The 72,089-nt window shown below is 49.5% G+C and overlaps 1 protein-coding gene across 2 annotated transcripts; it reads left to right on the forward strand.

The window, feature by feature from the left end:
- The first annotated feature begins 18,101 nt into the window (after positions 1-18,101).
- Positions 18,102-44,670, forward strand: LOC146813626 (uncharacterized). 2 transcript variants are annotated; one of them, XM_085610104.1, is made up of 2 exons: positions 18,102-18,433; positions 37,842-44,670. In XM_085610104.1, exon 2 carries the CDS (start codon positions 38,501-38,503, stop codon positions 39,584-39,586), a length of 1,086 nt encoding a protein of 361 aa, XP_085466230.1. In that variant the 5' UTR covers positions 18,102-18,433; positions 37,842-38,500; the 3' UTR covers positions 39,587-44,670. The 2 variants fall into 2 exon arrangements, with proteins under 2 accessions (XP_085466230.1, XP_085466229.1); XM_085610103.1 differs by having other exon boundaries at positions 18,105-18,425.
- The last annotated feature ends 27,419 nt before the right edge of the window (positions 44,671-72,089 follow it).

Here is a 72,089-nt window from a genome sequence, read left to right on the forward strand (position 1 = left end):
CAGCGGGGTGCCAGGAGTGCACGAGCAGTGGTTTTCAGCAGGGTGCCAGGGGTGTACGAGCAGTGGTTTTCAGCGGGGTGCCAGGGGTGTACGAGCAGTGGTTTTCAGCGGGGTGCCAGGAGTGCACGAGCAGTGGTTTTCAGCGGGGTGCCAGGGGTGCACGAGCAGTGGTTTTCAGCGGGGTGCCAGGAGTGCACGAGCAGTGGTTTTCAGCGGGGTGCCAGGAGTGCACGAGCAGTGGTTTTCAGCGGGGGGCCAGGAGTGTACCAGCAGTGGTTTTCAGCGGGGTGCCAGGAGTGTACCAGCAGTGGTGCCAGGAGTGCACGATCAGTGGCTTTCAGCGGGGTGCCAGGAGTGCACGAGCAGTGGTTTTCAGCAGGGTGCCAGGAGTGCACGAGCAATGGTTTTCAGCGGGTTGCCAGGAGTGTACGAGCAGTGGTTTTCAGTGGGGTGCCAGGAGTATCCCAGCAGTGGTGCCAGGAGTGCACGAGCAGTGGTTTTCAGCGGGGTGCCAGGAGTGTACGAGCAGTGGTTTTCAGGGGGTGCCAGGAGTGCACGATCAGTGGTTTTCAGCGGGGTGCCAGGAGTGTACGAGCAGTGGTTTTCAGCGGGGTGCCAGGAGTGCACGAGCAGTGGTTTTCAGCGGGGTGCCAGGAGTGCACGAGCAGTGGTTTTCAGCGGGGTGCCAGGAGTGCACGAGCAGTGATTTTCAGCGGGGTGCCAGGAGTGTACCAGCAGTGGTGCCAGGAGTGCACGAGCAGTGGTTTTCAGCGGGGTGCCAGGGGTGCACGAGCAGTGGTTTTCAGCGGGGTGCCAGGAGTGTACGAGCAGAGGTTTTCAGCGGGGTGCCAGGAGTGCACGAGCAGTGGTTTTCAGCGGGGTGCCAGGGGTGTACGAGCAGTGGTTTTCAGCGGGGTGCCAGGGGTGTACGAGCAGTGGTTTTCAGCGGGGTGCCAGGAGTGCACGAGCAGTGGTTTTCAGCGGGGTGCCAGGGGTGCACGAGCAGTGGTTTTCAGCGGGGTGCCAGGAGTGCACGAGCAGTGGTTTTCAGCGGGGGGCCAGGAGTGTACCAGCAGTGGTTTTCAGCGGGGTGCCAGGAGTGTACCAGCAGTGGTGCCAGGAGTGCACGATCAGTGGCTTTCAGCGGGGTGCCAGGAGTGCACGAGCAGTGGTTTTCAGCAGGGTGCCAGGAGTGCACGAGCAATGGTTTTCAGCGGGTTGCCAGGAGTGTACGAGCAGTGGTTTTCAGTGGGGTGCCAGGAGTGTACCAGCAGTGGTGCCAGGAGTGCACGAGCAGTGGTTTTCAGCGGGGTGCCAGGAGTGTACGAGCAGTGGTTTTCAGGGGGTGCCAGGAGTGCACGATCAGTGGTTTTCAGCGGGGTGCCAGGAGTGTACGAGCAGTGGTTTTCAGCGGGGTGCCAGGAGTGCACGAGCAGTGGTTTTCAGCGGGGTGCCAGGAGTGCACGAGCAGTGGTTTTCAGTGGGGTGCCAGGAGTGCACGAGCAGTGATTTTCAGCGGGGTGCCAGGAGTGTACCAGCAGTGGTGCCAGGAGTGCACGAGCAGTGGTTTTCAGCGGGGTGCCAGGGGTGCACGAGCAGTGGTTTTCAGCGGGGTACCAGGAGTGCACGAGCAGTGGTTTTCAGCGGGGTGCCAGGGGTGTACGAGCAGTGGTTTTCAGCGGGGTGCCAGGGGTGTACGAGCAGTGGTTTTCAGCGGGGTGCCAGGGGTGTACGAGCAGTGGTTTTCAGCGGGGTGCCAGGAGTGCACGAGCAGTGGTTTTCAGCGGGGTGCCAAGAGTGCACGAGCAGTGGTGCCAGGAGTGCACGAGCAGTGGTTTTCAGCGGGGTGCCAGGGGTGTACGAGCAGTGGTTTTCAGCGGGGTGCCAGGAGTGCACGAGCAGTGATTTTCAGCAGGGTGCCAGGAGTGCACGAGCAGTGGTTTTCAGCGGGGTGCCAGGAGTGTACCAGCAGTGGTGCCAGGAGTGCACGAGCAGTGGTTTTCAGCGGGGTGCCAGGAGTGTACCAGCAGTGGTGCCAGGAGTGCACGAGCAGTGGTTTTCAGCGGGGTGCCAGGAGTGTACCAGCAGTGGTGCCAGGAGTGCACGAGCAGTGGTTTTCAGCGGGGTGCCAGGAGTGCACGAGCAGTGGTTTTCAGCGGGGTACCAGGAGTGCACGAGCAGTGGTTTTCAGCGGGGTGCCATTAAACCATCAAAATTGTGCCACACGTGTTGAAGGTGCGCGCCAATGGCACGCGCGTTACCTCAATTTGGAATGTCAGGAGTGTGCCAGCAGTGAGCCCAGAGGGTTCCTGGGGTGGGCCAAATGTTCTGGACTGGGTTGGTGCTGTACCAACAGGTTCTCCGGTTCGTTTTGGGGTTATATGGGTAGTGCCACACTCTGCCCCTACAAGTGCTTGCTGTGTGCCAGGAATGTGCCAGCTGTATGACTGGCTGTGGCCAGGACTTTGCCAGAAGCGTTTTACAGGCGCGCCAAGAGCGTGCCATAAGTGTGCAAGAAGGGTTATGCCATGCGTTTAAAAGCGGTGTGCCGTTACTGTGCCCGGCGTGTGCTGGTCATGCGTCATGACTCTGGTGGTATTGTGCCAGTGAACAGGCGGAAGTGAGAAATGTGCAGAAGTCTCGATCAAGCATTTGCCATCCGTGGCATGGGTTGTATCAGCACTCTGCTTGAAGTGGTTATAAATGTGCGAGGATAGTGTCAGCAGTGTGGATAGGGTGTGGCAGAGTGTGCCAGCAGTGTACTAGGAGTGTGCCATGAGTGTCCAGAAATGTGCGAGGGCAGTGTGCCAGGATTCCGTAGTCAGCGTGCGCAGTGTGCCATTTGTGTAAATAGATTGTGGCACAGGTGCACCAGCAGACCACTTACAAGTGAGCCAGGAGCGTGTTGAAAATGTGCCATGATTAGCAGTGTGCCAGGAGTCTCCCGGCCTTGTGACGAAATGTGTCAGCTACAGCATGGGTGGTGTCAGCACCGTGTGTGGGGGCGGGGCATTGATGTGCGAGGACAGGGTCAACAATGTGCCAGGACGGAGTCCGTGGTCAGTGTGCCAGCTTTGTGGATGGACTGTGGTAGAGTGTGCGAGGGCAGTGTCAACAGTGCGGCGTCAGGTGTCCGCAGAGTATCAGGTGTGTGAATAGATTGTATCACTGCACGTTTCAGTCACTGGAGTTCAACTCACTGAGCCATGTTTAACAATCCTCTTTCCTCTGTTCATTGTCCAGGTTTTGGTCATCACGTCTGTTATCTTGCCTAAATAACCCACCAAGTCTATTGAAGTCTGTTTAGGAGGCTGTACCCCTTTTATAGTTCAGAGGTCAGTCGCATTTGCCACGTACCAGTTTCTTAAGCGCATAGAAGCAGCGGGCACGCTGCCTTTAAGTGTTATCGCATTTCACTTTTCACTTTAGTGGTTTGATTATCTTTCAAATCGTTCCAGCAAGGCGGGGCTAAAACGGAGTGTTGCTCACTTTGTTACTATAGAGCATTCTGCCTTACCTGTGGCGTGATTCACTATCTAAATTCAACTATAATAAAAACAAGCATTAAAAATGCAATAGGTCTCGCCTTTCATTAGGTTAAAGCCATTTGCTTTGCTATAGAATACCATTAGCAAAGCAAATGGCTTTAACTTAATCAAAAGCAAGACCTATTGCATTGTCAATGCTTGTTTTTCAGTGTTTGTGTATATATACTTACATCTAAGGGGATATCATGGCCAAAGTAAGGAAAAACTATCTAACTCTGGGGCACTACCACACTCCTAGCTGCACCAGGATTGGGGTCTCTGGCTTCAGTGTATAGGAGCCCATCCTCGCGCCTGTGGGTGCCACTGCATCTCCCTTTTCCTGTTCAGCAACTTGTTGCCTCAGGCTTTCAAGAGTGGCACAGGTCTCTTGTCCCTGGCACAGATCCATCCTCGAGGGTCCCCCTGGGCCCAAGAGAACTGCCTGGTAAGGCCCAATCTCTTCAGACTCAGTTCCCTCTCAGAATACCAAGTCCTCTTCCTGGGAAGAGGGATTCTGATTTGGGATCTGTTCAGAGGCTGGTCCCCCAGTCTTCTTGCCCCATTTCTTGGAGGGCTGGTCCACTCAGGATACAGCTCCTCTCTTTCACTCAGAGCTCTGCTCTGTGCTCTGGTTGTAACACAACCCCATTCCGAGTGACCTACCATGCTGGCATGGGTCCTCAGTTCGACTTCAGCCCAAGGGCAGGTCTCCTCATTTCCAAGCAGACAATCTACAGGAACAGCTGGGGACACACCTACTTCTTTTTGTCCAACGACTCCACCCCGCCCCAGTCCAAAGTGACCATAGCCATGGGATGAACTGTGGTGACATTGTTAGCATTGGTGACTCGATAGGTCCTTCCAATCAGGTACTGATCTGAGTGAATTAGCTGCTGGGTCACCATGGTAACACTAGCCCCAGTAACCTGCAACCATTCATCTTGGAAAACTGCCTGTATTTTTTCATGTTATCTGTCCAGGCAGCACAGACTAAGTACACTTCTCCCTCAAAGACTAATGTTGCCTCAGTGGGATTACTGACATGTTCAGGCCACACCTGGGATCCCATCTGGATGTTTGCAGCTGCAGGTACTGCAGCTGGACTAGAGGCATTTGTCTTTGTTTTACAGCTAAGGTCTCCAGTTTGGTGTCTGTAGCTTAAAGTCACGACACCAACCTTGTTGGGATCCCAGTTCTTCCCCTGGTACCCACCCTCAGACTGTGTAGAGACTCTGGGCCCTCCCTCCTGCGAAGGTTTTCAGGGGCCTGTGGAAGACTCTTGATTATTAAGGTGTGAGGCCTGTCCATAGTCTGTCACTGAGGTGTGAGGACTGTCCATAGCCTTTCACTGGGGTGTGAGGCCTGTCCATAGCCTGTCACTGAGGTGTGAGGGCTGTCCATAGCCTGTCACTGAGGTGAGAGGGCTGTCCATAGCCTGTCACTGAGGTGTGAGGGCTGTTCATAGCCTGTCACTGAGGTGAGAGAGCTGTCCATAGCCTGTCACCTTGGTGTGAGGGCTGTCCATAGCCTGTCACGTTGGTGTGGGGTCTGGTCATAGCCTGTCACAGAGGTGTGAGGCCTGTCCATAGCCTGTCTCTGAGGTATGAGAGAGGTCCATAACCTGTCACTGAGGTGTGAACGCTGTCCATTGCCTGTCACTGAGGGGTGAGGTCTGCCCATAGCCTGTCACTGAGGTGGGAGGCCTGTCTAGGCTATCTCTTGTATGGAACGCCTTGCCACCGTCTGTCACTGAGGTGTGAGGTCTGTCCATGTCCCGGCACTGAGGTGTGAGGTCTGTCCATAGCCTGTCACTGAGGTGTGAGGTCTGTCCATAGTCTGTCACTGAGGTGTGAGGTCTGTCCATAGCCTGTCACTGATGTGTGAGGGCTGTCCATATGACATAGCCTGTTGCTTTGGTTCAAGGCATGTCAGTGACCAGTCACAGGACAGTAAGACGTATCCCTAGCCAGCCACTTAATCAACACTGTCCATACTAGGTTAGTAGGTGGGGTAGTCCCCGCCTAGCAGTGAGGATGAGGCCTGTAAATTCTAGGTGATCATCAGTGGGGGGTGGGAAGAGTTGAAGGATGTCCACATGTTCCCACTTAACAGACTAGGGGTACAGAAGCTTGCCGGTCCCAGGTGACGAAGCCCATCTATACTAGACAGTCACTCGGTAACCAGGGAACAGCGTTTTGTTCACAGTCACTGAAGATGAAGCCCAGAGCACACCTCTCAAATCACCCTCTTTTGAAGGGTGTCTCTCTCCTGGGACTCCTCTCTGCCCAACCCTCCCAGAAACATATTTTCATTTCTATTGATTACAGTGGAAGCGTCTTCAGCTCTCACTGTCCATTGAGAAGGGGAATGCTGACTCTGTCACGGGAGTGAGTCCTGTCTACAGCTGTGGCTCAGGAAGTGACGTAGTAAGGGCCCTATGGCCTCTAATGTTATCAAGGAAACTGCCCACTGCCCCCAGTTCAGTTTTAAAAGAAATCCTTGGGTGAAGTTGGCCCTTCCACCCCTGGGCTCTGGAGACCCTGCAGCTGCTGCACTAAGGCATGCGCTGGAATAGGGCTCCCCTTTCTTATGAAAAATACTGGTCGTTTGTTTATGTTTTGCTATTCAGGGAAAGACGAGAGTTGGTAGTGGGAAAAGAATCTGTGAAAAATTGTCAAGATGCTTTATTCCCTCAAAGATCCTATGTGGCGTCTTTATTCTTGTTCCAAATATGTTATTGTTATTTTAATAGAACATACAGTCAAGCAAGAACTGAGGCGCCTTTGCGATACTTACAAAGGGTGGGTGAACAGACCGGAAATACATCGCATATGATATGAAAATGGCATTCATGAGATGTTTGTAGACCGCGAGCAGTCATGCACTCACCCCTGCCACGGGGATGATGGATAGATCAAATATGATTTGATGAAAAGACCGAGGTACGGGGCATCTTTCGTAGCTCCAGCAAATGATTCAGTCATCTAATCATCCCCAGGCTATCCAGTTGGGTCTGAAGCCCCTGATGCGGTGTGTGATCTGTGACGATTTGTGTCATAGTGTCCGATGCGTGAATCGCTACTAAGGTTGATCGAGAGAAGAGAGCTAAGGGGGAGGGGGAGGCTTGGTGAGTGGGATATGAGACCTGCGCGTGAGTCAATATTTAGGAGCAAGGGCCCATCTGTGGCAAAACTGTGGGCGTTACTCCTTAGTACTATGAACCTATCTAAAGAACGCCCAACTCGAGATTTGGGGTAAATCTGGCGTTATCTAACAAGATATATGTCTCTCCTTTTGCTCCGACAGTCGGTGTGAAATGTATTAGACATTTCTTTGTCTTTGGTGGTTTAGGCTTAGGTTTCAAACGGCGCAAATACGGGCTTTCACGATTACTACCAGTCTTGCCAGAGTGTAAACAAGCATTTACAATGCAATGGTCTCGGCAATATTATAGGTAGAGCTATTGGTATTGCTCATTATTTTTTTAATCATTTTTGTATCCCTAAATAAATGGCATTGTCATTTCTATTGGCATTAGTTTTTTTTTTGCATATGTGATACCTCTGCACTATCCGCAAAGCCTATTGGAGAAGGGCTGGAAATAGCTATACAGATTAACAGCACAATATACCCCAGGCGAAACCTTAATTCAACGAATTCCAACCCGATGGAACATCGGTCATTCAAGCCATGAAATACAGAAGCAGATCACTGTGAGTACAAGGCGTGGGGCTGCAGAAGATGATCAGCCCCTCCCTGAGCTCTGAGCCCCATCCCTCGGCCTTTCAGAAACGCCTTAAAAAACTGACCATTTCGGCCGCTTTCTATACTGGCCTGTCAGATTAAGAGCGGCTGAGACTGCAGAACATCTGCTACAGCAACCTACCTTACCCATTAGACGTTCTTCCACACTCGCAGGCTTTTTCAAACTGAACATGGCTTCTTTTTCCGAATTAACCGAAAGGTTACACATATAACACATTTCTAAGCTCTAAAATAAATACATTAGATAAATATATTAATGCAGGAGCGCAACCCCCATTGGACTCACAGGGCTTCAGCCCCCCCCCCCGTCGTGTGCGGCAGCCCGGAATGAGACACCTTCCCGGGCAAAAAAGCAGCCGCACCCGAGCACTTCACAGGTCTTTAAAAGACCATTTGCATGTTAATGAGGCCTCGCTGTTGTTTCACCCCTTCTAAGAGCCCCTGCAGCTCCACTCTGCCTATTGCTTAAAGTTCAGCCCCCCCCCCCCGAAATTTTTGCTCAGCCCCCCCCCCCCCCGAAATTTGGCTCTAGTTGCGCCTCTGTATTAATGGATACATAAATAAATCAGAGATGCTCTTTCATTGGGGTTCATACCCCCTTCATTTCACACCAGAATTTCTCAAATGCGCAAATCTAGGATTTGAACTTTAGTGCAGGATGATCTCCCAATGTTAGGAAATGAGATAACATGGTCATTTTCCAAGTTCCAATTGTACTAAGTCATGCTGGGTCTTGTCTCAGTTTTTAGTAAAAAGCGCAACAACGTCATCTGCTCCGGGACAAGTCACCCAGAATGTGGCGCAAAAAGCTTCAGATTTCGCGCTGCACTGTTAAGTGGACTGGATAGACCAGAGCGCGCCAAGGCCTGACATGCTGAACACATGTACATGAATTTCATTTTAATGCCCTTCTTATGTGAGATAGCCAGGCTTTATCTCGCGCTCGCCTCGGTGCGCAGAGACCGCCATACATCCAGGGAGGCTCCGGCTGCCGGGTCAGAGGGCTTCCACTCGCAGCTCTCCCTCGTGATGAACGAGGCTGTTCATCTAAACAAAGAAGCACTTCAGAGGGCTCCCCCCTTACAGAGCTGTTAATCCCGGGAGCCTGTGTTATCGCCGCAGTGCTCGAGGGCTGAGCCTGAGCAGCTTCCCTGCACCGCCTGGTGCTTACCCGCCGCTCTGGCGCGAGCTGAATGTTGTGTCCTGCTGGACACAGTCTAGTGTTTTCTGCCAGCCACTCCCCCGAGGGCTGGCCCACACACACCCCCTCACCCATCCAACACGGACGTCACCAGTCAGGTGACCCGGCTAATAAAGGGGCCCGAGTGCACGTGCTCGTGGCCAGTTAACTAACGGTAGCCACGGTGTCTGTGTCAGTCATTGAACATCATGTGGGCCTAGGGCCCACGACATAACATTTGGCGACGAGGGGGTCTATCCCGCGTGTGCAGCCGCCCTGTTCCCGGGGGAGAAGGGGGAATGTGCATCGCCCTTGGAGAGGGCAGACCCTGAAGCAGGTGATTAAATCATCGAAGCGTCCGAGGGGCGTGTGAAGGGCCCCACGGTGAAGTTGAGGTGGTGGGAGCCCACCCCGTGCATGACGAGCCTGCTGACCCCCCTGCACATGACGAGCCTGCAGCTCCTACCGCCGGTGTGAGGTAAAGCCCCATGAACACAGAATGAGCACGGGCGAGACCGGACTGCTGAGACGTGCCCCGAAGAAGAAGTGAGCCTGTCCGGCGATCGGGACAAGGTGAGCCCGAGATGGCGACACGTGCTGGGTTTTTATGGAGCCCCGCAAAGGAAGCGGCAGCCGCCCGTTGCTGACCTGACAAACACCGGTGCACAGCCGTGTCCAGCGAGAACTGCAGAGAGGAAGGCTGGCCGCAGTGCAATCGAGCGGAGCGGGGGCACATCCTGCATTTGATCCGCCTGCAATTCCGCGGGTGTAAGGTGAGCCCTGGCTGCGGGACATCGGGGGCATTGAAGCGAAGCGGTAGCCTGCTATGTCACCCCTCGAAGGAGACAAACAATGCCCCATACCGGCAGCTGCGCCAAACTCCCGCACCCCCCCCCCGCGCAGCGTGTGAACTGCGAGGCTGCGGCGGTGGGGTGGAGTAAGGAAGAGACCGTGTTCCCCCCACCAGGCGATCAGAGCACCGTAAATGCAAACTCTGACCAGGCGGCCGTCAATTAAAAGTGCCGAAGCACACGAGGGCTGCTGGGCGTGGGACTAACCCGAGATGGAAGGCCCATTCAAATGTGTGCAGAAAGAATAAAAAGAAATTTAGAGAAATCTTACCGCAGCATAGAGTGGCCGTGGAGCCACGAGGACTGCTGGTGCCGTTCGCAGAGGCCCAGGGACGTCCAGGTGTGTCTGCAGATTGGTGGGCATCGGGGCTGTAGAGAAGGCAGCACCCACCACGAGGTGCCTGCCCTCCACTCCTGTGCCCCATCGAAGCCCGGGAGTACAGAACAAACGGCAGCATAACGGAACTGAGCGGGGTTCCAGAACGAAGGAAAACGACCGCAGTCAGCCAGAATTTGCCCGGTAGCGCCATCTAGTGGCCGTTTTGCGCTACCGCGGCTAAAAAAAAAAAATCACATTGAAAGCATACAAGAAAAGGGAACCAATTTCTGCAGCATGCACTAAGTGCCAGGGAAGAATGTCATCCATGTGTGAAAAACAAATAAAACATATAACAATCATAATACGTTAGAGGACACAACCAGTGCCAGCAGCAGCACAGAACTGGTTGTTGCACCAGGAACACAGTGAGGGCTGACAAGGGCATAAAGTGATTGTGCAGGAAAGCCGCCATGCCAAAGTGGTGCCAAGAAACTACACAGCTCTAAGGCTGAAGAGATAAGGCGCAGTTAGGCGCCAGGAGCACAGAAACACAGCGCCAAGCACGTACGCAGCCACACAGTGAGTGCATGAAGTAACACAACACTGCACCTAAAACGAAAAGCGCCCACACCCACTGTACTCACCCCAGCCAACCATAAGGAGAGGACAGAGTGGGAGGAACTAAGCAATGGTCAAGACATCACAGCAATAGATGGATCAGAATGGTGCCACCTGCCCCATGGACTGCATGTCAGGTTGACAAAAAAGAAACTGATGCAGAGTGAGAGACCCCCCAGGCCGGTGGAGAGAGTGAGAGACCCCCCAGGCCGGTGGAGAGAAGAAGAGACCCCCAGGCCGGTGGAGAGAGTGAGAGACCCCCCAGGCCGGTGGAGAGAGTGAGAGACCCCCCAGGCCGGTGGAGAGAGTGAGAGACCCCCCAGGCCGGTGGAGAGAGTGAGAGACCCCCCAGGCCGGTGGAGAGAGAAGAAGAGACCCCCCAGGCTGGTGGAGAGAGAAGAAGAGACCCCCCAGGCTGGTGGAGAGAGAAGAAGAGATCCCCCAGGCTGGTGGAGAGAGTGAGAGACCCCCCCAGGCCGGTGGAGAGAGTGAGAGACCCCCCAGGCCGGTGGAGAGAGAAGAAGAGACCCCCCAGGCTGGTGGAGAGAGAAGAGACCCCCAGGCCGGTGGAGAGAGAGAGACCCCCGACCAGGAGAGAGAGACACCCTGCTGCCATGCACACAGAGCCACCCTGATGCCACTACCAATGTCTTCAGTCAGAGAATTACCTACCCTGGAGAGCTGAAAGTGTAGTGAACCGAGAGAAGAAGCCACACAACAGTGACAAGCTCTAATGAGAAATGCGAGCATTTGCACGCCAACTTGCGGTGAATAGTCCCATCGCAGTAAAGAGAACCTGGCTGATATATTACAGCGCCACTGCTGCCAGAGCAGAGGCAAGGAAAAGAGGAGACGGAAGGGCGATTACCCGCCATCTGTAAAGCACCAAGGGAATTCCCAGAAGGGAGAGGGGCCCTGTGTGGCCCGAAAGCAGGAGGAAGAGAGATCGTAATCACCCCACCTGCACCAACGTCGCCCAGCAGTGAGCCAGAGATTATTCAGGGAGTGCCCCCAATACTGCCTTAAGACTGTGGTGTGCAACAGTCCGGTGCAGGCGGGAGGAGAGTCCAGCACTCCGAGTGGCACGTCACCACTACTGACGCAAGAGAAGGGAGATACATACCTCCCAAGCGATCCGAAAGTACAGCTGGAATACTCTGTCAAGGAGAGGAAGGGTATGGAAGGTCTTACACAACGGATCCATCAAAACTCACCTACCTCCACTGCCGTTCCTGAAATGGCTGACGCACCTGAGAAGCACAGGTGTAGAAGCGACTTGCACTGCAACACGATGCCATTGCAGCACGATGCTACTGCAACACGATGCCTTTGCAGCATGATGCTACTGCAACACGATGCCTTTGCAGCATGATGCTACTGCAACACGATGCCATTGCAGCATGACGCTACTGCAACACGATGCCACTGCAACACGATGTCATTGCAGCAAGATGCCACTGCAGCAAGAAGCGACCTGCATTACGTGGTCTGTTGACACATTCTAGAGAAGATAAGGAGTGGCGAGATATAGGACAGTGAAAGTCCTATTCCAGGAAAACGGACGACAACAAGTGAACAGTGGGAATCAACAAAAGGGGACTAGAACAAGTACTCGCAAGATCACCTGAGTGCACCTTCTAAGATACGACAGCCACTGGGGTGGGGTGACATCATTCTTCATAGCGACCGTCATCCACCTGTCGCCGGCTGCTTAAAGAAAAGGGCATCCCTGTTCTACTTACACAAATGCCAAATCAGAAGAGCTGCACCTAGTGTCCGGCGAGTATCATGACTGCAAAGATTCGACAGTCATCCCTATTCACTGCCAGCTATCACCAGATGTGGTGCAAGTCGTCTTATGGCAGCCACTCCATCATCTGTCATGTGCATCACTGCCATCCTTGGCGCGTCAAGACCAATAACTGGAGTCCCACACCATTTGCCAGAACCAGCGACGATCCGAAAATACAGTGACCATCTGTTGAACCAGCGCATGTCCTGATCCTGGTAGCGAGAGCATGTTTCTGGCCAGGACACATCCACCCCTGAAGTTTGCACGAGTGACGAGGCAGTGGCTCCAGAGTCAGAGCCCATATGCAGTCCCGGGGCAACTCATCCAAGGGGCCTCCCAGAGCATGAGAGATGGTCTGTACTGTGCCCCACCAATGGATTCCAGGAAGTACCCAGGCCATCCAACACACATCCACCCCTGAAGTTTGCACGAGTGACGAGGCAGTGGCTCCAGAGTCAGAGCCCATATGCAGTCCCGGGGCAACTCATCCAAGGGGCCTCCCAGAGCATGAGAGATGGTCTGTACTGTGCCCCACCAATGGATTCCAGGAAGTACCCAGGCCATCCAACCGAGAATCTCAACAGGTCACAGAAGGCCAAGACTGTCGTCAAAGGATCAAGCGACGCAATCGTCTGGTGTGTTACAGTGGACTCATCTATACGCTCCTGATGCACCCTTGTTTGAACAATAAGACACTGATTGCCTCACAGCAAGAGTACGCTGGACCGATGAACATCACGTAGGTGGACCATCCCTCAACTGAGGCGAAGCTGAAAGGTCCGGATTTCAGCAGCATCGTGTTCATCCCCAGATATACCTGGTTAAAGTATGGACATGTGCAAAGACGTCCGGGTGCTCCCAGCTGCACCTGTCCACCGGTGTCCTGCGAACTACATCTCTGAACTGTGGGACTTCCATTATTTTAGTTGTTTTTCTCATTCCTTCCCATAGGTTGGACTTTTGTTTGTTGTTTTTCGTTTTATTAAAATTTGGGAGGAATGTTGTGTCCTGCTGGACACAGTCTAGTGTTTTCTGCCAGCCACTCCCCCGAGGGCTGGCCCACACACACCCCCTCACCCATCCAACACGGACGTCACCAGTCAGGTGACCCGGCTAATAAAGGGGCCCGAGTGCACGTGCTCGTGGCCAGTTAACTAACGGTAGCCACGGTGTCTGTGTCAGTCATTGAACATCATGTGGGCCTAGGGCCCACGACATAACACTGAACATAACAACCGCGTCACATCTCACAGAACCATTTCCTTATTTCTTTTGCTCATTTTGTTGCGCGGTGTGACATGCCGCAAGGGTTACACACGACTAGGGGTTGCCATCTTTCGCGGGTAACGGTGCCCACATTTGGATTTTGGGCAAAGGTGTGTGTATATGCAACCCCTTTGGAAATAACGCCATGTATTGTTTCTCGCACACCCAAGTTATTCTATTACTCCCACATAATTTCAGGGCTTTGCTTCCATAAAATCTGCAAAGCTACTTTTAAAACTTTGAAAGCTTTCTGAAGTGTCAAAGTTTAACAAGATATGTGCCGAACACGGGAGCCAAGAGCAGGGGGAGAGGACGCCATTAAAACCACTGCCTTTCTCCGAGGCGAAGCATAAATGCCTCGGAGAAACGCAGTGGCGTTTTCAGATTCGGGGGCGTGTTTCTTTTTCTCTCCTCTTGCCATTGGCTGGAGGAGAGAAAAACACACCAGGTGAGGGGGCAACCCCCCTGCACCACTGACCCCATCACCAGATGAGCGGGGGGCAACCCCCCTGCACCACTGATCCCATCACCAGGTGAGCGGGGAGCAACCCCCTGCACAACTGATCCCATCACCAGGTGAGCGGGTGGGGGGGGGGCAACCCCGTGCAGCACTAATCCCATCACCAGGTGAGGGGGGCAACCCCCCTGCACCACTGATCCCATCACCAGATGAGCGGGGGGCAACCCCCCTGCACCACTGATCCCATCACCAGGTGAGCGGGGGGCAACCCCCTGCACCACTGACCCCATCACCAGGTGAGCGGGGGGGAGCAACCCCCCTGCACCACTGATACCATCACCAGGTGAGCGGGGGCAACCCCCTGCACCACTGATCCCATCACCAGGTGAGTGGGGGGCTACCCCCCTGCACCACTGATCCCATCACCAGGAGAGCGGGGGGCAACCCCCCTGCACCACTGACACCATCACCAGATGAGCGACGGGCAACCCCCCTGCACCATTGATCCCATCACCAGGAGAGGGGGGGGCTACCCCCTGCACCACTGATCCCATCACCAGGTGAGGGGCCGGGGCAAACCCCTGCACCACCGACTCCATCACCACGTGAGCGGGGGGCAACCCCCCTGCACCACTTATCCCATTACCAGGTGAGCGGGGGGTGGAACCCCCTGCACCACTGGTCCCATCACCAGGTGAGCGGGGGGCAACCCCCTGCACCACTGATCCCATCACCAGGAGAGCGGGGGGATCAACCCCCTGCACCACTGATCCCATCACCAGGTGAGCGTGGGGCAACCCCCTGCATCACTGATCCCATCACCAGGTGAGCGGGGGGGATCAACCCCCTGCACCACTGACCCCATCACCAGGTGAGGGGGGGTCAACCCCCCTGCACCACTGATCCCATCACCAGGTGAGGGGGTCAACCCCCCTGCACCACTGATCCCATCACCAGGTGAGCGGGGAGCAACCCCCTGCACAACTGATCCCATCACCAGGTGAGCGGGTGGGGGGGGCAACCCCGTGCAGCACTAATCCCATCACCAGGTGAGGGGGGCAACCCCCCTGCACCACTGATCCCATCACCAGATGAGCGGGGGGCAACCCCCCTGCACCACTGATCCCATCACCAGGTGAGCGGGGGGCAACCCCCTGCACCACTGACCCCATCACCGGGTGAGCGGGGGGGAGCAACCCCCCTGCACCACTGATACCATCACCAGGTGAGCGGGGGCAACGCCCTGCACCACTGATCCCATCACCAGGTGAGTGGGGGGCTACCCCCCTGCACCACTGATCCCATCACCAGGAGAGCGGGGGGGCAACCCCCCTGCACCACTGACACCATCACCAGATGAGCGACGGGCAACCCCCCTGCACCATTGATCCCATCACCAGGAGAGGGGGGGGCTACCCCCCGCACCACTGATCCCATCACCAGGTGAGGGGCCGGGGAAAACCCCTGCACCACCGACTCCATCACCACGTGAGCGGGGGGCAACCCCCCTGCACCACTTATCCCATTACCAGGTGAGCGGGGGGTGGAACCCCCTGCACCACTGGTCCCATCACCAGGTGAGCGGGGGGCAACCCCCTGCACCACTGATCCCATCACCAGGAGAGCGGGGGGATCAACCCCCTGCACCACTGATCCCATCACCAGGTGAGCGTGGGGCAACCCCCTGCATCACTGATCCCATCACCAGGTGAGCGGGGGGGATCAACCCCCTGCACCACTGACCCCATCACCAGGTGAGCGGGGGGGGGACCCCCTGCACCACTGATCCCATCACCAGGTGAGGGGGGGGTCAACCCCCCTGCACCACTGATCCCATCACCAGGTGAGGGGGTCAACCCCCCTGCACCACTGATCCCATCACCAGGTGAAGGGGGGCAACCCCCCTGCTCCACTGATCCCATCACCAGGTGAGGGGGGGCAACCCCCCTTCACCACTGATCCCATCACCAGGTGAGCGGGGGAAACCCCCTGCACCACTGATCCTGCTGGAGCAGGGTTTTCTATTGAAAATTTATTGAGATTTAAACTCCAGTTTATGTTATATGTCATGATTAAAATTACTGATTTATAATCATGAATTACTAACTTTGTTAGAAGTCTTGACTAATCAACATTACTAGTGAGAGAAATTACACGCGGGAATGCATATATGTTGCTTATTAATACGTGAACTAAATTGGTGAGCAAATTAATTAAATGAGTGTCGCAAAAGTGCTATTTGTTTCGTGTTTGCGCTTTTAAATAACGTGCTCTAATGTTTCTTTGTGTTGCAGACGGCTAGATAATTACATACACATAAGGGTATTAGTGGGGAGAAACACTGTATAAACATTACGATGTGGTAACGTTGTTTTGTGTTTCTTTTAATTAAGATGGTCCGTTTTGGCCTAAACCAAGATGGCCGCTATTTACAGCCTGCACTCGAGTGACTGAAATTTGACAAGAGGCCTTGCTGAACATGGTTGGAAGTCACCTGACCACAGCCTCTGTCTGAATTAAAAGTTTCCGTGAGGACAGCAGCTCCGGGCTTGCTGCCAATTGCCCTTGGAGAAGAATAAAGCCACAATGAACTTTGATAGCATGCGGTGGCTTCGCTATGGTTCCAAGGAAGAGCATTCATGAATGTATCGTTTCCCTAGCTTGAGTTTCCTTCTTCCGTGTTTTTTATTTTTGTGATTTTTCTGAGCGGAGGTTTACTAAATGTTGCCAGACAACATCCTTTCCTGCTCGCTCTGCTCAGCGGCTCAACGGACGTTTAGAGTTTGTTTGTTACTTTTATTTTGCAAGTTTTATTATAAATAATGTTAGACTAGAGAGGGTCTAAGGCCACTTCTTCCCGAACCTGCGTTGGTGAGGATCGATGCTGTGAGGACGGCGACTCGGGAGACTTCACTGAGAGACCTGTCCTGACCCATTTAGCTAGAATAGGTAACTATGAGAATAATGATTTTGCTATTGATTGACTTTCATTTGAACTAATTTAGATAAAAGTTGACATTTGTTTGAATTCCAGTGTCGGGTGGTTATTTCCTTGTCATTTATTGAGTTTCAAATGTATTTCTATGTTTAAAATCATGACTCAGGATAATTTCTTTATGGTCACATTGACCTCGTTCTAGATGCAGATTGGTTTAGGTTTCTCTCATATATTCAGTGTGGATAGAGTAATAGAATGAATGTCAGTGTGATGGGCCCTAGCGTATGATGAGTGTATGTGCGTGCGACTGTGGATTTACTCTGTCCGTGGAAGTAGGAAGAATTTATATGCTCTGATCTGCAGCAATCCCATCACCAGATGAGGGGGGGCAACCCCCTGCACCACGGTCACTATCACCAGGTGAGGGGGGTAACCCCCCTGCACCACTGACCCCATCACCAGGGTAGCGGGAGGGGCAACCCCCCTGCACCACTGACCCCATCACCAGATGAGCGGGGGGCAACCCCCCTGCACCACTGATCCCATCACCAGGTGAGTGGGGGGGCAACCCCGTGCACATCATACCATCACCAGGTGAGCGGGGGGCAACCCCGTGCACCACTGATCCAGTAACCAGGTGAGTGGGGCCACCACTGATCCCATCACCAGGTGGGGGGGCAACCCCTGCACCACTGATCCCATCACCAGGTGAGGGGGGCAACCCCCCTGCACCACTGATCCCATCACCAGGGGAGCGGGGGGGGTTGGTAACCCCCCTGCACCACTGATCCCATCACCAGGTGAGCGGGGGGGGGCAACCCCCTGCACCACTGATCCCATCACCAGGTGAGGGGGGGCAACCCCTGCACCACTGATCCCATCACCAGGTGAGGGGGGGCAACCCCCCTGCACCACTGATCCCATCACCAGGTGAGCCCATGAGGGAATCCTCTGCCTCCCCTGTGGCTCCAATATTCCCTCCCCTTCTCTGGCCCCGCCTCCCCTGGCCCCCATGGCTCCCTCTCCTCCTCTGGTCCCCCATAGCCCCTCCCCTGCTATGGACCCCTCCCCTGGCCCGCCCCTTTATTCTGGTCCAGCCTCCCCTTGCCCCAATGGCCCCTCCCCTGGTCCCCATACCACGCCCCTTTTCTGGCCCCTCCTCCACTGGCCCCCCACGGCCCCTCCCTTTCTCTCTCCGCCCCCTCGAGGGGGGGTTGAAGGCAGCATTACTCAGGGCAGCGGTTCCTGGAGTCGATGTTTGATCCAATGAGAGCCGTTCTCCTTTTTCTTGCGCGTGCATTGACTGCAGCCAATGAGCGGCAGCCTTAGGTCAACAAATCAGAAACGCGGCTGCCTCGCGGGTAGAACTCCAACTAAGACAGAGAAACTCCCACTGCTTATCCGTATCTGATCTTGCGCTGCCTACCAGCAGCAACCAATGGGAGTCAGGACGAAGCCAGCCAATGTGAGTCCGAGCTGCTTACCAGCAATAACCAATGAGAGTCGTGGGAAACCTGGCTCTGCGCGAGAGGGGTGAGAACCTCGGACAGTAGCGGGAGCCAGGGCAGCGGGAGCCTCGGACACTGAGAGCCCCGTACACTGGTTACAGCCATGGACAGTGAGAGCTTCGGACAGTGAGAGCTTCGGACAGTGAGAGCTTCGGACAGTGAGAGCCTCGGACAGTGGCAGGCGGATCCCGCGGCTGGAAGGTAGCTCAGTGAGTTAAAGCATGTGCTTCGGAGCGCTTGGGCCCCCAGGGGTGTCGGGGTTCCCTCGGGGCCCCTCATGGTTTGCTCGAGGTGTTGCCCCTCCCCCCCACCGCCCGTTGTCCGGAATCATTCTTTGTTCGGGCGCCTTTTGCCCGTGATTCTGGGGTTCGCCCCCAGTGAGCAGTGGAGCCCCAGGAGTCCTGCAGCGCTCTCTGCTGGGGGGCAGCGGGCATCCTTGGAGTGAAGGGGCTTCGACAGCCCCTCCCGGACCTGCAGACCGAGCCCCGGTGTCCTTCTGTCCGTCCCGATCCTCAGGCAGAATGCCCATGGGCCATGCTGCAGTGACCGCCTGCGCTGCCTCCGAGCCTGCATGGGCCCAGGGCACGGCAGGATTGCAGAACCCTTCTGAGACAAGCACGCTTGTGATTTACATTTTTAATTTAAACTCTTCTTGTTAACCTACCCAATAGTAGCGTGGTGTCCAGAAGAATGTATGAATGAATAACCAACTCATTTCAACGTATGTGCCACTGAAGCAGGAGCCATGCTTTGGGGTTCAGGGTGGGCCCTTTACTTGGAAATACAGGGCTAATGGCACAGACTTCTGAGTTCTTTGCCTGCCTGCAATTATAAGGCCATCATAAAAAATGCCAATTTAACTCTGGTGATGAATGTGTCTCCTTGAGCGAAATCTGAGCTTTGACTAATCCCAGTTTTGACTCCTCATTGAATAGAGCTGAGGGTCAATTCGCCTCTTGCGAAGCACAAAGTGAAACCTGCTGCTCAAAAGCATTATTTTTATGTAGATGGTTCAATGGGTTCTTTTGGAAAATATTAAAGATGTATTAGTAAGGACAACCGCAATGTCATGTTTTGAACCCTGAGTTTGTATTGATCCAGGGCAAGCGCTCTTAACATATAATCACTCTCACTGTTCGGGGATCTTCCCCCTCTACACACTGAAGGGCTCAGGCCTTAAAGTACCGGCCCCCTCTGCGCACCGAAGGGCCCCGGCCTTAAAGTACCGGCCCCCTCTGCGCACCGAAGGGCCCCGGCCTTAAAGTACCGGCCCCCTCTGCACACTGGCACCACAAATCAAATACAGGTTAAAACACAGCTGATTCGATGTTGAGTTGACGCTGAGACTCAAACCTGGTTCCCCCACTTCAAAGTCACGTCTTTGGCACTTACACCATCTCCTCTACCCAGGGCTGTCCATTTCAAGACATCTTCTTGTGAACGGATGCAGCGTAAAAGCCAGAGTTGATGACTTTAGACCTGGGAACGAAAGTCGCTTTAAAATACTATGGTTCTTGGCAAATAACATAATCTTATGCCTATAAATAGTGCATGTGACCTTTTGAAATGTAATTAGTGCTCCATATAAAGCGCTCCAATGCGTTCGCGTCCAGTTTGTGCTATTAAAAGCAAACATTGGCATAGCCAATAGGTCTAGCTTTTGGGACCTTATAAGTATCTAGTTAGGCACCACAATATCCTTGGTGCAACAACATTAACTGTTGCATGGTTAAACACTTATAATGCCCCAAAGGAGAAACCTATTGGCTATGCCAATGCTTGTTCAGTGTTGGCAACTTGAGAGTGCACATGGTTTTACTGTAAAGTACTTGAATGAATGAAAACACGAGTGTCCTGGTGCGAGACCGCATGTTTTGGGGCGCAGCTCTCTTCCGAGAGCTCCAGAACACCAGCAGCCCACGAGCGCAATTTAAGTACCATGCTATCCAATGCAACAAAAGAAAAGGGTATCACTTACCCACCATGTGGGTACTAAAATGCAGCACGAACGGGGCGGCAGCGGGTGCCGCTAACTACTTGGCGCCTGTGCTACTGCACCTGCTGCACTAGTGATAGCAACAACACTCGCTGCTGGGCATGAAAGGGAAGGACTCTGGTACGAGGAAGTAGCAGTAACTCTTCAAACACACAGATGCTGGCCAAGAGACCTGGGGGTGAGTAAAAGGGTGACATACTGAAAGATATCAGAAGACAATGAGAACGGGAGACATTAAAAATAGAAGGAAAAAGTAAAACAGCGAATGAATAATAGAAAAAGAGGATAATAAAAAAAAAATATATATATATATATAGGATAATGAGACAGTAACATGGCTAACAAAACTCGGGGAAATGGCTAAATGAATAAGGAGAACAGAAAGGGAAAGACTGGAGGAAATGTGTTGAAGAACAATGGTAAAGAGATAATGAAAATAAGTTTGACATAGGCAGGGGATGGTTTAACTAGAGAGAATTAGCAAAAGGGGGAACAATTGAGAAAAATGCAGAAAAGCGAAGCACGTAGGAAGACAGGAGAAACAAATGAGGAAAAAAGGGAAATGAGATGAGAAGGTAAAACGAGCATTGGCCGTGAAAGTGACACGGACGCGCGGCCCATGAAAGTGATGGCGAGAAGCGGGAGTTGTGTGACGGAGGAAAGACAGATGGCGGCTGCGCGCATGCACGCTCACGTGCACGCAAGCTTTAGGCCACCAAAAGCTTGTGGCAGCACTTTGAAAACCCGTATACTAAATGTCTCGCAGAGCCAGCGCATGCACTGGCTCAGCGAGACCTAAAAAAAAAAAATAATTACAAAAATAAAAACAAGCATTTACAATGCAATAGGTCTCGCATTTACGCGACTTTGAGCTATTGGCATTGTAAATGACAATGCCTTTTATTTATGTTTTAAAAACCAAAACATAACTAAAAGGCATTGTCATTTACAATGGCAATAGCTCAATGTCGCGTAAATGCGAGAACTGTTGCATTGCAAATGTTTGTTCTTTAATCTTTTTCCTCACACCCGCCACGGTCACAACTCCAGGGCTGATTTGACACCGGGTGTCAGTACTTGGAGTAAATGATGCCAGCGAAGCCTTACACTCATGCCAACTCCCATCCTAAACCTCTTTGAAGATTGCCTGTGTGTCTGCAATGTACAGAGACCACAGGGGGTCTAGCGCCCTCTCAAGGGGGTGGTTGAGTCTTAGGATTGTCAGCGGTGCATCAAGGCCCACAGCTAAGAATGTACAGAGGATGCCTGTGGGGCTCTTGTGCTGCTCACTCCACAGGGCTGTCTGTGTCGTGTATGTATTAACATCACCGGTCACCAAGGGATGAACGTGGGTTACACATAGGGCTGGAAGCAGAGGGTTCCTGCAACATTCGTTATCCAGCAAAGTGCTCACCACAGGGCCTCTGGAACAGGGGATTACACCTGAGACCTGTTAATACAGTGTTTCCAAATTGTCACTTCTGAACCAACCTTTATTCCAGCCTAGTGAATGTGCACTGAGAATATTTACTTTTGTATTCCTGTTGCTGCAGTAAAAGCGTCCTCTGCCCAAGATCACTCATGCTGTCTGTCCATCTGATGTACAGACTCGCTGCGCACTCTCCCATAAAGAATCCAGATGTAAAGACTGAATGCCTCCTCAATTATGAGTTTAATGCAGTCACTGGGGACATAAAATGTGACCTTCAATGTTGAGTCCAACAGTGAAGACCAAGACGTCCTTTTCACTGAAGAGACTTAACTGGGCTCTCTTCTGTCAGTCACGTGACACTCGCTGTACACTCAGTCCCATGCGTTCTGGGGATCCAAGCGCCTTCTTCATGGAAAAGGAGCTACAAGCATTGGCAAGACCAATAGGTCTCACCTATGGCGTGCTATTGGCTTTGGCAATCGGGTGGGGTGGTGAACAGGGGATAGTGGCGTCATAGCTCTATGAAGTGACCAGCGAGGGCCGCTTCACAGCGCTTTTTTTCCTTCTGTCAGAAGGGTGGAAACAAACAGAGGGGGAGAAGAAACAGGATAGGGCTTGGAGGAGAAACAGGAGGGGGAGATTACAAATTAAAATTGAAGCGTTTTGTGCAGTCTTTCAGACATCAAAAACACTCACATGGGATCCTCAAAATGCAGTAAAATAAATAATTCACAATGTAGGGAGGCAGCTAGAAAACTAACGGGTTAGAATTTCACAACAACCATAACATCAAACATAAAACAGATGCGTGTTTTTCATATTTGTAGATTGTGTGCGCGGCTCCATTAACTGTGCAACAGCAAAAAAAAAAAAATCTTTTTAATTAAGCTCATAAGCAGAGGAAAAGTAACTGAAGGTTGATTTTTTTTTTTTTAAACCGGGAACTCAGATCATAGTAATCATTTTAGACTCCAAGGGCCATATGTAGGTGTCATACAATTTACCGATTCTTAAATACCGAATTTTACCGATTCGGTATTTAAGAATCGGTAAATTGTATGTAGGTAATAATTCGGTAAATGTTACCGAATCGGAGAAATTTGGTAATTACCAAATCGGTATTTACCGATTCAGTAATGAGGCATACCTTCCCATTGATTCCTAGGGCCTGGAGGCCCATAGGAATCAATGGGAAGGTATGCCTCATTACTGATTCAGTAATGGGGGGAGCACATTCAAGGGTGGCAGGGTGTCACATTGACACCCTGTTGCACCCCTGATTCCTGCATGTGTGCACATGTGGCGGACATATATGCCCTACGGGCATGTATGTCTGCCACATTGCACTGTTATTTCAGCAAAATATTGCTTTTTGCAATGTATTCTGTATTTATCACCAACCTATATTTGGTGGTAAATACCGAATTCTAATTCCTACACAACACTCATTAGAGTGTTTCCTACATCTCATTTCAGGATTCGGTATTTACCGAATCGGTAATTTTACCGATTCGGTAAATTACCGAATCATGAAATATGCCCCCTACATAGCAAATGCCTAAATACCGGTCGGTAACGGGATATTTACCGAAAATCGTCCGTTACCGACCGGTATTTGGCTTCCTACATATGGCCCCAAACGAGGTACATGTGTGAGTGTAGGTAGTCAAATTCTGGTTTATTTTCCAGTTTCATGTAGCACTAACTGAAACAGAAAAAACTGGAGTTTTGTGTTTCCAGGCACTGGACATTTAGTGATCTGCCTAAAATCACAGGGTATGTGAGGGACGCCGAGATTCAAACCCGGTTCCGCAGGTCCAAAAAGAGGACACCTATGTCGTTATGCCACATTCTCTCCATCTATGTCACGCCTAAAAATCTACAGATTGATAAAAGCCCATCTCACACAGTGGATCTGTTAACGCGTTCACTTAGAATTTGTACATACAAAACAGCCATGTTCAGAGTATCTCCACTGGCCGTGCGTGGTGCTTTTGATGTCTAATGTCACATGCCAATGTCATATTTGTGTTGAGGCTTTGACAATTTTTCCCAATCAGCAAATTATTTTCAGTCACCAATTCCGTGCTTTGCAGGATATGCAAACATGATTACTTAAGATTTAAACGAAAAATAAACAATGAATAAAGAAGGGGCATTTGAACACCCCTGACACTGAAAAAGTGAACATGTCACATGGGTGTTAAAATGGTTGAAGCCGCGTCCGATATATTTTCGAACGTTTAACAAAAAATATGTCAAAGTAGAGGTGAGTGCGGGGAGGAAAAGTTGAAGTTTAACAGGAGGAAATAGAAACTGAATGGTGACGAGTGGTGATTAGTATCAACATGAGAACAGAACTCGTAGCTGAATCCCAGCGCGAGCAGCAGACGCCAGCAGAGGAGCCCAAATCGAAACTAATGAATCTGTACTTGGTCCGTGGGCTGCTGCAAACAAGACAAGCCCGGCGGAGCGTGGCGCGCGTGCGCTTGGTGGGGGATCGCATTCCAGGCGGGGGAGCGGACCCTTTGAAGTATGATGCCGAGGGCGCCAGTGGGCTGAAGCGCTTCCCCAAACGGATTGCATGGCGGCACAATGCACTGCCACTATTCCCTTAGCTGCCCAGTTCAGGGTGGTTCTCCCTGTTGGCCACATATTTTGATATGATGCCAAACGGGTCAGTTATATAGAGAGCAGTCACTTCCGGAGGCCAGCAGTCACACAGGGGCGCCAACCACTTCAGGCACCCGTGGCCAAGGATCAGCCACAGCGCCATAAAGCACAGCCCACGAAGCCGCAGCACTGCCCCTCCCCGCGGAGTCGGGCACAGGACCTCACCGGCCGGCCTTGTGCCACCTCCTAATACCAGCCAATCGCTGTCTCTCTCCCACCAGGGGGAGCGAGGGACAGCTCACCCACACCCTGGTCGTTACGGCCCGACGCGGCTGCCGAATTTGACTCCTCCTGCTAGCCCCCCCGAGCAAGGCCACCAGATGTCTCGCTGCTCCAGGCCCGCGTGCACAACTGAGAGGCCCAACATGCCTCACGCTCCACGCCCACAGCCGCGTCGGACCTTCATGCCCCACTGCCGCCAGATCGTCGCTCTGTGCACCCCGGCAAGACTGAGGGGGAAATAAAGGCACGATGTAGGTAGGATGATAAATGATATTAGGTAGGCTGCAGGGATCTTGACTGACGCATGTCCGCCATGAAGGACTGCTAGGCCACGCCCCCAATAGAAATACTTTTGCAGTTAAAAGTCGACAGTTCATTTTTCAGAAGCGGCCATGTTATCCTATGGGAGGAAACAAAAGTGATGCAGTCAGGAACAGTGACTTAAAAGACAAATCCCCATGACTTGCGGTGCGTGGTGTTCGAGATTCAAGGCAGCATCAGCAAGAAGCCACTAGCAGCACTAGAGCAGTCGAGTGCAAAACAGCGTTAGTGTCCAATGCTAGTCTATGGGGATCGCTTCTTGCATAAAGAAGCTGCAGACTGGGAGGCCAGTCGGGCTGACCCAACAGGGGGACTCAGGCCTCATGAAGCTCGGGTACGTGGGGACACCTTTGGTCCTCTTCTCCACGGGCCAAGGGTGACCGGTGCAGAGATTACTTTAGGCGTCAGGGCTGGCCGGTAGGGTTGGTGCTAAGTCAGTGGCTGGATCTTCTGTTCTGGATCTTTGCGGCTCTACAGGTCCATCTTCTTTCAGGTCGGCAGGTTATGATTTTCTGGTCTCAGCTAGACAGAACATGCGCCGCCTCAAAGAGACTTTTGAATTCGATATGTGTGCTTCATCCCACCCATGGGCTTCCCATTTTCTGGCTCCATCGTCGCTCTCATTCTTTTTCCTCCATTTCTCCAAGGCATGCATCCGTAATGCCTCTTCCTATGTTTATTCCTTTACAGAGAGCACGGACTAATTCTTACTATCCATCCACTGCTCCCACTTTAGGAATTACTTTTTTCTACAAGAGCATTTCAAAAGAGACCTCGTGTTTTCGCTCGCTTCGCCTCTGTGAAAAGGTCTGTAAATCTTGTTCTTATCTTGTCATATTAGTTGTGCATTTAAAGACTGAGGACAAATGTTAGATGTTGTTTTCCGAGGGCGCCTATTTCCCCCAGCTGCTTTCAAACACATGAGGTGCCCCTGCTACAGAGCCCAGGGCCCGACCCCATGGGTGACAGAGTGATCGCCTGGTTTGCCTTGCGTCACTGAAAGAAAATATTCCAGCACAAATTTGTTTTCCGGTGCCCCTTCCTGCTTTCTTCAATGTGAGCCATATTAAAGCAGGCAGCACGGCCAGTTATGCGACTCTCACAATATGAGCACATTCAGGCCTGAATGGGGAGCTTTGGTACCGCTCCAGGAGGATGAAAGATTAGCTGGGTCTGGCAGATGCTGGTGACGCACTAATTTGGAATCCTCAGGTTAATTTTGTGTAAATATGAGGCATTCATTATGCGCCTTTAGCATGCCAGCGGGAAGGGGTGTGCGAGTGACTATCTAGTCTGAGCGAAGCGGGGACCGTTAGCTTCGGATTCTAATTTTATTACTATTAGGCATCACACATTGTTTTTCTTTTCACCGTGGCCACTTACTTATCGGCATTGCTTCTCCATGCTACTTGCACCCACCCTACTCCCTTCTTTGCTTGCCCCTTGTTGCTTTCACCCGCCATGGGTCCTTTTTAGGTCTCGCCTAGCTATTGCGTTTATGCAATTGCTATGCGAGACTCTAGTAAGAGGGGCATTTCAAAGTGCTCCCAAAAGTGGATTGCATGGCGAGCACGCGCACAATCACAGGTGAGTCCGATCAAGGCCCCTGACCTTGGCCAGGATACTGCTCTCCCAGGCACACAGCTCCACCTGAAGTGCCTGTTGTAAATGGATGTTGATAGATCACAAGATACTTCTTAGTAGTTTCAGGATAAGGTTTATTAAGTTACAGCAGAGCAATACACCTCGCCAGCTGACCAGACCATCAACTGCCAATGGTACTAGGTAGAATACACACAGGTATTCTGGGGAGGTGGGAACACAAAGGAAGGACTAAAGACCACAAGTGGCCATCTTGTAAGGAGCACAAGTATACTACAGTGCCTCTGTCTCCTACTCCGTGCTGACCCCGGTTCGAGGCCGGTGCCCCCTCTGCCTTGCATCTCTGCCTGCTTCCGCTTCCGCTTCTCCTCCTCTGTATTTACTTTTATTTTTGCCTTGTTCTGCCTTACCCTTTTGCCTGTGCCCTTGTTTTGTGCCCCCCCTCCCGTTTTCGCCACCCGTACTTTTTCCCCTTTGTTAGGTCTCGCGCCTAGCGTTGCAGTGCGTAGCACTGCTCGCGCAGCGCAAGACCTCTTGTATGGGCTTCAGAAAACTAACCACACGCTTGTGTGTGTGTGGTTTTGCTTTGGCAGGCTGGCATTGGCTTGTTTGAAATGGGCTTTCTCGTTGGCTAAGGGGCATGCGCCAAAGCCAGGCAGAAACCACCACTCTAGTCAGGGCAAGGAAGGTACACGCCAAAGATAACCCCTGCTCACCCCCTTGGTAGCTTGGCACGAGCAGTCAGGCTTATCCCGGAGGCAATGTGTAAAGCATTTGCGCACGCACCCAGCAACAACATCCCAGGCCCACCACAACAAACTCCACACAAGGTTATATATAAAAATAGCCTTTGTATTATCATAACACATTAGAATAGTACGTACATATTATACACTGTGCCACCTGGCACTGGGCAATATTTACAAGGGATTATTTACACCTGACAGGGCCAACTGGACCACTGTCAGTACCATCACAAAGTGAACTTAATAACTGTAGAACTTATCATAAACATAGAACACAACCAGTACTACTGGTAATCACTGCACTTAGCATCAGCCTGTAACATAAACCCCATTATGCACAGTGTCACATTAGGCGCCAAACGCATTGTACGCCAACCTCATCAGCATAAACATATTATGCACTTCTCTCACAAGTCTAAACACATTAGACCCTAACCTCCTAAGCATAACTACCTTAGGGAATAATTCTCACTAGCATAAACCATCATATGCGAACCAACCAGGTGCGTAAATCATTCTACAGAGATCACATTTCCTAGCACCCAAAATCACAGTAGGGCCTGGCACCCTATAACTCTAGCAATCCCCCTGGCCAACTGGCCATCTCAGAAAGGGGGCTCAAATGCCCTATGTCCCCAAAGTCAAGGCGCGCTGCCAAGGCCGCGAAAGTCAAGGTGCGCCATTGCGCAAACCTAAACGTTGCCGCGAAAGTCAAGGTGCGCCATTGCGCAAACCTAAACGTTGCAGCTGGCACTAAGTGCTGCGCAGCTGTGAAAGGATGGGGCAAAGGAGTGCATCTCTCTCCTAACTTGAAAAGGCCTGTCCCCAAGAAAGAATAGCCTAAACGTTGCAGTTGCCCACTACTTGCTGGGCAGCTGCAAATATTAACATGAGGCCTGAGCACTCCTGGGGCTCTTAGAACAAATGTGTGGACGTGTTGCAGCTGCCCGCGCTGGTGCGGCACAGCTGGTAATACAGTAAAGGGGCCCTGGCACATCTCTGCCTTTGGGGCCTCACGGGGGCTTCTTAAACAATATTGCCCCCATCGGTACAGCTGCCCACTGTCAGGTGGCGCAGATGGGAACATCACCAAACTGGTAGGGGCACGGGGGAACAGCACAGGCCCCTCTGGGCCCTTTTAGCACCAACGGACAAAATATGCCCCCTTCGTTGGAGTAACCCCCTATCAGGCGGGGGCCACTCAGAAAATAGGCTAGGACACGGAGAAAGACATGGGCCCCTCTGGGCCCTCTATAAACAACGATGTCCAGTGTTAGAGCCACACGGGGCTCTAAAACAATCGTGCCCACGTGGGAGCGATCCGCAGCGGACCGCTCTTGCCCCCACACTGTGTCCAAAGCGAGCCCCCACTCACCGGGATCGTGCCTCGGGCAGCACCAACCAAATAGCCCCTAACTCACCGGGACTCTATCACGGAGGAAGTCTCTCTGCGCGGGGGGGACCTGGAAACCCCGGTCATCCTCCCTTGCATCAGCTCTCCTTCAAGGCGGCGGCATTCTTCTCTCAGGCGGCGGGGGCAGGCACCGACAATGTGCCTCGTGACCCCTCCGCCTCCATTACCACGGGCTGCTGGATGCAAGGCTCTCCTTCTCACCACGGTTGTCCCGCTAAACCGCCTCAGACCTTCTCTTCTCGTGGGGTTAACCCGGGCCCCCTCATGGGACCCGGGACTTCATCACGGAGCCTGCGAGGCTCCGGCCATATCTCTGGTGGCGGGGTGGGACTTCCTCTCTTCGCTCTGCCCATGTCCCAGGCAGACGTGCCTGACTTCCTGGTTGGAAGGCCTGGGCCGCAGCGGTGATTTCGTGAAACAGGCAAATCGCAGGGTAGGCACCCGCGACGTAAATAAAGAAATAAACGGGGTGGGCTCCCGCAACAGGACACAATGCGGGGGAATTCCTATGCTGGGGATTCCCTCTAAGAAGATCGCAGCCCAGCGCTGCAGGCGGCAGAGAGAGGCGCTCGGTGAAACCAGGGAAGCGCTCTGCCATAAAAATAAAGCGCTTCTCGGCAGATTGCAGATACAGCACTCACCAAGCGCTAGGGCAGCCTAGAGTCCATAAGGCTAGTAAGGCAGCAAAGAAAAAAAAAGGTCCAAGAAGTCCTCCAGGTATCCAGGGGCTGAGCAGGGCCCAGGGAGGCAAGCCTTCCCCTGGGCCCCAACAGCAGCACGCCACTGGTAGTTTCAAGTCAAGAACAAGAACATCTTCATGGGGTCACAGCCCCTCTATTTATATCAGCAAATCCTTTGTTTTACAATGTAGGGCAAGGGGAGAACCAGATACAACTGGTTCAGGAGCACTTTGATTTGCTCAGCCCCCCTCTCTATTCACAGGACAGGCCAGGGACATCGGACGCACCACAGGAGGTGGAGCCAGCATTGTGAAGGGAAGGCCCAGCCCCATTCAGGTCCCAGGTGCAACTCCTCCCTCCCATCTACATGCAGATCTCTCCATTCACCACCGGGCAGACTCACCCTGGCTCCTGGAATTCCCCAGCCCTGTCACTCAAACTCCAGACAGGCAATTCACATCATACAGCACACAGACATGCCAACTTCTAGAAGTGGCACTTCTCCTATAGTTATAATAAATCTGCGCACATCATTGCGCAGCATTTATTCTTACGAGTTCGCACATACTAAACTTGACCCTGCACTCCTCTCACATCAGGAACTACCATGGACACACATATCCCCCATGCATTCCTATGGGAGGGCAGGCCTATCTCACCACATGCATTCAGAGAGCACACGCACTTTACACTGGGCCACAGTGGTAAAGTGCGCAGAGGCCAAAAATCACTACCAATATGTCAGAGCTTAATGCAAAAAGTTCAGGGGTGAACCTGCCAGAAGGGCCAAGTCCAACATGGCTGTAGTGTGCTTTAAATAAAAAAAAAAAAAAAGGCACGCAATTGGGCAAAGGCGGGCGTATGTCCCGCCTTTGCTCCACTCATTCCCATCCGTGTCTAGCTCGCGCAGCAGCGCGCACAGACAACAGGCTCCCTCTCCCCGGCCCCTCTGTGGTGCGCGCGCACCACTAAGGCTGACATAGTTATTCAAAGCTTCCATCTCACGGCTACCACGTGAAACACAACAAAAGCATCAAGCGCCTAACTCGCTCAGCTATTAGTGTATGTGTAATACAGCACATCCATGTAGTGGGTGACGCATGAGAGACTGGAGCGCTGTGCACCAGTAGCATTTAGGAAAGAAATCAAGATTGTAGACATTATTTTGTACCTGTTTGCATGACACTTTTTTCACTGCACACGCACACTACATATGTTTTAATACTTGTTTTTTATGCCTTTCCTGTGACGCAAAATTTCTATCGTTACTGCTTCCTTTCACCCATCCCTTCTTTAATCGCTATGACTGCTGCACCTGTCCCTACATGCCACTTGAGGGCGCTGCAGTGTTGCATATTAGCTGCGAATGGGAGTGGTACCAAAGGGCCGCAGCATAAATGACTACAAAACGAATTGTCTAAAGGGTGGACTGCAGACCAGCTGCTCTTACGTTACGGTCTAACAATCGCCTTCCTTTACCTGCTCGGCATAAATTTGCACAGTGAGGCCTTCAGTTTCTTTGGGGTATAAATTTGTGTTAAATATGAGAAAATAGATGTCGGTTTAGAAAGCAGTGTTGTTGCTACGCCATGAAATGCAGTAATCCTGTCATGACTATCCCGCAACTGCAAAGGCAGAAAAACACAACCAAACACCTTTTCTACGCGTTATTCCCCATTTACATCTTTGCAGTAAAATCACGGTTCATGATCTCGTTAATGCAGTCCCCAGAATTGTGGTATTGAGGCAAATAGCATGACGTGCTCTAAAGGAAGGTATGTGATGTCATGTTCAGCAAGGGCCTTATTACAACTGACTTATTAAATTGCAACCCCTACACAAACAAGCTCCTGCGCAGGGGCAGCAGTGGAAGTGGTGTGACGTTTATTGCACCTGCAATTATCAGTTTGGTACCAATTCTCTTTGTTAAACTTTGGCCGGTTAAACCTTTCGCAATATAATTAGAAGAAAAGACTCTTGTTACCTGGACACGAGAGGGGTGATGCATAACGAACCTAAATACACGTTACTCCCCAAATAGTTAGAATAGCCGTTAATTATCACATCCACACTTGCTTAAGTTCCCTTTTGTGCTCTAATTTGAACTGTTTAGAAACAGGCTGTTTACTGACTGATATGATATACTACATAAACAATCTGACCTTTACTTTTGTTCACTTTTCTGCCTTTCAGGGGCACACAAAGGGTGCCCTCTGTTTAACTGTTGCTGTCTCTCCTGATCGTCTCTGCAGCTAAGTCAGCAAACATGTTTGCAATGAGGCAGGTGAACTACTGAATGTATGTGGGCACGTTTTATTTAATGATGTCATTGTAGATCCTGTTACCCATATCCCACAGTCCCCTACGAAGTGAGACACAAGCCCTGGTGCGGAACAGGAATGGGCTTATCAGGCCTACGTGAGGTTGTGTGCAGTGCAGTGAACTCCAAGTGCACTATACACACCTAATAATAATCCACATTTGTGAAGCGCGAACAATCACCCGTAAGGGTCTGTAGGCGCTGGAGGCCGTCGGAAAGATTAAGCAAGCTATTGCCCAGAGTCACATGGTGCTGGGCTAATCTGCCACCGGCACCGGGGATCGAACCGTGATCCCCAGATTCCGGAGTCAGTCGCCCTGGCCGCGGCGCCACACCTCTTCCCTAACACTACTAGTACCTCTGCCTACTGCTGGTTTTTTTCTTTTTGCAGTTTTACATAGTACGAACTCGGCTCAAGGGCACTGGAGCGCTTCACACGAGCATGAGTTACATTACACAAGGCTAGATTCTTTTTTAGGCACAGGGGAGCAAGTGATTTGCCCAAAATCACAGGATTTGGAGGCGACTCCAGGACTCGGACTGTAGTTCCAAAGTCGGCAGTTCTGGCCATAGCGGCACATGCTCTAAAGTAACAAGCATTTGCAATGCAATAGGTCTCACATTATTAAAGTTTGAGCTATTGGTGTTGCATTATTATTAGCAATGCCAATAGCACAAACTTTAATAATGCGAGACCTATTGCATTGCAAATGCTTGTTTTCCCGGTCGTGCTGCCTCCGCGGCCCCTCCCCCGCTGGTTCCTGCTCCCGCCTCCCAGCTGCGTCTCCCTCCTCCTCCCTCCCCCCCCCCCCCCTTTTTAATGGAGGACGCGCCGCTGGCGAGCCAAAGTCCAGCCCGTCTGTGCCTGTCCCCAACCAGCGCCAGGACCCCTGACCCTCCGACCCGCCAGCTCTACAGCTCCTCGGCTCTCCACAAACTCCACACCGGCAAGAAATTCAACTGCAAGCCCTCCTCACCTCTTGACACCAATGGACTCTTCACCTGCAATCACTGCCGCCATTCCTTTACCTTCGCTGAGATCCAGGACTGTCCACCTCCCTCCTGCAACAACTGCATGGCACCCCAAACCCTGAGTTGCATCCTCCTCAACGTCCACTCCCTCCACAGACACTTCACGGAAATCTGGGTCCTCCTCTGCAGCACCGCCCCGGACATCGCCTTCCTCACCGAACGCTGCCTCCGGCCCCAACAATGCGATCGCCGTCCCTGAAGGATACAAGTTCACCCGGAAGGATTGCCCCGACCGCCCTGGAGGAGGCATCGCCCACAAGGCCAATCTAATCAGGACGCCTCTACGCTCCTTGCAGATTTAGCTACTTTAGGACTAGGAAAGATCAACGTGGGTCCTACACATTCAGCGGGGCACACGCTAGATCTTATTATGACCAATTCTCCCACCCAGTCACCCTACGCTCAGGAGATAAATCTCTACTCATCGGGCTTAGGTGGGAAGGCTTTCTTTCACCTAGCCCCTTTTTACTGGAATCAACTCTCCATTCATCTTCGGAAATGCCCAGATCAGCTTCAATTTAGAAGGCTCCTCAAAACGGAACTGTTCTAAATCTACTCTTTCTTCGGCCTTCTGCAGCACCTCCGTAGCACAGATAACCCCCCCGGGGGTGATTGGGTGCTTTACAATCAAATAAATAAAAAATCTCTGGCTGAGCACTAATTCCGACGTGCTCACAGACCTTATGGAACACCTCCATTTCAAGATCCAGACCAACCAGTCCTCCACCTTCCAAGGCACCCTCATGTAGAGATCACACGGTCCCCTGCTCCTTTCTCCGATTCCATCACCAACCTCATCACGCCGCATGCCATCACCTCCATCTGATTTCACGCTGCTAGAAGACCTCAACTTCCACCTTGACAACCTCCAGGACCCCAACTCCGTCTCCCTCCTGGACAACCTCCACACCATCAAGCAGATCGTACCCGAACCAACGCACTCAGCTAGGCACATCCTCGATCCCGTTTTCACAGCAGGGAACCCCATCACCTTCAGCCACACCATAGACTGACCACCGCTGTTTTGACTTCACCTTCAAGTGCAACATCTCCCGCAGACACCCGTATCAGCTCCAATGCAGGAATTGGAACAAGTTCTCAGACGACCAGCTCCCTTGGCTACTCCACTCCATCCACCACAAATGATGATGACCCCACCGCCGCCGTCCTCGCTCTAAACATTTGGATCACCGACTGCGCCAACACCCCCTCCTCCCCCTTAAGAAAGCCCCGCGACAAGACAACCAGCTGGTTTCCCACTAAACTCCGAGACTCCAGACGCAACTGCAGATGAGTCGAAAAACTGTGGAGGAACTCCAAAACCCTGACTGACCTCGACAACTTCAAAACAGCTACTGTGGCCCACCACATGCTCATCGGAGTCTCCAGGAAGAAAGCACTTCAGGGCAGAATCCCCACCCATGCTCACAACAGCAAGGAACTCTTCTGCATCATCAAAGAGTTCACCCAACAGTGACTCCACAGACATCACTCCGTCCCAGGACCTCTGCGACAGACTCAGCGCTTTCTTCTATCACAAAATGAAGACCATCTATGACCACCTCAACAACAACCCTCGCGAGGAACCCCCTCCCACCGCTCCCAGCAGCACGCAGCCGACACTCGACAGCTGGACTGCCCTCCGCATTGAAGACACTCTGAGGAAAATGAAGTCCACCCACTCCGGTGCCCTCCCCGACCCCCTGCCCCCACCAAATCTACTGCAAACCTGCAGATCGCCCCCGAGCTTCAGCGTATCATCAACCGCTCCTTCAAAACCGCCTCTTTCCCCGACAACTGGAAACATGCCGAGATCAATCCTCTCCTGAAAAAACCTTCAGCGAACCCCACCAACCTCAAGAATTCCAGACCAATTTCCCTACTTCCTTATCCGGCCAAAGTCATGGAAAAGGCCATCAACAGCCAACTTGCCGCCTCTGTAGAAGAAAACAACATCCTCAACTCCTCCCAATCAGGCTTTAGAAAGAACCACACCACCGAAACCACACTCCTTGCAGCAACAGACCACATCCGAGCCCGCCTTGACAGAGGAGAGACCGTGACCACCCTCCTCCTGGACCTCTCTGCTGCCTTTGACACTCTCACTGCACCCTAGCCCGCAGACTCCACGACGTGGGAATCTGTGACAAGGACCTCGACTGGATCCTCGCTTTCCTCTCCGGCAGAACGGAACAAGTCAGACACCCTCCATTCCTCTCAGAACCGACTCCAACCACCTGCGGAGTCCCACAGATCCTCCATCAGCCCAACCCTGTTCAACATCTACATGGCCCCGCTCGCATCCATCGTCGGAGCACATGGACTCAACATCACATCGTATGCAGACACCCGACTCATCCTCTCCCTATCCACCGAACCCAACATCACCAAACAGAACTTTCAAGACTGAATGGAAGCACTTACCAGACGGATGAAAAACAGCTGCCTTCCAACTCAACACGGACAAAACCAAGATACTCATCGTGGGCCCACACACCGATGCCTGGAACGACACCTGGTTGGACTTCAAACTCAAAATGGATTGCCAGGTCAATGCCATCTCCTCGTCCTGCTACCACAAACTCCGCAAGACCTTTAAGATGATCCTCCCGATCACAGGAAAACTGTCACATACGCCCTCATCAGTAGCAGACTGGACTACGGCAACGCACTCTATGCCGGGATCAACAAGAAACTTACCCGCAAACACCAGAATGCTGCAGCTAGACTAGTCCTCAATCTACCGCACCACTGCCACATCAGCCAACACCTACGGGCCCTACACTGGCTCCCCATCGAGAAATGAATCACCTTCGAGCTTCTTCCCCATGCACACAAGGCCCTCCACAACACTGGACCAGCCAACCTGAACTACTGCCTCGTGTTTCACGCTCCCCAGCGCTGTCTCCGCTCGGCCCTGCTCTCCTTGGCAACAGTACCTCTGATCAAGAAAAGCAGAACAGAAGGGCGCTCCTCCCTCCTTGTGGCCAAGGCATGGCACTCCCTCCCTCTCCGACAAATTGCATCGCTCCCCAAGTTCCTGAAGGACCTCAAGACGTGGCTCTTCGATGGAACTCAGTGAACCGCCGGAATCCGCGGAACCCCCTGCTCATTCTCCCCCAGCACTAAGACCCATTCTGGGTGAGTAGCTTGCACTTTATAAACCCCTGATTGATTGATTGGCCTTGCTGCAGACGGACTCCTGATCACAGTGGCGGCTGAATGGGGCCTTTGTGTGGCCTGTGATGCAGGCAGTCCTGCTCCTGTGACTCCCCGTACCCTAGAGTTCCCTTATATGACCTTCTTGGCTCCATTATTTGAGTAAGCATCTCAGAGAGGATTTTGTTTGTTTTCCTTTACTGACTGCTTGAACCGCTCCCTTGGGGACTGAGATCTTTGGGGGGGGGGGGGTTCTGGCGGGGCAGGGGTGCCTGTGACACCTGGACTGTCTGGATTGGGCACCTGAACTAGTCTCACCATGACAAAAGGCAAAGCACCATGGATCAATTTACTGTGGCAGAAGCCGCTGATCCCCGGGGGCAGCCCTAATGCGGGTCCCGATAACGCAGCACTGCTGGCAGCCATCACCCAATCGAGAGACATGATGGAAGCCAAAATTGATGCAGTGGCTCCGATGTCAAGGTACTGTGTCAAGATCTGTGGAAGGGGGTTGAGAGGATCACAGAAACTGAAACCCGGGTATCTAATGTCGAAGAGGTCACGCCTTTTCTCTGGCAGAAGGTGGCCACGCTCACGGCCGTGACTATGTAGTTAGCTGCGCGGGCCGAGGATGCGGAGGGACGTGCCCATCATGGCAGCCTACGGTTTGTGGGTTTCCTGAAGGCTGCGAGGGTGAGTCAGTGGACAAATTCCTCGTTCAACAGATTAGGGAAACTGTTTCCCCGGAGTCTCTCTCCACCTCCTTCGTTGTAGAACATACCTGCAGAGCTCTGGTGAGGCGGCCCTCCTGGGTGCCTGGCCACATCCAGTTATCACTAAAATCCCTAATTTCCTGGATATAGATGCTATCCTGGGGGGGAAGGGGTGGGGGTGGCAGAAACTGGCCATAAAACTACCACGCTGAGGAACAGAGGGGCAGCGTACTTTAGCCTTGCATCCCTCTCCCTCGCTCCCCCCCTCCACACAGTCCGATACAGTGAACAACCTCTGCTGGGCTTCTGTGGGTGGGGAGGGGGGGTGGGGTCTGTCTGCGCCACGCAGTGGAATACACCATGGGCTGAACAGAGGGCAAGCAATCTAAGCTGCATTTCTCTTTGCGGAAGAACAATCCCAGTGAGACTGAGGATACAGCTTCGCAAAGAGAAGAGGGAATCCCTGCCTTTACTCCCACACAGGCCTCGGATATAAAGGCATTGCAATTAAAATGTGCCAACGCCTCACATCCATTGAATTCAAAATGGACGCCATGAATATGCGCACGGACTTCATTACACAAAAATTAGAAAAACATCAACTATATCTGTTACTGTCTAATGATTGTTTCAGCGCACCTATTTTACACTAGATTACCAACTGTTCAATAAATACTTATTGAAGACGTCCCTACTGTTTATTCTGTGTATCTCTCTGAGACTAAGTGAGCACGAGTAACTGAGCGAAAAATAGTACACGGTTTCCACGGTCCTGAGGGATCAGGGTTGTCATGTTCGATAGTTACCAATAACTATTCTCTCCTTGGTAAGAGGAGTTTCTAGTGGCCCTGTGAGCTAGCTGGTACACAGGCCAACATATCAGTTGGGGGTGTCTCGAATCAGTCTGGACACCAAGCCCGCAGTTTTATAGGAACTACCCAACACTAGTTATTCGCATATGATCAGGGATGGAGACGTCCTTTATTAGCGTTGTGTCTTCTACTCCTTCACGAGCCATTATGGACTGTCATTGTCTCTGTTTAACATAAAGGACATGGGCCTGGTTTAGAGTTGGACAGGCAGGGCCTCTGTCACAAACATGTGGTTATCCCATCTGTCTTACTACTGCATTATATCCTAATACACCTAAATAAAGTAGACCGGGTATCTGTCAGGTTTGTGACTAAAGTACCCATCAATCCACCAAGCTGTAAATCACGCCTTAGTGTTAATTATTGTTGAGGAGTTTATTATTTAGTTCTCATGCAACACTAATCTGGATTTCTTTTTTTTCCTTTCCTTTCCAGTCTGGCAGGTGATTGAAACACAGAAAGAAAGTAAAAAAGAACATTAAATGTTTGTAAGGAAGTCCTCTGTACAAATAGATATGGAAACACAGACCCAGGCAATCCCTTTCATTTATATCAAGAATCAAAGAAGAAGCTTCTCGGACATCGGACACTAGTGCCCCCTTCGAGGAGATACCAACTCTGAAAAATAAAGAAGAGAAGCAAACTGGAGATATTCAGTTACGAAAAATCATGTGTATTTCTCATATTTGTGAAAGCGACTTTGAATGCAAAGAATCTCTTCTGGACACCCACTTGCACCACACACCAAAGAGCTGATATAAGTATGTTTATGCCTGCAGTTTACCTGGAGTGGAGCACGAGTTTGTTAGTTGGAATGCACGTTAAAAAGGCTACAAAAATGTACTGAATGACTACACCTTCAATGTAAAGAGATTAAACAGAACATCAAAATACTAATAAATAAGGATATTAATAGCAGAAGACATAATATAAATACACTGAATTATTCAACAATTTTATTGGTTGAAGATGAATATCTTAAGATATGAGCCACAATACTGCGGAAGTTTGTAAATGTTCTTAATGCAAGAATACTGGTAATATGCAGGTACAACCAAGAGTCCACCTGAAAAATTACAAATGCTCTGTGTGACATGGCTTCTGATGCAAATTACAGTTTATTGGTCCATCGGAGAAGTCTCACTGAAGAGAAGCCGTATAAATGTTCAGAATGTGACACGGCATACAAAACAAAGGAATATTTATTAGTCCATATCCGAACCCACACTGGTGAGAAACCATATGAATGTTCTGAATGTGACCACGCTTTCAGGCTAAAAGAGCTTTTATCAATTCATCTCCGAACCCATACTGGTGAGAAACCATATGTATGTTCTGAATGCGACAAGGCTTTCAGGCAAAGGCCTCATTTATTAAGACACCAGAACATTCACACTGGTGAGAGGCCATATAAATGTTCTGAATGTGAAAGGGCATTCAAAAAAAAGGAACATTTATCAGTGCATGAGCGAATACATACAGGTGAGAAACCATATAAATGTTCTGAATGTGAGAGAGCATTCCGTAAAAAGCAACAGTTATCTGTACATGAGCGAACCCACACTGGTGAGAAACCATATAAATGTACAGAGTGTGACAAGGCTTTCAGTCAAAAGTCAGATTTTGTGCATCATCAGAGAACCCATACTGGTGAGAAACCGTATAAATGTACAGAATGTGATCGAGCTTTCAAGCTAAAACAGTTTTTATCAGAACATCACCGAACACATACTGGCGAGAAACCATATAAATGTTCTGAATGTAATAAGGGTTTCACACGAAGATCTTATCTAATAATTCACCAGAAAAGCCATACTGGTGAGAAACCGTATAAATGTACAGAAAGTGACAAGGCTTTCAGTCAAAAGTCTTATTTTTTGCATCATCATAGAACCCCTACTGGTGAGAAACCATATAAGTGCTCCGAATGTGAACGCTGTTTTAGCTTCAAAGCTCTTTTATCAAGTCATCAGCGGACACATACTGGTGAGAAACCATATAAATGTTGTGAATGTGAAAAGGCTTTCACGCGAAGGTATCATTTAATACTTCACCAGAAAACCCATACTGGTGAGAAACCGTATCAATGTACTGAATGTGAAAAGGCTTTCAGACAAAGGAGTCATCTGTCAAAACACGAGAAAACCCATCTGAGGCTTGCACCTCAAAGGTACAGCTGATACGACACTGGCAAAACCATACTATGGAGAAGCCATGTAGGCGTTCTGAATGTGATAAGCCATTCAATAAAAGAGCACTTATTTATTTTGAAGCTTGTAGAGCGCACAGCTACCTCTGGCGGAGGTGTCCCGGCGCTAGTTGCAGAAGACAGGAGGAGGAAGCAGACTACCAAGAGTTACAGGTCCTAGGGAAGGCCAACAAAACAGGTTTTTAGGAGTTTGCGGAAAGCAGATTCAGAATTGACCTTCCTGATGAACTCGGGTACGGAGTTCCATAGATGGGCAGTTCTTACCGTAAAAGACCGGCCACCTAATCTGGCTTTTGTGAAACAGGGAGTAACAAGGAGTTCTTGGTGATTAGATCTCAGACTCCTCGTCTGATGGTATTTACGGAGTCTTTTCCTCTGGTAGTGAGGGCCCGTTTCTCTGATTGCCCTGTAAGCTAGAGTTAGTGCCATGAATTCTACCCTCCGGTAGTGCAGGCTCCGTAGATGAGGGGATATGTGGTGTTGTGTTGGTATATTTCTAATGAGCCTGGCGGACACATTTTGTATAGTCTGTAGCTTTCTGATCAGGAAGTCTGGCAGACCCAGGTACAAACTATTAGTGCAATCTGAGACGTGAGGAGTGCGTGAACCACTGTCTTTCTGCAGTCCATGGGTAAGAGATAGAGGAATCTCTGTAGGGACTTCATTTTCCAAAAACATGAAGAGGAAACGTGGCTAATCCTGAGTCTTGCATGAGAGGGTAGAGTCAAATTTGAACCCCAGGTTCCTGGATGAGGACACAGGCTGAGGGGGGGATTGAGATTAGGTGGCCACCTTAAGTCCGAGTGAGGCGGAGATGGCTGATTAAAGAATAGATCCTCAAATTTGTCGGTATTCAACCTCAGACAGTTGTTAGTCATCCAGGCTGAAATATCGATCAGACAATGTCTAAAGTTTGAGAATGCTGCCTCAGATATATTCCTGAAGGAGAATACAAGCTGTGTATCATCAGAATACGAGATGACACTTACCCCATGCTGTTCAACAAGCGGGGCTAGCGGGGTGAGGTAAACATTAATAAGAGTCGGGGTCAAGGTCGAGCCCTGGGGAACTCCACAAACTATGGGGCGCGAGGATGAGATGTGAGGATGCAACAGTATTTTCTGGGACCGGTCTTCCACAAAGGAGTCAAATGACGATAAAAAGTGGTCCCTGTCACTCCCAGTTGTCTTAGTCTATCAAGAAGGATCATGTGTGACACTGTATCGAATGCTGCCGACAGATCCAACAGCATGATCATTGCACAGTGACCATTATCCAAAGTCTCCCGGACAGTTTCAGCTATTTCCAGCAGCACTGTCTCGGTGCTGTATCCTGACCTAAAGCCAGACTGGGAGTCGTGGGGAAGTTTGTTGGATTCTAGGTATTGGGATAGCTGTTTTTGTACTTTCAGCTCCAGGACTTTAGCCGGTGCTGGCAGGAGGGAGTTGCCCTGAATTTTTTCAATTCAGCCGGATCTGCATCTTCTTTCTTGAGGATGGGTTGAACAAGTGCAGTTTTCCGGACTGAAGGGTAGATACCAGTATTCAAAGACGATTTATCAAAGCATTAGCTAACACATAATGGCAAGAAGCGTCTTCGATGTTCTGAATGTGACAAGGCCTTCAAGCGAATGAATTGCTTTCATTTCTACATCAGAAATACAGGATTTTGTTATAAGTATGAACAAGCCGTCATTTCAATGCAACAGCAGGTGCTTTAGCGGAGAAATGAGGCTGATGCTAAATTGTATATTCTATGATGGATACAAAATTCTAAACCAAAATATACAAGTCATTGGTGATAAAGAAAATCACATGGTGGTGTTTTCACCATAGAGGAACATCAGATACAGCTTCAAGTAAAGCAACTTAATGAGAAAACATTTTTGGGCTAAATAGAGCATACTGTTAAACAACAGTTGTACAACACCATGAATACAAGGGTGAGATTAACCCTGGAACATTATACTCGCAAACCATAGAATGCTGATTCATCAGGTGAACTTGTTTGTCCCTAAAGGACCCTGCCTCAGATATTTCAGACATCCAAGCTTTGGCTTCAAGCACCTTCCTAAAACTGAACTCATAAATAATGCACTATTGTATACAGTCTAACCAAAAAAGCTCAGATAAAGTGCTTTGCAACATGATCCTCAGTGCACTGAAGGAACTCTGAGCTTTACCATTGTCATCTTGATGTCCTTCATCACCAAGAAAATGCAGAATGCTTGGTACAAGCTTCCTCTTTTCCAAGGTTCTCTATGGTGGGTTTAAGATGCTATTTTTCTGTCACATGGATGGTGCCAAGACCCTGCTCACTAACCACACTGAATTGATCTTAACATCACTGAAAAGTATACATGAGGCTGCTGAGTTTAAAAATACATACATATATGATCATATTTTTCTAACCCAAATCAACACTGGTTGTTGCTGCAATTAAGGATCCTCTTCAAGGTGCTTTACATCACAGATAAAACCGCGACAACCAGCGCTTCTCTCTACGTGACTGAAAAACGAAACCCCTCATGAAGGAGGGCGAGCAACATTACAACATAAGGCACCTGAACATTGCAAGTGAAGAAGTGCAAAAACAAACCAGCATCCACAATGCCAACGGATCTCCCCCATTGAAGCGATTTGTTTTGCTACCTTCAAGTGCACTCCCATGGAATACTCCACGCTAATTAAAAACAAAAATGCCCTCATTTCAGCAGTAGAAAGATGCAGGTCAACCAGTTAGAAGCACAGCAAAGCAGAAATGCTCCAGGATGGAAGCATACTAGGGCGCCAAAGAGCGCTTATCCAAGATCCCCTCTTGAGAGAGATGCTTCACTTCCTGATCTAAATTAAAAATTGAACTATTTGCCCTCTTGCCAGGAATTGAAGGTTTGTGGGGCTATTTAAACCAGTCCTGCCATCACTCTGCCTGGTGCTGTGGCTGAAAACACCGGGAGCTGACTGGGGTCATAGCGGAGTGACACCATAACTGATTGAAGGACAGTGCAGACTATGCGGGGCTGGTTTATGCAAATATGGATCACTCTCATGTGCGCTGGACTTGCATTGGGGAGTGGAATTGTCAGTTATTGCTGCCTTGTGGAGACCCTATTATTGGGCTAATGCAGTGACTGAGCCTGAAACTAAATGCGGCACCGCAGCAAGCTGCAGACATTGGGCTCATGAATAGTAAAGCGACATTGTAAGATGGGAGAGGGTAGCTACAGTGCTTGAGCTGCAGCAAGTGGTGAGTGAGTAGCCTTGGGTTGGTGGCTTCTGGGTGCTCCAGTGCATGGTTTTCACTGATGATGGTTCTCGGTGTGGGTGGCGGAAGGAACAGTTTGGAGGGAAGTGGGTAATTGATTTGTGGCAAACTCTACAGTGGAATCTTATGGTCATGTGCCTCCTCAGAGGAAACGGAGCAGTTAGTCGATAGGAGTTCTGTGATTAATTCCATACATTCACATAGACTCCCACTGAATAGTCCAGGTTAGGTATGCTTCAATTGGACGTTAAATATGTCACGTAGTACGGCTGTTAAGCCTGTTTTCTAATGCAAATTGTTCACCTTGTGTTATAATGCTGTAAATTGGTAGAGACATTCGCCTTTGGAATAGTGATCATATAAGAGCAAGACCTCAAGTGGATCTTGCCTATGACATCATATAGTCTAATCAAAATCAAAGATGGCCGACAGATATAAGAAAATCATTTTAAATCTTCAGATTTTTCGTCAAATTTGGCACAAAAATTAATGTGTATATGTCAGTGCATGTTACATGCCTGCCCACGTTTTATCTAGAGTGTAACATAATAAATATAAATCCTAAACATCTGCCTATAAGGATGGCAGGAATAAGTAACGCACACTGTAGCGAAAGTAAACTTGGAAAGTAAACTTATAATTTGCATCATTTTGTATCCTTACAGCACATACTTTGAGCATGTGGAAATTTTTCCATTGTAATTAAGCAATACAAGATCGAAACTCAAAATACATTTTTTTCAATGATTTCCCAGATGATCATAAAAGACGTACATGATTTGAAACACCCACAATTAATATAAAAACGATCAAATATTTTAAAATGCATCAATAAAAATAGAATAAATACCAGGCACAAAAGCCATAAAAAAAGACCTGTTCTAAAGACGTGAAATAATGTAATACAATACAGTCACCAAAGCCAGGACATAAGGTACAAGTAGAATTGAGTGTTCATTGTTTAAAGTAACACTGACTTTCTCACACGTAAAATGTCCCTCAAAAAACGGCCACCCAAATAACCGGTATCTTGGCCATTTAGTTGCTGTAAGAAGAGCAAAGCAACTTAACACCTAATAAATGTGTACCTGCGCAACAGCGGCAATAGAAATTTCCTGGTACAGGGAAGATAGAAATTACAAAAAGAAAATAAAGTGTAATAAAGTCTGGTTTGATTGCTCGTCACACGGGCAAATACAAATATTGTTTGGAGAGTATTGCCCTTAGGGGAAACAACATCCAGCGTATCGTTCCTAACAATACAAGATTATATTAAACCCTGATTGCATTTCTATATGAAACAATGATGATTCGAGTTTGTATACTGTCTTAATCTTGATGAGTTTACACTGCAAAAGCAAACGTCTGTGCGTGTGAGGCTCGCCTTTGAGCATTTGCATTGATTTCGGCACAACTTTTTGCTCCCACAGAAAATAAGTTCTTTGCTTGCATTAGATGCCTCCGGAATGGCTGTCCAACGTGGTACCATTACTCCATCCATCTGCTTCCAGCCCCAATCCTTTATATTTGCCTTTATATTTGAAACAAATGAACACTTATAACTTAACAAGCATTGGCATAGCCAACAGGTCCTGCCTTTGGGACCCTATAAGTGTTTAGCTACAGCTGTTGCCTTTGCAAATGTCTTTAAGCTATGTTGTAGAGCAGTGTGGCTGCTGTGCAGTATGTTGAAAAGTTATAATAAAAAAGTGTTATGAGAATTTTTGTTACCTTTATATATAACCAAGAGGACATTATGGACAACCCTATGATAAAAATGAATGAACGTAACCAAGATCTTCTAGTTTGTTTTGTCCTTGCAAAGCTGGCAACTTCTTCCTGCCTGTTCTAATGCTTGTTTGTTGTATTTTTATTGTTATGGGGGGTGGGACATAAACAACAGGAGGGTGGTAGTTGGGAAATAGTACCTGAATTACAACACGAGCAGTAGACGGACGCTAGAGAGAATGAACAACTGCCAGTTTCCGAGGGCAGACTAAAGTGGGGTTGAGTGATGCTGAGGTGGTGGTGCAATAAGTCTTGCATCCAATAGGTCTCGCATTTGCTTGAGTTAGTGCTATTGGCTTTGTAAATGACATGTTTTTTACCCATGTGTTATGTATGTGGTGTGTTGTGGATGTATGTGGGTAGTATTGGAATTGTTTTTTTCATAAGCAATTTTATTGTTTTACAAAGAACAAGCACCAGCAGTACGAAATTGGATAGCAACAATAGTGACGCACGGACAATTGAAAGAGCACAGACATTGCCTTTAAAACCCCACCCTGTAGCAGTGAATACAAGCATCATGTATAAAGTTCAGGCTACTCCACGGCCCCCAGCCACTTGCCCCATACCCTCCGGTATTTCTTAGGGCACCCCTGTGCCTCAAACATGGGTTTTTCTTGTGCTGCGCACCAATCCACCCCCCTGCGCCATTTCTCAGAATCTGGTGGTGTGGGAAGCTTCCAGGAGGCGGCTATATCCCGCTTGGCCACAACCATAGCTGTATTGTAAAGTAATTTCTCGTTCCTGGACCAGTCTAGTCCATCCGTAATCACGAGAAGGGAGTGTTGTGGGTCATGCGGAACCTCCCACCCCAGGACCTCAGTCAGCTCACTTTCGATCTCACCCCAGAACTGGACAAGTCGAGGGCATGCCCACACCATGTGGAAAAAAGTCGGCCGGATCGTGACCGCATCTCGTACAAGAGGCAGACTGGGGGAGGCCGACTCGATGGAGGCGCTTCGGGGTTAAGTACGCAGCATGTAGATAGTATAATTGGATCAAAAGGAGTTTAGCGGACGCGGTGACCATCTTGGGAGACATGAGGGCATCACGCCAATCCTCCTCGTCCAAAGGACTTACCCATTCTTCCCATTGGCCCCTGAGTCGGTCTAAAGAGGTTGGGGTGTTATTGATCAGTGTCCTGTAGATGCGGGAAATACCCCCTTTCCCCAAGTCGTCTAGCATTGTCTGTGCCTCGGGGGGACTGTTCTCAGGGATCCTGATATCGTCCGGTATGTCTACGCGGAGGTCATGCTGCAGCTGCAAGTATTTATAAAACTGTGATGGGTGGAGGGAGTATCTGGACTGGAGGTCTTTAAAAGAGGGCATGTGACCACTCGCCCACACATCACCGAGCTGAGAGATCCCTATAAGATCCCACGTTCGGAACACCGGCAACCCACTGACCTCCCTGAGCCATGTACCATGCCATAGAGGCATTTGCTGGGTGAGTTTGTTTGTCCACTGAGTATATCCCAGAGCAGCCTGCCAGGCTAAGAGTGCGGAGCGCGTGACTTCAGGCAAGGTGGATGGGATGGATTCCCCGTATGTTGGGGACTGGATTTTGGGCAGGCCGAGCTCACATAGTTCAAGCCTATAGGCCGGGTCAGACCACCCCCGTTGAACCAGTCATGTATAATCAATAAATGAGTTGCCAAGTAGTATAGGTATAAATGTGTCATCCCCATGCCCCCGTCGAATGATGGAATCCGGCAGGTAGTTAATGCCAGCTGGGCCCTCCCTCCTCCCCAGAGGAATTTAGTAGCCGTAGCGTCTAGTTCCAAAACCACGCCCGTAGGAAACAGAAGGGGGTGTTTTGGAGGACGTATAGAAACCTGGGAAGAATCATCATTTTAAACCAGGTGACCCTCCCCAAGGGATTCAGGGGTCGTGTCTGCCATCTGTGGAGATCCGCCTTAGCTTTCTTCATGAGCAGGGTGACATTTAGGGACCATCCCAATTCTGGGAGGAGAGCAAACCAGATCCCAAGATATTTAAAATACTGACGCCAAAACGGTATTGTGGACTGCCAGTCTTAGCACTCTCTGAAGAGATATCACGGGACCAGGACCGATTTACTAGAATTCATGCGGAGACCAGAAGTTTGTCCGAAGGAGCGCAGGATCTGGAGACAACGAGGGCCTGACTGGGCGGGTTCGATCAAGAAGAGCAGGACATCGTCCAGGTAGAGTACGATCTTGTCCACTTCAGAGTTGGGCCATTCCCATCCCCGAACGAGACTCTCTGACCTAATCAAGGTCGCCAGAGGCTCCATCGCCAAGGCAAATAGAAGGGATGAGAGGGGGCATCCTTGTCTCGTTCCCCTTTGGGTGGGGAAGGCGTCAGAGAGAACTCCATTGACCAGAACACGCGCTTGAGGCCTGGTGTACAGGACCCCAACCAGCTGACGGAAGTGAGGGCCAAAACCCATTGCGGCTAGCATATCACCCAGGTACGTCCAATCCACGGAGTTGAACGCCTTATCAAAATCGATGAGAAGGAGCGCCAAGTAAGGAGAAAGCACCTGGCGGTGAGCCATGGCCAGATGCAGCCTCCGGAGACAGAGTCTGGTGCCTCGCTGGGGCATGAATACGCGTTGGTCCGGGTGGACCAACGTGGTAAGGTAGGGCTTCAGCCGTTGGGCAAGAATTGCGGTGTACAGTTTAACTCCCGTATTAATGAGGGAGATGGGACGGTAGTCAGTACGGTGGGGAGATGGTGGTTGTGACTTCAGGAGGACCACAATGGTGGCCATGTCTGTCTCGGGCGGGAAGGAACCTTTCTCCAAGGCATCGGCATACAGGTCAGCTCGGCGAGGCACGAGGGCCTCGTTGTATGCTGCATAGTATTCCTGGGGGAGGCCTTCTGGGCCGGGAGTCTTACCTGATGAGGTGCGAGCAATAGCCTCGTTAATCTCGTCCTGGGAGATTGGGCGGTCAAGATCGGCCTGAGCCGCAGAGTCCAGCTGAGGGAGGTGGGCACCCCCAGCATCCAGCAATTCGCAGAGCGACCGTACTGGGTTCGGTCGACATAGAGTTGACGGTAGAAGGCGGCAAATGCGCCAGCCATAGCCTCCGGGGACCGTTGTGTCAACCCATCCTGATCCAGTATTTCTGGGATAATGCGGCTCGCTCTGGGGTACGTGGCAAGCCTATGAAGGATTGTGCCTTTTTTATCACCCCAGCCATAAACTCTGGCCACGGACGATCTCCACAGAAGCTTGGCGGCCTCCAACAAGAGCTGTTTAATTTCAGCTCGAGTGCTCACGAGGTGCCGTTCTTGAGCGGCCTCGCCTTCAACGGAGCGGGATTGCTCAAGACGTAGTGCTTGCGCCTCCAGGAAGTGATTTGCAGTAGTTGGGCCCGCCGCTGACGTTGGATGTGGCCTTTGGCAAATCCACGAATAGTGGCCTTGCCCGCCTCCCACAGGGTGCCCGGAGAGAGAACCGATCCCACATTGGTGACAAAGTATTGCTTCAGTTCCGATCCCACCGTCTTCTTAAATTCCTTGTCCTGAAGGAACCAAGCGTTCATCCACCACACTCGGCGTGAGTAAGGGGGAGGAGCCCCTGTACTGAGGTGCAGCGGGGAGTGGTCGGAGATACCTCTCCGGAGTATTCGAATCTCTCGAATCGTGGTGCAGTCAGTAGATGGGATGAAAATTGCATCTATGCGTGCCTGCGTGTGATGTGCAGTGGAGGTATGTGTGAACTGTTTAGTGTGTGGGTGCCAGCTTCGCCATGCATCGCAAAGGCCCAAGGAGTCAGCCCAGTTCGTTGATTGCTTTGCTGGCGCCATCCTGGAGGCTGATGGAGGACCGGATGTGTCGAGGAGCGGGGCAGAGACCGCGTTAAAATGGCCCCCGATAACAGTGGACCCCAGGGGGAGGTTGGGCAGCAGAGCAGTGGATTGTTTTAGAGTCGCTGCAAGAATCGAGGGGGGTGAGTACAATGGCACAAGATTAAGGATAATACCCCCCAGTGTACCGCAAATGATCACGAACGGGCCCGGCGGGTCATGAATAACTTGCGAAAGCACAAAGGGAAGGGTGCGCTTCAGCATATGGCTACGCCACGGGAACCTCAAGTGAAGCCCGAGTGCCAGACCCTATCGTAGCCGTATAGCGCTAGCAAGGGCCAGTGATTACCCATCAGGTGCGTCTCCTGAAGCAGAAGCACGCCTACGTTGGGGCGTTGTGCGTAGCGCAGGACGGCCGTTCATTTATGGCGGTCTAATAGGCCATTAACGTTCCAGGATAAAATATGGAGGGCTGCCTTTGGAGATGGTATGTCAGTCATGTCAGTCATGGGAGCTGGAGTTCATTGCAATGGCTCATCGGACCTTGGAGAGCTGACTGCAAATGTGGAGCCTGGAGCAGGCACGAAATATTTTTGATGTGGATCCGCATGTCTTGTGGGTGTTGGTGCAACAAAACAAAAAACAGAATAAAACTTTGGGAGCAAACATTCCCAACCCCCTCCCTTACCCCACCCTATACTTTGAGAACAGAAGCATCTGTTGACCCCCCTAGAACCAGAAAACCAAACTAAAACACTCAGGTTGAGAAGCGTGGAAGGACCCCTCCATATGAACGGATATACAGTGTCTCAGCAGGAAGACGAAGACTCAGAGCAAACAGTCTGCCAGAACCCCAGATCATCCAGAAGTCAAGGCATGTCCTCAGAGTGCCAACAGCTTCGGCGATCGGTCATCGGCACTTCAGATGGTCGAGCTATGAGAAAGGTCAGTGTCTGTTCCCAGAAGGTCTCGCCGAGCCGAAGGTGGAGGGTCCACCAGTGGGCCACCAGAAGCTTGGATTCTGAGACGGGGAGGGGAGGCCGAGGAGCTGGAGGAACTTCGAGGTTTGTGAGCCGTTAGGCTGGAGGATCTCTGGGACGCCATTTGGGATCGGCGTCTCGTGCGTGTGCCGTCGTCGCTGGCGCCCCGGCGACCGGGGCCTTGCAGGCTGGGAGCCCAACAGACCGGGAGGCGGAATGCGTTGTTGCCGGAGGTGCCCCACCTCTTTTATGATGACCAATAGGCACGCCAGGAATTGCAATTGGTATTGGGGGCCTAGGGATCTCAACTTCTTTTTGACCTCGATGTAGGATCGACATTGGTCCTGCACTTCCTTGGTATAGTCCGGAAATATCATAATGGTATGGTTTTGAAACTTCAAGGGACCGTGGGAGCGTTCTTCGCATAGGACGGCATCTCGGTCTTTGAAGTTGAGGATGTTCAGGATGAAAGGGCGAGGAGTGGCCCCGGTCGGCGGTTTCAGAGCAGGAGATCGATGTGCCCTCCTACCACAAACCAGGCAGAAAGAGTCTTTCAGCATCCAGGAGGAAAACCAAGCCTCTACGAAGGCGGCCGCCTGATTCTTCTCAACCCCTTCCGAGAACCCCACCAGCCAGAGGTTGTTGCGGCGCACTCGATTTTCGGCGCGCCGGTGGAGTTCTTTGGTGTGCGAGCTCAGGCTAGCAACTTGGTCTTTGAGCTGGCGAATATCATCCTCCGCCGTTGAAATTCGGGATTCTGCTTCAGTTATTCGAGCCGTGGCGTTACGGAGATCCTGCCGGAGTAGAGACACATCCACTTTGACCTCCCCTATCTTCCCCTCCACCGAAGCCTGCGAAGAGCTGATGGGCTGCAGGATAGTCGCCATGTCCGTGCCCGGGGTAGAGGGAACGCCATCTGTTGGTCCCGGTGGATCAGGCCCCTGGATGGTGAAGCGGTCCATTTTGGTTTGTGTGGGGGCAGGTGCAGACTCGGGGACCTTGTCTCTTCCCATGATCTACAGCCAGATAATCCACAGGGCTACGGAGCTGGAGTAGGGAAAACGTCAATCCCAGCCAAGGGCCCAGTTGTGGAAGTGAGAATCAGCCCGGTCGACCACTGTGGCAGGGAGCTCACTATCAGTCAGAGGGTGGACAAGGGGCGGTTCAGACCGTCCCGATGCTGCACACTGCTGCACCTCAACGATGCTGGCCGGGAGAGGGGGAGGATGAAGGTTGGAGACCGCCCAACTTCAGGGGGCGACAAACGTCTAGGCGGCGGCCAGCAGGATGGGATACCCCCTCGGATGGGGGTGGTGTAAAGGAAAAGGGGGCACCCGCTGCCCGATCTGCACAGCCCATGGGCTCCCCAGGAAGGCAAGAGGCGGCAAAGAGACGGCGGCCACGGCGTCTGAGAGCCGGGCTGGTGCCGCGAGGATCGAAGAGAGGGGGCCCTCCTAGGGCTGGACACCAGTCCTAGCCACCACACCGAGGGCCCTCACCAGTTGTCAGGTTGCCACGGGTTCCAACTCCTTGGGATGGCACTGATGCTCTATGGGGTCCTCCCAACTGCCCCCAGTCCAGAATAGGTATTATACACTCGGACGAATGAGGCAGTTGAGCGAGGGAAGGAAGGGAAGGAACGGCAAGGAGGGAGACCTGTAAATACACAAACACACCATGAGTCAGTCTGCATATACCTCCCCTTCTAAGCCTTTTATAGGTAATCCCCTCCCTTATCTTTCATATACCTGCAAAAGACCCCAGAGGTTCTATCCCTTATCCATTGTATGAGACCTGAACAGTACTCCACTTGAAGATGGAGTGGAACGCTGCTGCAGTGAGTAGGGCGAAGTTTCTGCAGGGTCAGCAGTGAAGGAACTAATTAACACGTCTAGCAAAGAACAGCACAATCCCGGTCGTGCTAAGTGTCCCCAAGTAGTTCAAACGATAACAAAGGAAATCAAGCAACTTATGTCAATGGTTTCGTAGTAGGAAAATATAGGAATATTCCCCGTACCAGACAGTAGAACACAGGAAATATACTACAGTTACGGCCAAGTCGCGCTTCTCCGCACAAGACCACTACTGCTGTGAGCGTCTCAGCCAACAGAGAAGCCGTAGCCTTTCTTCACGTTGCAGCAAAGTCTGCACGTAATTGTTACTTACAGTTTCGAAGCTAGGCGAAACCGACCTCTTCCTCCTTTGGGGAACCCTGAAGTCGCTCGCTGATTTCTCGTAAAGCCCGGAAATCCTTGGGCGGTCCTAGAACGCAGCACACAATCCTTACGTAGAGCCCGGAAATCCTTGGGCTGTCTTGGAGAGCAGCACGCACTCCTCTCTGAGAGCCCGGAAATCCATGGGCGGTCCTGGAGAGCTGCAGTAATCCCTTCGGTTCGTCCACGATCGTGGAAGCCAAGAAAAAACAACAGGAATCATCGGCAGCGCTCACCGGGGTCAGTTGGCTTATATCCGCTCCGCTGAGTTTCACGTTGGTCACATGGGGCGTGATTTCCGGGTCATCATGGGAGTTCGAGTCTTTGTGGTTTACGCGCGTCAGAGCGGGAGCCCGTTCATTAGCGAACAGCGCTTTACCGGTCCCACGCGCATAACACCAGTCCGCAGCTGCTCCTCCGCCGGCCCCGGGGTGGGCCCCGGGGCCAATGCTTATCAGGGACGACGGTGGCTGCCTCGCCCCGGGCGAGGATGTGGGGGACCTGGGAGCGCTGCTGCGGGCGTCAGGCCTGGATCGTTGGCTGAGTTGCCGGTCCTGCGGGCCGGAACACCAGGCGCTACCTCTCCACCCCCACGGAGAGCGGGGGAGCCAACGGGGCCAGACGACCACAGGACAGGGGCCGAAGCACTTCTCGAGGCCAGGAGGTTACAGCTGGCGTGGGGAGAACAGCGACACAAGGCGATGTCCGCAGGGCCTGGGCGCCAGGTCCGTCAATCCGGCGCGATGAAGGCCGCCATCTTGCATCTCAGGACCTGGAGAGTCGAAAGTCGGCAGGACGCTCCAGGAGGCCGACATGAGCCACAGACTGCTCCGGACAATGCCCCGTACCCCCGGGGTCAGGGCAGGCCGGTAAGAGCGGTTGATGGTAGACAGAGAACACAGGATGCGAGGCGGATGACGGAGGGGTCCAGGAGCACTCTTAGAGGTCGACCGCCATCTTGACGCCTCAGGCCACGCCCAGTATTGGAATTGTTAGTTGTGGAATTGTGTTGTGTGGATTGGATTTGTGGAGTGGTGGATATGTGGCATGGTGTGCAGTGGAAATATGTGGATAGTAATTATGTGGTATTGAGTGTACTGGAATTATGTGGAGTGGGATTTTGTGTTATGCAGTGTAATTATGTGGAATGGTATTTTGGAGTGGTTTGTTGTGGAGTTCAATTATGTGGTGTGCTGTTGAATTGTGTGGCATGATGTGAAATTCTGTGGTGTGGATTGGATGTATGTAGGTTTTTGTGTAATTGTGTAGTTGAGTTGAAATATTTGGTCTGGTGTCCAAGTATGCGGTGTGGATTGGAATTGTGTGGAGTTAAATTGTAAGGCATGGAACTGTGTGGATAGCTTTGCCTTTTTGGGGACAAAAAAACAAATGAGTAGCCACAAAGCTCCATATCTGTGTCTGTGGGTGTTTAAAAATAAAAGACGACCTGTGAGTTTACAAACATCAGAAATTAGACACAGCAACCAGTGACATTTCATGTTAACAGCGGTAGTTACGCCGGACAATTGTTTAAGTGTGTGTGAGGTTCTGGACTTTTAAGAGTCCAGAGGTGTCAGGGAAACAACACCCGAAGACCCCTGAGTTCCCCCTGTCCCGGTGCACAAATAAACAGAGACACGGGCTTCTCGATGGCGGCGTCAAAGACCAAGGTTTATTTACTGCAGGGACACAGAAATCATAGGAACCACACAGAGGCAGAATCTACGAGACTGTTCAAATTGTATTAAGTGGGTTACTCTTTAAATACACGCAAAATGTCTTTGGGCTACATTACACGAATATTTCTCATGCCTAACCCGGTATCCCAAACAAACAGTAAATTTGACATCAAACAATAATTAGTCGTAGGTTTTCGGTATTCGATCAAGTCCTCTCGACAGTTTTCCATTCGTTGCCTGATCCTCCCCATCATAAAAATCGTAACCTCCCCATTGTAAAAGCCCAGAAGGTAAGGAGCAGAGCCAGGTGCAAAGGATTGAAATGTAGGATAAGAGGTGTTTATGGATCATAAACGGGCATGGCTACCGTCTTCGGCCTTCCAGTCAGGACAACGGTCACGAGAACCAGTATAGCAGGACTGGCCTCAGGCAAGGGAGGCAGCTTGATTCTGCCTAGTCATGCAGCGTCAGCCTTTCTCGGGGCTCGAGCTTACGTGTCCTTAACAAGGTGACTCTGCCGAGGTCATCGTCCGTTCATTGACTATGTGAGGGCAAGAAACAAAATGGATGCCGTAACTAAAATGGATGCCATGACTTTTATGACAGAATGCCCTATTTTCCAGTGAATTCATGCTAGTTGCGCAGCGAAAACACTGTCATGTATATAATGGATCATTTGCGGTTCATTGGTACCAAAATCGTGTCGGTACTACGATACCGAATTCACGGGTTCGGATCGCTACAGAACCTCAGACCGTCCTTTTGCCCTTACATAGGCAATAACTCACTCTATGTCAGAGTCCATCTCTATGTTCATCAGGTCACTGATATGTTGTTGGAGCATTACTCTATCCCGTGGCGTATCTCTAAAAACAGGTGGTCTTCTTACGCATGTAGAAATGCAGAGATTACATAAGGCAGGACCACACTGAACAATGAGACAGCACGAAAATAAAAATACTAATGCAACACCAGTGACTATCAGAACCTTCCATCCCCACGCAGACAACAGGCTCCAGAACCATCCCATTAATGACCAGTCACCTTCCTCTACATGAATAGAGTCAGAAATCTTATGTAACTTAGAGATGGCCTTGTACACCGTTGGCGCATTATCTGGAATAAAAATGCAGCAACTTGATTGGATCATCTTACATACTCCACCTCGATCTGCAAGTAACATGTCAAGAACCATACGGTTCTGTAACGTCATGAGGCGATCCGCTTGAAGCTCAGCTGTCAGGTTACTAAGAGCACCCGCCGTTTCAGTGATAGTCGATTCAACCACCCGTGTTAGTTGACGTAAGTTTCTACTGTTGGCCATAGGCCCCCAGAATGGGAGGAAACCCTTGAAAAAGTCTCCTGCTTCTTGGCCAGCAGTATCTTCTTTACTGAAAACACCTCTCACATCTCTAGTTTTGTGATAGTCCGGTGCAGCAGTATATGTCGGAGGTAACAGTTGAGCGATATAACATGAGCCTGAGAGGTCGGCAGGCAGCCATGTGTATGCTCTGTCTTGGCAAACAAAATAGGTACCCTTAGCAGCTAAGAATGCCGGGGAAGACTGTGACGGAAAAACATATGTTTCGATACAGTCACTCTTCCCTAGTCGAGCTTTCGGATTCCTCCCATTTCCTTGCAAACAGACTTGACCTTGGTGGGGTATGACCCAGATCGGAGTTGAGCTCTTACGTTTGTTCTCACCCAGAGTAATGCCATATTCCGTAACATTCCAACGCATGTAAACTCGCAATTCATCCTTGGGAATGAACGGAGTATTATTGACATCTCTCACCATGTCAGTGATTCCTTTTACCAAGGCTCTGTTAGCAGAGTTATACCGGGTGGAACGCGGAGGTCGTGGAGGATAGGTCTCTAGGGCATAAGCGAACATGGTCTGAAATTCCCAGAACGATCCATTATAACTAAAAGGCAGGACCAGATAGGGGATGCCCTTGTCCATGGTATGTGGTATCAAACCACACACCCAGCAGTTTGTTGTATTAACCACTAGCTGATGTTGGTGCAAGAGTTGAATGAAAGTGTTATTTATAAACTCAGAGCGTCGAGCTTGCTCGTGGGCAGGAAAAGGATGGAAAGAATGAAGAGAAACAACAGTCGGAGAAACAGAAGCATGGGGAGATACTGTAGATGCAACAGGTGTAAAGATCAATTGAATACCAAAAATAATTCCGCCTGCCAAAGTTATTAAAACAATTAGAAGTGTCAGAGTACATTGCATTAGAAAACATTTGCTATACAATATGTCATATAGCTTTGTCTTGTGCACATTTATGACATTAACCCGTCGTAATTCAGGACCTCCATCTTCTACAACCGTTCGCAACGGATGGTTTGTACCTGTTAAAAACTTGCCTCTGTTTATCCTGGGAGTTCCCAAGACAAACAGAAGAAGCCGACCTAGTGTCTGATTTCCTGCAAATTAAAACAAGGCACACGTTACGACCCTACGGTAACCCAGATGGCAAGGTGAGAGAAATAATAAAAAAACAAAAAGATAAAAATTTTGAGCAAACTTCCTGACTGAATGGAATGCAGTAAGATCAAAACAGTTTTCAAACAGAATGGTAATTATGTAATGCCATTAGTTCATAACATGAGAACGTAGATTATATCTGCATTTTCCGGGTCTTGTCTGGTCTTGAAATAGCTGGTCTACAGGTGCGGAAATGTTCGACTCCACAGGTGACAAATGTTCACTTTGTACAGTACTTGGTTCAGGATTCAAAGGAGTAGTTCCTGCTGTGGTGTCAAAGTTCTGTGTTTCCGTTCGTGGGTGGTCCGTTATGTACTCTGCATCACTGAAAGGGATGTGCCTAGGAACAGGTTCTGTCTCGGATGCACCAATTCCCTGTCTAACCCAGTTATCATAGGGGAGTGGAAGAGGGACACGCTTCGTATGGCTGGCGTGCACCCAGTTTTTCCTTCCAGATAGGCGTACTGCAGTTCTTGTTGTGAGGAGGACCTGGAATGGACCAACGAATCTTGGCTGGAGGTTCCGGGTACGTTCAAAGTTCCGAACCACCACTTGGTCGCCTGGTTTCAACGTGTGGCCTGGACTCTCCGGCAGTTTAGGCAAGGATTCGAATACCTGTTGATGAATAAGGCTCAATTTAGCAGTCAGATCATGAAGGTAATCAATCAACATTGGGTATTCAATCTGTTTGAATTCCTTTGGCCTAGGGACTACCCAAACATTTTTTTATCACAAACAGAGAGTGAGAGAATAAACAACGTGGTTGCGTTCTCCCAGAGTAACTTTTTTTCACAAAAAGCAACCACTATTGAATTGGCGGAATACCAGATTCAGAGTAGTGTAAGAATGTTGTTCAACTATCTACTTGACAGGTGGAATATCAAAGATATTGAAGTAAAAGCCTCACTCACATAATAGTGACATGCTTCATCATAGGCAGTTACTCCACACCCAGAGAAGGTGATACTCTCTGGGCGGACTCAACCAAAGATATACTGGGAGTTCTTAGATAAATGAACCACTGGTTAGGCAGGGAACCAGATCAAATTAAAAATACCTATGAGTGTACCCTATTTCAAATCCTTTATTACTGGGCACTCATGATATCAATAAAAACTTATTGTCGGGGTTTCTTTGAACTCGATTTGTTCAATTGTACCCTCAACCGTGTGCCAACATGTTTCGGCCCATCTTGTAGCCCAATCGGGTCTGGGGGCCTTCGTCAGGGCGATATCTTTCTTTTCCTTATGCTATAAGGTCCCTGCGATTTAGCTGTACATGTGCTTACATGCAACTCATTCGTACGTGAGGCCTAATGCACTCACCTGTCCGTATGTACCTTCCGACTTCAGTAGAATTTTTCTATTGGACATGGAATACAAAATTAACATGTACTTCTTTGACGACACAACAACATAATCTGTCTACAGCCCGTCTTGTGCTCGTAGTCTTTGATTTATAGTTGTAGTGATGGTGTACCACCTGACTATGTGCTCTCTATTTAAGGGCTAGGTGTAATACTTTAATCATTTCAGTTTGCTCACCGCCACATCACATCCACATCTATACACCACACAACGTGATCATCATACTACTTGTGTTTGACTATGAGTGAAAAGGATTGTGACTAGGTGTTATTCATAGTCACCAATCCTATAGTTCTCTACTTTGGCACCCATTCCCTTGTTGTGTTTTTTTTCCGTTTCAATAAATATATCACCATGCGTTGGGATCGTGTATATCTCTTTCATCCAGTGTTTTATTAAGAACCTACAGGCGCTCACCTACTGCCCTATGCCTACTGGCATCATGCAGATCTCGTGTGTTCAGGTGCTGTCCTGTAGTCAAACACTGCGTCAGAGGTAGATAAAGGCAACTGTTATCACGTTCTAAACTGATCTATTGATATACATCTCGTTCTCTACACAATTCTAGTTCACGGAACCTTATTACCGCGTTTCTATCTTTGTTTGCGTTTAAACGAATTATACAGGAAGGGCTTCATTCTTATTCCGCTTCCGTGCCAGCCTTTCTATTCGAGTCTTCAAAACGTGTATTGACAGGGTGAACTTACCCCCTCTTATATGTGTTTTGTTTTTAGGCCCCTTTTGTTATAGCTAGTCATTTTTAAAAATTATTAAAACAAAACAGTTCGGAGCGGTTTAGAGACTCTACAGGCGTCCCTGCTATCATATCAGATCGTGCGCGACAAGAAGCGTCACAATTACAAAGTGTTCCCTCGCTGTCACTTACTTCATCAAGGACACCGCACCGCCGTTGCACCTAGTCAACCACACCGTCTGCCGTCGGGGATGTGAGTACGGTGGTGTCAGCTTTTAACCGAGGGTACGCGAGCCTAATTGGAGGGCGGTTCTAACTCATTTCTCTAACGTCACGTAGCTTCATCACAGCTGTTCGGACCTGTATGAGGCTGAACTACAGGACTTGTGGGAAATGTAGTTATTTAATGTCTGGTGCGGCGTGTTCGATCCCCCTCACGGCGAAGGATTTGTTTTTTACAATTTTGAAGGGTTATTTTGTTCATCCCTCGCGTAGCTATTTTAATGATAATCGCTTGCATTGTGTAAAGCTACCATTTCGCCGTTTTTATGGGGAAGTAACATGTCTCACCTCGCGACCCATGTTCGTCGGTATGATGTAGGCAGCCACCCTTGAGTATCGTATATCTGCTAATGGCATGTCATTCTAATCAGTAGATTAATCTATTTTTTGATTGACTGCTCGTTTGCTGCCAAAAGCCCGACTTACATGGTATTATTCCCCTATATTCCTAAATTTCATATATCGAGGTCTGATATTATACCCCAATCTTTTGTTGTTATTTATGCTGGAGGCTTTTTGGTCTTTCCAGAACATCCCCTCCTGTCTTTTACTCCTGTTTACCATGTTTAGGGGATATATATACTTTGTGGCCAAATCTAAGTTAAACAGTCCCGCGGAATTTTCTCGTTATTTCCTGTTGTTGTTTTAAACAGGCAATAGATCTGCTTTTGATTGCCATATTCAGAGATATGTGGGCTATGTGGCAGAGCTACGTCATAGAGCACCATGGAATTTCCTCGTTGAGGCCTGATGTTGTGCTTGACAAGCGATAGATCCACCTTTGCTCTAGTTTTAGCAATTGTTTTTCATTGCAGCTGTTTGGTAGTCTCTCAATTACAGTCCAAGTAAAGTCATCTTCACTGTGTCTGCGTTTGGAAGTGTCTCATCATTTTCGTGTTTTACCGCACCTGAATGTACTGCGGTGCTCATTGATCCTGATCTTGACCTTACGTGTGGTCATCCCGATGTATATTTTATTGCAGATGCACGTCATTAGGTAAACCACATTGTGACTGTTGCAATTGCTGAAGGACCTTTGTTCCCATGGTGTTTTAAGGCCAACGTCGATTGTTTTGCTCTGTGTTGTTAGTTTGCATACACTACATGATCCGCACGGGTAGTGTCCAGTTACCTCTGGTAGATTCCAGAGTGTGCTCTGTTGGCCTGTTCTGCCTTGTTTCTTTTTTGGTCGGGTGTGTACAACAGAGTCTTTGATTGATTTTCCTCTCTTAAATGCAAACAATGGTTTGTCTAGTTTAAGTCCCCCAGAGTTCAGTGTTCTCCAATGTCGTAGAACTATGTTCTTTACATTGTTGGAATCTGTTCCGTAGGTGGTCACGCATATCAGTTTTTTGTCATCCAGTTTCCTTTTTGGTTCCAAAAGCCCTTCTCTGTTGCAGTTTTTTGCCCTTTTATATGCTTGTTTGATCAGTTTAGTAGGATAGCACTTTGTCTTCAATTTCTGTGTTAATTTTTTGGCGTGAATTTCATTATTTGTTTTTTCAGTACAATTTCTCCTAAGTCGTAGGAATTGGCCTACTGGCAAATTGTCTCGCAGCGCTTTGGGGTGGAAGCTGTCATATCTGAGGAGGTTGTTAGCGTCTGTGGGTTTATAGAACACTTCCGTTTTTAGTGTCCCCTCCGCTGGCCAGATTTTTAAATCCAAAAATGTGATGGAATCTTTTGTTAGAGTCATTGTAAACTTCAAAAATTCATCCCTGTTGTTCAGCCATGTCAGAAATTCTTTTGCTTTGTCGGCATCTCCTTTCCAGACTATGAAGATATCGTCTATGAATCTTCTCCATACTCCCAAGTTGGATTGGTACGGGTTGGAGTCACTATAGATGAAACGTGTTTCGAAGTCATGTACGTACAGGCATGCTACGCTGGGGGCGCAGGTCATCCCCATTGAAGTGCCATGGGTTTGTAGGAAATACTCCCCTTCAAATTCAAAGTAATTTCTTGTTAGGGCTAGTCGTACACATTGAACCACAAATTTTATCGGTGTTATTGATGACCAGTTTTCCAGACCCAGCAGATTTTCGATTACCCTAAGTGATGCCTCTTGTGGAATACTGGTATACAATGCTTCCACGTCTAATGTCATTAGGTAGTCGGTGGTAGGACTGAAGCTCAAAGTTTGAAGTTTCAATAAGATGTCTTGTGTATCTTTGAGGTATGAGGGCATTCTCTGTACCATTGGTCGCAAGAAATGGTCGGCAAATTTTGACAGTGGTTCGAGTGCCGAACCAATGCCTGACACAATCGGTCTGCCTGGCGGTGGATGTATGTTTTTATGCACTTTCGGGAGGATGTAAAAATATGGAGTTTTTGGGTCAAGTTCTTGTAATAAAACATTAGCAGGGCGGCCGAACACAATCTCATATGGGCTAAGCCCTACTCAAGAGTGTACAGTCGCTCTGGTGGACAGTAAAGCTAAAGGCAGTGCGTCTGGCCAAGAGAGACCAGTGGAAGCTTGAATTTTAGCAAGTTTCAGCTTCAGGGTGCCATTGTACCCTTCAACCAAACCCGCTGATTGTGGGTGATTCGCACTGTGATATTTTTGGGAAATACCCAGACCCGCACACACACTCTTCATAACTTTCCCTACGAACTCACTTCCATTGTCCAACCAAACAATCCGTGGCATACCATACCTGGGGAAGTATTCTTTTAGGAGGATTTTGGCAGTGGACATAGCAGTGTTGTCCTTTAACGGATATGCCTCAATCCATCTTGAGAAGGCACAGACTACCACTAGGACGTATTTGAGATTGTTACATCTATCCATGTGGATATAGTCCAACTGAATCACTTCAAAGGGACAAGAAGGGGGAGCAAAATGGCCAGTTGGGGTTGGGGTTCCCTTGCCAGGATTATGCATCAGGCATACCATACAATTTTTCACCACTCTTTCTGCACACTTAGTAATTCCATCGTTCTTCCATCCTGGAGCTAACATTTTACAGATCCCTTTCGAACTGATGTGCGCCGCTCCATGCGCCATCGTGACTACTGCAAGTACATACGCATCAGGTAACATCCAACGCTGCTGCTCAGACAAATCGACCCAACATCCACTTGAATCCATTTTACCCGTTTTCTCCTTCCATTCATTCTTCTCATTTTCAGTTGCTTCATTCTGGATTGCCTTCACACTTTCAATCGTATTCTCACACATCCCTGATTCCGCAATCCATCTTGCAGACGTTGCAACATACATTCGGCTCGTCATGTTCTTGGCCGTCTCTTTGGCGACCTCATCAGCAAACGCATTTCCACGGCCAACATCATCCGTAATCTTCCGATGTGCACTGCACTTCACAATTGCAACTTCATTCGGTAGAGTCAGGGATTCCAATAGATCGCTGACTAACTGTCCATGTTGGATCTTAGTCCCATGGGACGTGAGAAAACCTCTTTCTCTCCAGAGACGCCCAAAATTGTGGGCAACGCCGAAGGCGTATTGGCTAGCAGTAAACACATTCACTCTCTTTCCCTCAGCTAAAACACACGCTCTTGTTAGTGCAATTAATTCTGCAGCTTGGGCAGAATTCTGACTTATTCTTGCAGTCTCAACAATCGTACTCAAAGTCGTAACTGCATACGCGGCCGTCACATCACCATTCTGTAGCTTATAACAAGAACCATCGACATATAAAGTGCCGTCTGGATCTAGTAACGGAGTGTCTTTTAAATCAATCCTACCTTTTGTTTCTTCCTCAGTTCTGAAACAACAATCATGGGGCTCTGAATCACTCGACTCCTGAGTAGTCGGCAACAGTGTTGCTGGATTCAATATGTTGCATCGCTTGATCTGAATGTGACTTGCCAAAAGCGTCAGCTCATAGCCTGATAGTCTAGCACTGGTGAGGTGCTGAGTTTTCGTTCGATTCATGAGTGTATCCACAGCATGTGGAACCATGACTACTAACATGTTGTTCATGACTAGTCCAGCAGACTGTCGAATAGACACTGCAGCTGCTGCTGTAGCTCTCAAACAACTTGGCAACGCTCTGGCTACCGGATCTAATGTGGATGAGAAATATGCACAAGGCCGCTGTTTGTCACCAAATTGTTGCGTTAATACACTCAATGCACAACCTTCTCTTTCATGGACATATAGAGTAAACGGCTTATTGTAGTCAGGAGTACCCAACACAGGAGCTGAACACAGCGCATCACGTAAGTCAGAGAAGCTCTGCTGACATTCATCAGACCATGGCAAAGGGCTCGGAACACCTTTTCCAGTCAGGGCTACCAATGGTTTCGCCATGAGAGAAAAATTTGGGATCCATTGCCTACAGTATGACGTAATACCCAAAAACGCACGCACTTCTCTTTGTGTGCTTGGTACAGTCATCTGTGAAATTGCTTTGATTCTCTCTGGGGTCAACCTTCTTCCCTCCTTTGACAAAAGATGACCTAAGTAGGTCACTTCTTGGCAACAATATTGCAGTTTAGAAGGTGACACCTTGTGATGTAAGTCTGACAAATGACGTAATAAAGAAATTGTAGCTGCTTTGCAAGTTTCCTTATCATCAGCAGCCAGTAAAAGATCGTCTACGTATTGGATCAGAGCAACACCAGGAGGAAGTACAAGAGCATCTAATTGACTCTTCAATGCTTGGCTGTAAATTGAAGGGCTCTCACAATAACCTTGTGGAGCGCGTTTGAATCTGAAACTGTGACCTCCTAAGGAGAAACCAAAAATGTCTCTACTTTCCTCGGCTATCGGAATGCTGAAAAAGGCATTCTTTAAGTCGATCACTGTAAACCATGAAGCTGAGGCAGGAATCAACGTCAATAATGCAGTGATATCTGGTACCACAGGAAACTGTGGAATCACTATTTTGTTAACTTCTCTGAGGTCAATCACAAATCTGTAAATTGGAGGTTTGGAAGGGTCGGTACGTTTCAAAATCGGCAGAACAGGACTATTGCAGACGTTCCCTCTAGTTTCCCCAATCACATCTTTCTGTATCAAGTCCTTCACAATTAATAAGAGTGCTTGTTCCCCTTCATTCGAAATCCGATACTGTGGGATTCGTGGGAATTTAACATTAGCTTTCAGACTTACCACATAAGGGGGAATTTCCAAGAGGCCTACATCGTTAGGACCAGTCGCCCAAAGAGTATCAGGGAGAGAACGCAGCTCCGGTGGGAGCTTATCCATCGACATATACATTGGAGAGATGACTCTTTTGCCTAATGTGAGCTGTACTCCTGAAGGAGAACAGTATAGTGTCGCGTGCAGGCGTTTCAACAGATCTAAACCAAGCAGATTCTCATTACAACCGGTTGTTAAGATAAGGGGTGCTTCTAGTTCGCATGGCCCAACAGAGATTGACAAAGGACTAGAAACAGGATTGTGAACAGGGGCGCCTGAGAATCCTACCGAAGTGTTCGTTAAGCCAGACAAAGGTGCGCCAGGGAGTTTCGCATGCATAATTGAACTTTTTGCCGCACCAGTATCCAACAGAAACGGTTCGACCACGCCTGAGGTAACTACTGCGACATAAGGTCCACTCTGATCAACTGGAACTGATACTACTCCCTCTCTTTGCCTGCGGCTGTCCTAGTGCTCGCTTCTTTGAATCTCCTCATTATGATTATAGTAATCTTCAACATGGTGCTGTGGAGATCTACCTGTTTGCGCAGATTGTGCATTTCGCTGATCGAAATAATTCGATTGGCGATCGGCCTGTGGTGTCATCGTACCACGTCCTCTACCTCTAGGAGCTTGCATAAACCCAACATTACCTCTCTGAGCTGGGACACCACTAGTTTGTGGGTGCAGTACTGGACACTCATTTTTATAATGACCCTCCTTTTTACAATAAGCACACTGATTCCATGCTAACTGTTGTCGCGGAAAACTATAATTAAATCCTTGGGCCGTCCCTTGCTGGAATTGTGGTTGTGGCTGAAACTGGGGTTGCTGCCGTAAATCTGACTGATTCGAACGAGGCAGATACGCCTGTTGCAGAAGAACTTTAGTCTTTAAATCTTTTGTTACAAGTATCTGTGCTGTTGTCGACGCTGCCAATGCACTTTCAGAATCCTTTAACTTGTTACTAAGCTCAGGTAGTAAATTAAACACGAACTTGTCGACAAACAATCTCTGGCCTCCCTCAGTACTCATATCTTGCCCACTGTGGTCTACGAAGGTCTCTTCAAATCTAGTAAAGAAGTCAGAGACGCTTTCATCCTTCTTTTGCTTGCATGCCGATAATTTATCCCAATTGACTCGTAACGCTGGCATCAGCGTTTTCATTAGAGTAATTATTCTGCCAGGTAAAGCAGCAATCAGAGGTTCAGGTTTAGCACCGCCAACTTGTTGCGCATCTGCCGCTATAATAACTGCCCAATCACCTCCTAAGGCGACTGGGTGGTTCTCTTGCCGAATTTTAGCCCATATAGGCTGTGGTACCACATTACCAAATAGCATTTCAATGTCTGCTAAATTCATGACACACGCTTGAACTGTCTGCGTTAACTCTTTGTAATAACCAGCAGGATTTTTACGTGGGTCTGGTAATGCTTGTTTTACGGCTAATACTTCGGCCCGTTTCCAAGGGATGTGTATCCACACTCTCTGGAAATGTGCCGGAGCAGCTGCAATACCCAAGTTCCCATCAGCTTGAACTGCATCACGCCATATCGGTGGAACTTCCCTCATCGGATATTGACCTCGTTTTTTCCTAGTAGTACTCGGTGAACCATCAGGGTCTCTTGTCGCTCGAAGTGGGGACTCATCCCTATAAGCTAAAATCAGTTCTATCGCTCCCCTTACTTCTGGACCTATCACCATTCCTGCGGCAAATTTCTGTTGAATATTTATCAGGTCAGAGGGGACGGAGTCTAAATCATCATCTTCCCATTCTTCACGCACAAGAGAACACATCACGTCAAAAACATAACGTTGGGTTGGTTCATTCCATTGCATAAAGGTATCTAACACTCTTCGTGCATCATACTTCGCAGCTTTCGACATCCACCTAAGAGCTGTCGAATCTAACGTGTCTCGTTCCTGGGGACCAGGAAACTGGCTACGTCTCTGTATAGGGTCAGAAACGGGGGTCTCAATTAAAGACCTGTAGAGAGGAGTTAAGATATTAGTTACAGAGTCGGTTATTTTCCGACGAACGGAAAGCGGAGTCAGAATGTTCACAGGGTTCGGAGACAGAACAGCTGAAGCAGATGAAATAGTAAGGGTAGGAGTAGCAGGTAAAGCAGTTTGCGAAACGACAGGCAAAGGCGGAACGGGCGGCGCCCCAGGAAGAGGGGGTGCCGAAGGAACATTGACCACGGGAATGGTAGGAGCTGGAATCAAAGGAAGTGGAGCAACTACTCCAGGCTGACCAGCAGCTGGCTGTACAACAGGTAGCAACTGTGGTACTGTAATACCCTGTGCATACGGTGGGGGTGAATTCAACAGGTAAGACAACAGAGGATCCTTTTCATGATCCTCCATCGGCTTAGTAGGACATGATGGCAATACAGGGTAACATTTATCCATTGCCAAATTATATTTTCTATTCGCCATCTCCATTGCTTTCTCAGTCTCGTTGACATGCAGCTGCCTAGCAGACTCCATTAAAGTCAACCCTTTCTCTTTCTGTTCTTTCTTCGTTTTCCTAATTTCTCTCTGTTTGGCTTCTTTGCGCCATACGCGAAAAGAATCAAACATTGCCGGCCGGGCTTTTTTCTTGAACAACTTCATTTCTAGATTGTCTAGTATTTCCGTTTCGAAACTACCATGCGGTGGCCAACTAAGGACACCATCCTTTTTGGTATAACGGACCCATACTTCATTATACGTAATAGGACCAACACCATGTTTACAATAGAGCTCATATGTAGGAGTTCCAATCGGAGGAACCAAACACGAATCCTCCAACCGGGAATCCCCGTTGCAACGTAACCAGGACAAAAAACAGTTACTACTGGTAGTCATGACAAAAAAGACAAATTCCAACCAAAATGCGCAGAGAACTTAGGCCTACCAAAATGAACCAATACCAAAACAAAGATTATCTAAACAAAAGCAACCAATGATAATCTACGAATTAAACCAAAGCAACAAGGAACAACCAAACTGAGCGTAGCCCACTTAATACTTAACTGAAATGTGGAAGACGTCACCAAGGAGAACCCGTCTACGTCTCGCCGTACTAAGGTCTGCACCTCGGGTCCAAGACAGGGCGACAGTCAAGGCAGCGGTCCTCTGTAGCCGTCTGGGAACGGGAACCCTCGTGGAAGAGATCGTCGGGCCACTTTTACGACATGCAGGGATCGATGAAGCGGGGTACCTCCCTCCAGAATCTTCACACGAAATTTCTCGAACTTTTCAGGCTTTGGACCGGTACCGGATGACGTCGCCCCACGTTGGGCGCCAATTTGAGGTTCTGGACTTTTAAGAGTCCAGAGGTGTCAGGGAAACAACACCCGAAGACCCCTGAGTTCCCCCTGTCCCGGTGCACAAATAAACAGAGACACGGGCTTCTCGATGGCGGCATCAAAGACCAAGGTTTATTTACTGCAGGGACACAGAAATCATAGGAACCACACAGAGGCAGAATCTACGAGACTGTTCAAATTGTATTAAGTGGGTTACTCTTTAAATACACGCAAAATGTCTTTGGGCTACATTACACGAATATTTCTCATGCCTAACCATCCCAAACAAACAGTAAATTTGACATCAAACAATAATTAGTAGTAGGTTTTCGGTATTCGATCAAGTCCTCTCGACAGTTTTCCATTCGTTGCCTGATCCTCCCCATCATAAAAATCGTAACCTCCCCATTGTAAAAGCCCAGAAGGTAAGGAGCAGAGCCAGGTGCAAAGGATTGAAATGTAGGATAAGAGGTGTTTATGGATCATAAACGGGCATGGCTACCGTCTTCGGCCTTCCAGTCAGGACAACGGTCACGAGAACCAGTATAGCAGGACTGGCCTCAGGCAAGGGAGGCAGCTTGATTCTGCCTAGTCATGCAGCGTCAGCCTTTCTCGGGGCTCGAGCTTACGTGTCCTTAACAAGGTGACTCTGCCGAGGTCATCGTCCATTCATTGACTATGTGAGGGCAAGAAACAAAATGGATGCCGTAACTAAAATGGATGCCATGACTTTTATGACAGAATGCCCTATTTTCCAGTGAATTCATGCTAGTTGCGCAGCGAAAACACTGTCATGTATATAATGGATCATTTGCGGTTCATTGGTACCAAAATCGTGTCGGTACTACGATACCGAATTCACGGGTTCGGATCGCTACAGAACCTCAGTGTGTGCTTGAAGCTTTGTGCTTATAAATTGATTTAATAAATAATTATGAAACATTCAGCCTGTTCTAAGGCCAAGATCATTTGTCTTCACGAGGGCACTGGTAGCTCCCAAAGGTGACACCTGTGAAAGGAGGAGACCATTGAACGATGGAGCTGACATGTTTGGGTGCCAAACAAGTTTAGTGAATTGGTTCTGGGGCCTTTCCAAGGATAATGAAATAAAGGAGATTTGAGGTTTGCTAGGTTTTACATTTTTAAACAGGTAATTGTTTTGCAGCAGTGAACTTGGAAGCTTTTTCTGAAAATAATGTGAGTCACTGGGAACAGATACCAGAGTAATTGCAGCAGAAAGTGACATGAAGTTAACTATTACAGAAATCCCTCATCCTGCTACAAGGGCCTAGGAATGTGAGCTAATCAGAATATAACATGGAAAGCAAAGCTGAGCTCAAGAAGGGGTGCTGAAGAGAAGGGGGGGGGCGCTCTGAGAGCAAACCTGGCGCCTGAATGGATTTATGGCACCTCTTTCCTCAAACAGACTCCGCCACATTTTGCACTGGAAGAGAAGGCACTGGACGGGGCCGTGTTGAAATAACAAAGGAAGAAGCACAGATGACTGCATTAGTGAAAATAAGACCGTATCCTGTTTTGTTTTTTATGAATGCTATTTGCATAAGATCTGATGTACACTGTTCGGGCTTAAGGTTACTATGCCTTTCCTATGGCATTGAGATGCTTTTTTATGAATGTGTTTTAAAATGACAAACGGGCGAAAAATAAACTTTCACAGAATGTGACGATATTCAGCCTTTCCCTGCTGCATAATTTAGTCGTCCGTGACATAAATGATCTGGTCCTCAGGTGCCGCATAATTCCAGTGGCCCTGGCCTTACAACCGTACACAACATGGCACGGCCAACTCCTGGGAGCAGCAGTCCTGGCCCGGTGAAACCCTCAGGGTTTCAGAAGACACCGGCATTTTCCCTCACTCATTCATCTTCTCTTTCCAGCACCCCGTACACCCCAAACTAGCTAAGAACCGTTTCCATGGTGCACACTTTAATTGTAGACTGCGTGTCTTGGTGCAGACCAAACTGAAGAGTCAACATGACACACATCCCTGTGTGCCATGCCCGCAGACACTGCATGGGTTACAGGTAAAACACCCCTCTGGCAGGCCTTAGCCCTTAGGCAGGGAGCACCATACCCCCTGCATAAGCAGCTATGTCCCTACAATGTCCATGTCGATTCCTGGATGTTTTAAGTGACATGGAAAGCCAAAGTCAGCACTTGGGCTGGACACTCATCATTACGAGTTACCCAGCTCCATGGCGGCTTCACTGGAGTATGGGTTGAGTGGTACCAAACATCTCGTCATTATAAACCTGCACTAATTCATGTCACATTTATTAAATTTGCACACAAAGGACCCCATAGAGGGCTGCCCTGAAACCCACTAACTTTTAGTGTGGTCACCGCCTGGCCTAAGCCAGCCTACTACCACCAGACAGTGTTGTGACCTCAGGGAGTGTGCACTTTCGCTCTCAGAGGTCGAGGACAATGCATGTTCTGGGCAGAGGTGTTTACACCTCCCCCTGGCCAGGAAAAGCCATCTGTGGTGGGGAACTTCAAAGACCTTGCCGCCTTTGTAATGCAGCCCTCAACCTCTCCTGTTAGAAGGAGCAGGCCCCCATCCTGTCCTCAGCCCTTCTTTCGGCAGGAAGACCGGCAAGAAAACTTAGCAAGAATAGGAGGTGTGCCCCCCTTTCTAACTCCACCCCTCAAGAGCTGGAGGCAAGGTGAATGACACTTTTCAGTGCCCACCATCTTGAAGAGGGTGGGACATATCCAATCAGGGCTAGGGCTTTGTCCCCTTCACACAGGAGGTGAACATAATACAGGTTGTAGACACCCCAGAGGTAAGAGGCCCATTGGTCACTACCTGCCACTCCCTTGTAACACCCCTAAATCTGGCATTTAGGTGACATCCCCATACCATAAACTTCAGTTCCTGATGACCTAAGAAGAGCCGGGCACCACAGAGCCGCAACAGTAGAAAAGAATGTAGAGAACGACTGACTTGGCCCCAGCCCTACTGGCCTCTCTGCATGCCTTGATGAGCCTGTGCCAAAGATGACTCATCCTGCTACCCAGTGACCTCAAAAACCATGGGAGGACTGCCTGCCTTTGACAAAGAACAGCAGACCTGTTCAAAAGAAACATCCTCAGGCAAAGACTTTGTGAACTGCAGAACCGCAAAACTCTGCTCCCGGTGCCATCGCTGCACCTGACTCCTTCGGCCCAAGTCAAAGTGGCCCACTGGTTCCAACAAGGTTCCCTAGCGCTCCAGAGCCCGAGTCCATAGTGGATTGACCCTTCCAGACTCCTCGACATCGCCTGCAGCCTCTGGACGGTGATCCCCCTTAACCGCTACCTGCTCTAGAAAGCCGTTTCCGACACCAAAAGATACCTCTGCACCCGTCTGTCCGGGTCTTAGTGAAATGGACAAATGATGTCCCTATATCCCACCACTGCAACCAATGTAGGAAGCTGGCTCTCTGTATACTATACCAGAAAGAGGTGTAGTGTGCACAGGGTCCAGGAAATCGACCACACTACCACAAAACATAGCGTTAGTATGATCTACTTTTACCTCTGTAAAGCCTTTGGGGATTCCCTGGACACGCTGCACACTACGCCTCGTTTTGGTATAGTATATAGAGAGCCAGCTTCCTACATTGGTGGATCAACAGTGGGGTCTGAGACTCTGAGTTTGCTGGACCTCTCTGACAATAAGTGAACACAGGAATAAATCCAGAAATTGCCTTTAGTTAAATTGTATTTCTCTAAATGTACTATTTTTCAAAATTTTAAAATAATTGTCAGGGCCCTGGTTAGGTCCCTTTTAGTACAACTATTTTAAAAGTCCAGACCTTACTATAGTCAGGAAACCAGTGCTGTTAGGTTTTTTTTTCCCTCTTGAAAAACGTTCCCAATTTGGGAAAACAATGAGTACTAGGAGTAGTCCCGGATAAAGCTGGGAGTGGTGGAGGAACGCGAGCTCACACCTTGCCTGTCTCTGACCATGAAACAGTTCAGAAGCTTGTGTAAAACCTATGGCCCCAAGAGTGGGTCAAACCCTACCAAATCCCAGCTCTATGACAAAGCGCATCCCGAGGATGACTCTGATCTCACAGAAGATCAAAAGACTGACAATGGGAGTGATGGTGTACCCCCAAGACAGAGGAGCCCCTTCAGATGAAGAGCCTGCTCTAGAAAGGCGAGCCTGGAGAGCGGCTCTTGGAGCTCAACTCCGAGCTATAAAGAAAGAGAGCAAAGGGCTTGGCCTTGGATCCACCTCTGGTGGCAGCAAAACCGTAAATAGGGAGAAAAGTGATTATTTTGACTCTAAAGTCCCCAAAGGGATTGTCCCAAAATTCTTTGAGGGTGATGATATCACCAAGTGGTTCCTTGCTTTTGAGTGGGCCTGTCTTAACAAACGGGTCCCCAGGAAGCTGTGGAGTGCTATCCTGTGGAAAGTGTTCTCAGGAAAGTGCAGTGATAGACTCCTGACACTCATTGAGAAGGAGGCTGAATCCGATTACCTCATGAAGGGTACCCTGACAGGGCTTTGGATTCACCACTGAGGAGTATAGATCACGGTTCAGGGAGGCTCGAAAGATCGAGGCCTGGGTAGATTTTGTAGACTGCTCTGTGAAATCACTAGTAGGTTGGTTAGGTTTACAATTTGATAATGAAAGAGCATATTTTGAGTAATTATTCCCAAGAAAAGTTACATTAATTCCTGGTAGACCTAGGTCCACTTTCTCCTCAAGAGTTGAGGAAAAAGGCAGACCACTGGGGCAAGATAAGGGTGACCAAGGCTTCCACTGGTGGTTGAGACTAAAAGAAAGTGCTCAAAAAGCCCCCCTCGGGAAAGAGGGTAACCCTAAAAACAGAGTTTTCTTCAGGCTCCCAAAAAACCTTTTTAGGATGGTGAATCCAGAGACTCCTCACAGCCAAAGGTTGGTACCAGGGTAAGAACTGGGATCCCAAAAAGGCTTGGTGTCATGATTGTAAGGCACTTGGACACCGAACTGGAGACCCTAGTTGTAGGAACAAGAAAAATGCCTCCAGTCCACCTGCAGTAAATGCAGTGGCTATTCTCCAAATGGGATCTCAGGAGAGCCCTAGTCATGCCAAGGAGCTCACTGAGGCAACTCTAGTAGGGGATATGGACATAGCCACCGTGGCTGTTTGACCTAAAAAAGTGAAAAAATACAGACAACATCCTGTTATTAATGGGGTTGGAGTGGAACACTTAGGTGCACTGCGGCAAACATCACCAAGGTAAATGAGCAGCTGGTGTCATCAGATCAGTAGCTGCCTGGAATTACCTATCCAGTCACCAATGCTGACAATTTGACAAAAACCCATCCCATGGCGAGGGTGTCCTTTGAACACGGAGGGGTTGCTGGAAAGAAAGAGGTAGCAGTGTTTTAATCAATGCCAGTTGATTGCTCATGATGAAATGCTTGAAATCCCACACGAGGAGTGTAAAAACGAGAGCAAAGCCCAGGATGAAAGAGAGGTGCTGGAATCTGGAATAAGCGCCCAGCCAT

The sequence above is a fragment of the Triturus cristatus genome, chromosome 6, assembly GCF_964204655.1.
Source record: "Triturus cristatus chromosome 6, aTriCri1.1, whole genome shotgun sequence".
Lineage (NCBI taxonomy): Eukaryota > Metazoa > Chordata > Amphibia > Caudata > Salamandridae > Triturus > Triturus cristatus.

What these genes read in the sequence shown, in the direction of transcription:
- LOC146813626 (XM_085610104.1), top strand. Translation starts at nt 38,501, where the DNA reads ATGGCTTCTGATGCAAATTACAGTTTATTGGTCCATCGGAGAAGTCTC.